Raw genomic sequence first — 72089 nt, forward strand, 5'->3', positions numbered from 1 at the left:
GAAGCTGTGATTCAGAAACACAAACCCTAGCTAGTTTGAGGTTTTTTTCTTCAATCAAGAGGAAGTGCATTTTTTCAAAGCAATTTTTTTTACAAATAAAAAAAGTTTTGTATTTACACTTTTTTGTGAAAAATATATATATATATATATATATATATATATATATATATATATATATATATATATATATATATATATATATATATATATATATATATATATATATATGTTTTTAACAATTTTTTTTTCCAAAAAAGTGTAAATTTTTTGCAGTGACTATTTTTCCAGCGAGCTTTTTTTTGGAGCAATAGTTGGTTTTTTGGCCATAACTTGAGCATACCGAGGTCTTTTCCAATCTGAAAGAAGTGACATAAAGTTGGTTCCAAGATGGAGACAATGATGCTAGTTTCTTTTTGTTCCAAGTTTATTTGAGCTCCCATTTTTGGTGTTGAAGTAGAGGCTTCAATTTCCTCTCTCTCTACATCTAGAATCCAGGTTCTTTTCTCAAATTTTGTGCTTTCTATAGTTGTTTTTTTGGTATTTGAGGGATATCATTATACATTGTGGGGGGGAAATATTTTCTTTTCTGTAATTTACTTCAGAATTGACCCTTGTGCTTTCATCTTCCTCTCTCAATGTCAGACCCTTCTGTGACCCAACTCATGCCACACAACTATCACACCTGGAAAGCACAAATGACTAGGCTTCTCATGTCACGAGGCTTATGGCCATGTCTAGACGAGAACCAACCTATTCTACAGTGCCCTTTTGAGGTTCTTTAGCACAGAAACAAAATGGATGAAGCCATGGGATTAATTGCACTAAACATCTCAAATAGTCTCATGTTTCACTTCAATGGTTTGACCATTCCTCGAGCTATTTGGACCAAGTTTCACAACTTTTTTGGCATAGTGAATGAGTTTTGGGCACTACAACTTGATGCAAAGTTGACTTCTTTGAAACCTATCAACTTTCCCACCATTGAAGACTTCTTGATGACATTCAAATCTTTGCATACAGTTTTGCAGGGATGTGGGAAAAAAAGAGAGATGATGAGTGTATTTTTTTGATACTCTCAAAGTTGCGAGGCCTGTATCAGATCTTTTCTTCCACTTTCTACTCCATTATGGATGCCCTGGGTACTAGACATCAAATGCCTTCTTTTGAGACATTTTGTGATCGATTGACATAGGAACAATCCAAGATCACTCAGATGGATTCAGTTACATGTTCATAGTTACAAGCATTGCTTGCCAAGGATACATAGGAGTAGAAGCCGAAGAAAATATCATATTCCTCTTCTCAGCACTCTATTGGTCCTTCATCTTCTTCTAAGAAGAAAGAAAAAAAGAAGACTGAGATTCCTACCTGTTCCTATTGTTAGAAGGGACCTCATGATGAGTCATGTTGTTTTTAGAAGAGATTTGATGGCTATGAGAAACAAATTGCAGATTTGCAAGCTCTTCTTTAAAAGAGCACTATTTCCTCTCCATCCTCTTCTACCTCATAAGGGTCTACTTTTTAATTTTCTTCCATATCTTCGAAATCTACACCAGATTTTGGATAGGGTCATGCATTACAGGCATCCATTGCATTCCCTTCCTAGGTCCCTTGGATACTGGATTCAAGTGCTTCTCACCATATAACATCTTCCCATGGTATCTTCTCTACTCTTGAGGCTTCTCCCATTCCTCATATTCTCATGGGGAATAACACTACCTTACCAGTCTATGGGAAAGGTTCTGTTGGCACTCAGGATGACACCTTCAATGATGTATTGTATGTTCCATCTTTGTCTGCAAACCTTCTCTCGATTTCTCAGATTACACACAGTGGATCAGGGAAGACAATTGAGTTCATTGCAGATTCAGTCTTCATTCAAGATCGTGTAATAGGAGGCCTTATTTCTATAGGGATAGTTGATCCTTCCACTCATCACTACACCTTCTCACACTTTGGTCCACCATCTCTATTGTTGGAGCACACTTCTTGTCTTTTGTGAGAGCATCATGTGGTGCAGACAAGATACTTGAACCTTTGAATTGTTCTTGAGATCACTGCTTTTCCTCCCACACCACATCTAGTTGAGGTCTTTTCTCTTCAGTAAGATTCTTCTTAAGCTCTATCTAACCCTCCAACTCGATTCATTGAGCCTCCAGGTGCACCTATTGCAGATTCTATTGAGGACATTCATATCCTCTTTCATGACAATGTCAGAACACCTACACTAGGGATTCCCTTTCAAGATCCTCATGTTTTCTCCATTTAGCATCAGTTAGGCCTTCTGATTTCACCTCTCCTTTAGGGGTTTCCTTTTTTTGTGCCCTTTTTTCTTCCACATCAGGGTTTCATTAGGTCGATCATTTCTATAGGGGCTCAATCATTCTGGGGGGGCTTTGGTGTCTCTTCCCATTGGGGGGGGGGGGGGGGGGGGGGGTGTGTGCTGGTTGTACTTATGGTTTTGAGAGAGTCTCTTGAGCCATTTTTAGTCTTTTCTTGGGATTTCAAAAGTTGTGCTTGGGGGGTTTTGTTGAGGCCTTCCTTCCTTTCATGTTTTTTTAGCATGTTTGCACTTGCCTCTTTTTGGGGGAGGGTTTTTCCCATGAGGTTTTCCCTCTTCCCTCATTTCTAGAGGTTGCATTTATCTACATTTGTACATGGGCACCTAAAATGGCCTAGTTATTGGGACCCATTATGTATTTCATCATAGATGTTGTGAGCTTGAGTGCATTCCCCTGAGTTGCACTCAAGGGGGGTGTTAATGTAAATTATTATTATTTATGCTTTACTTAAGTTTACTTAGTTAAATGCATTATTTATTAGTTTTTTATCTAGGAGTAAGCATACTCTTACGTGTTGACTTGTTGACAACACAAGAGTTTTCACCTACCTTGTCATACGTATTCTCTCATCTTTATGGAGGATAATCCACTTTTTTTGGACATATTCTTAGTTGTCATGCTTATCTCTTAGCTCTTTCTTGCTCATTCTAGAAGCATCCTAGAGGCCTTTATAAACATGCTCTCCTAGTGTATTTTTTGTACAACATTTTTCATTGTTGGAATATATTTTCTCTCACATCGTTGAGATTCTCCAAGCCCTAACTTTACTTCTTTGGTTTCTCTTCAGTAGGTTATTTGCATGCAGGTGGTCTTAGCAATTTGTGAAGCTAGCTTTCACACTTTCTACAAAGTGTACCATTATCATTTTTGTTCTTGTCTTGGAGACTTTATACTCATTTGATGTATCTATGTAACATGTATCTTGAGATACTATAGGATGTTGTATTGTATATTGATGCACTTGTATTTATTATTGCATACCCTAAGACATGTGCAATGGATGATGTTATCTATATATACTTTATCATATCAATTGTAATTATGAGATTATGTATCTATTATTTATTTGTGATTATGGACATTGTACTTAATATTGAAACTTATTAATAAAACTTCTTAAACATAACTCAACATGAAGAAACCATTGAGGACTGAAATGTGTTTTGTAATCACACATGTTGATATTGATGTTGTGTTTGTGTATATTGCTTCTGCATTGTTACTTTGATGTTGTATAATTTTTTAAAAAAAATAGTTCAACAAAATTTGTAACATATTAGGAAAGAATAAATTTAGTGGCTAATATTCACCAATTAGCTAATTTCACTCATCAAGGACCCATAATTTGGCTTAAAAAATTGCACTTTTGGGGTGTTCATGTCACCCAAAAGTTACAAAAATTGGATTGCATGCATAGGCCAATCGCAAATAGTTATAAAAAATTATTTATATTTTAGTGATGAATTCACCAATAGTATCTAATCTTACCATGTGGTAAATTATATATTTTTGCCTAGAATTTCTGAAGCTTGTCTTAATTGATGACCGTATTTGCCAATATTTGGTCAAGATTTATGGTTTAGATCAAATAAAAATAGGTTTTGAAAGGACCCGAAACCTTTTACAAAGGACAAGAAAGATGTAACAATGAGGATCTTAAAAAAATTGTGGAAAACCTCCCGACAAACAAGAGCGACACACCAAAGCTCCCAACAAGAGGGAAAACAACCCAAGAAGCGACAAACCATCAAAATTTACATTTTGATCAAGTCTTTTTAGAACATAAAAAAACATATCAAATGAAGGTTTGGAGGATTTGCCTTTTTTTTCTTTAATTGATGTCCAACCATCCTCCACCTTCCCAACAACCTTCTGCCAATGCCCACTAACCCCCAAAACCCCTGAAATAGGAGAAGCACCAGCAACAATGTTCTAGATAGAGTTAGCCATAGAAAAAGGGATAGCATCAACATTCTAACCCAAAGCTGCTAAAGGGACAACAATTGAATCAACAGAAACAACAACAAGTGACAAGTCATAAAAACATTCAGATTCAAATTTTTCAGATGGACAACATTCAAATCATCAAAAACAACAACAGAATCCTTAGCCAAAGTGAGATCAATATGAGAAGAGCTATCCAACCCTTCCACATCCATGGATACTTTTTGAACTGTATAGTGATCATCTAAAACCCCCAACCACCAAGAAGGTGATTTCTTCAATCTAATATTATCAAAGGAGCATCGTGTAGTGAGATGGCTGGTCTTATGACATTTCTACATTTGAAAGGAATACCCTCATAATCAAGAAGTTGAGTCCAAGAACCATTTGGAGAAGCCAACTTCAACATTGCTAGGAGCCCCTTGGAGACATCCATCTCCATAAGGATGCAAGAATACGTTGTCCCATAGACATTGGAAAGAAACCAAATCAACCAATATGAAATCCTCAAGGGCATCCCCCACAACCTCCAAGACTGAATCTTGCCAAAAGTGAAGGGGAAGATTCGAAAACCACACCCAAAGAGGAATCTTATTAATATTTCAGTAGTCAGATACCAAGGTTTGGTCATCAAGGGGAATCCTTCCTCCCAAGAGAAACCATGATAGAAGATGGCAATTTTGTCATCAGTATTAGTGAATTTCACAATAAAAAAATCCCTTACCACAGGGTAAATTGACCCTTCATTTAAAATCCAAGCATTTAAATTTGAAAGAGAGGGCCAAAAACCCCTAAAATGAAAAATAGTAGCTATAGAAGAGTAATCCACCACATATGTATTAGTCTCATCAACAATATCTTGTTCAAGATGAAGCATAGGCATATTACTTACATAAATAGGCTCAGCCAAATGACTAACAGAAGGCATAGTTGAATGAAGCCCCTTCTACATAGGAGCAAAAATACCCACCTCATAAGTAGCCACATCCACATAAGAGAGTGTAGATTGATCAAGAGAAGCATTCACAATATGAACAACTAGAGCAATGGGTGTAGGACCAACAAAAAAAGCCACAACAGTCACAGCTAGAGGGCGAAGGGAATCAGTGGCCTCGAGGGAAAAAGTAGCTTGGGTGTGAGCAACAGCCTAAGTAGAAGTTTGAGCCATTACAGAAGCCAACACAACAGTTACAGAAGCTTGAGCAGGAGTCATCATGGGAGGAGCGAGAGTCTTTATTTCAAATTTTGGCATCTGTTAAGGTGGTTGAGTTTCTCCCACCTTTTTGTCAAACTTTGGGGGAAAAGTCCAATCTTATACCCCAAGCTAGCAGAGCAAGTACTTGGCATGAAAGTTCCATAAGGGAAACTGGCCTACAACCTTTCTCCACTATGAAGGGGAGTCAAACCTATGGCCTCAAGGAACTAAATCTCAAGGCACAGACAAACTCACCTACAAGTGGTGACTAAACTTTGGGGGGAAAGTCCAGTGCTATACCTCAAGCTAGCAGAGTAGGTACTTGGCACAAAAGTCCTATAAGGGAAACTGACCTACAACCTTTCTCCACTACGAAGGGGAGTTGAACTTGTTACCTCAAGGAGATAAACCTCAAGGCACAAACCAACTCACCTATAAGTGGCAACTTTTAACTTTGAGGGAAAAGTCCAATCCTATACCCTAGGTTAGCGGAGCAAGTACTTGGTACGAAAGTCCCATAAGGGAAACTGGCCTACAACCTTTCTCCACTACAAAGGGGAGTTGAACTTGCGACCTCAAGGAAGTAAACCTCAAGGCACAGACCAACTCACCTATAAGTGGCAGCTTTAAAAATGGGGGAAAAGTCCAGTCCTATACCCTAGGCCAGCGAAGCAGGTACTTGGTATGAAAGTCCCATAAGGGAAACTAACCTACAACCTTTCTTCACTACGAAGGGGACTCAACCTTGTGACCTCAAGGCACTTACCAACTCACCTACAAGTGGTAGCTTTTGGTCAAGATTTATGGTTAGGGAATAATTTAAGTGTATATATTTTACACGTGTCTCTATTCTAGAGACTTTATAAAGAACCTTTTTTCTTTTAAACTTTGGCCCAAAATACATTTAATAATGGGCACATGTCAAGCTATTTTGGAGACTTTATGCAAAACCTCCCGTCCTTTAAAATATTGGTCCAAAATATAATTTAAGCCATTGATACAAGATCATCCAACAACTACAAAAAATCAGGTTAGTGTATGTTAGATGATATAAAATTAAGACACCTCACTAAAACACTAAGATTTCTTTGAGCTTTTGAGAGTGTTGCCATTGAAAACACTTGCAAAGGCATTACCTCTCAACCCCACCTATACTATAACAAGGAATGCACTCGAGGCACTACCCCTTCGTCCCATCTTAGGGACATTTTCTCCAAACCCCATCTAATAAATATGAGGGAAATTGTAGTAAAAAATAGTGGAAAATTTTAACTTTCAAGTTTGAGAATGAATTAAGCTCCATAATGAAACATTTTCCAAGATTTTATACATATTTTACATAAATTAAAAAAATTCACAAGTACAAATAGTATTTTTCCTTTCAAATTAAATTTGTTTGCTCATACAAATTAAATTTTTCCCCAAAAACAATGTAGGATTTTCCATGATTTATGCTTTTTCTAGGGAAGGGGTTTCTTAAAGTTTTTCCTAATATTAGGTTTATTTATTTTGGGTACCTCATGCTCCACAAAAATAACAAATACCACAAATTCCAATGAATGTTAGATGGTCAACAAAGCTAAGTAGACCTCCAGAAAGATTTTTACTCCTTGTATTCTAGTTTATTAATAGATGTAGGTGAACCAAGGTTTAGTAGGAGCATGGAATGAAGAAGAAATGGACTCATTGCTGAGAAATTAGACTTAAGATTTATGTATGTTGTCTGCAATTAAATGTGCTTTACAAAATGAATGGGTTTACAAGTTAAAAGAAGATGATGGTAGTAAGAAAATATTTAAAGCTAGGTTAGTTGTAAAAGGATTTGCACCTATAAAGTGTTGGTCTTAGAATGTTTTTGAAATTTGAGTGTCAACACACTTCAACACTTTCTACATGGAAGCTAAGTACACTATGTATGTCGAGCTATAGTATGTGTTGAGCTGGAATTTTAATAAGTGTCGAGTGATCTTCAGGTACCAAGTGATATATAGGTGCCGAGTCACAGTAGATGCTGAGCAAGTCAAAATGCAACATGTGCCAAGTGAACCAGAAACATACATGTGCTAAGAAAGACAAAGTGCAATAGGTGTTGAGAAAACCAAGATAGTATATGTGTCGAGCACCAGTAATCCAGTATGTACCGAGTAACACAGAATCGACATATGAGTTTGTGCCTTCACAAACTTAGATGTAAACTATTTTCTGAGCCAACATAGAAGAATCTCCAAGGATAATAAGGATAAGAATGAATCTTTTATATTTCCTATGCAGTCAGCATGCAACAAATAAGAAAAATGGAGAAGGCATGCAACCAATGAGAAAAGTACAATAATGAGCGGGAATTAAAGATTCAATATGGATCGTAGATCCATACCTAACCCTAAGTCTACAAAGTCTTTATAAGGAGGCTTAGACCCCATTATTTCAAGTTGCAAAGGAGTTGTTGAGGAAGTTGTTAAGGAAGTTGCTAAGTAGATAGCATAATCTAGAATAGAGCAAGTAGCAGGGGTATCACATACTTAGTGAATTGAGCATTAATTACACATTCAGTTGATCAGAATAGAACAAGGGCCATGATCAAATATTAGATCAAGCAAGGATTACATCAGAATGAGTCGATCAAGTGCCTGAAGTAAGCAATTGAAGATTGTAAGCAATTAGGTCAAAAGATTTCTAATATTCTCTAGCAATTGTATTAGATAGTGATAAATCCTATGTTGATAGGTTAGCTTAATAGCTATTTTGTAGATCCTTTGAAGAGGTGACTAAATCCTTTAATAGGGTGACCCTCCATCTTAAGTGTTTTAAATCCTTTAACTAGGTCACTATTGACACAGTGTAAAGCCTTTAACAAGGAAGGCCTTTCACAGGGCAGACCATCAGAAGTGGTCAAACAATTATTGCTGCAGTGATTTTGTGGGTATCATCCCCACCCCAGTTTTACCTTCTTATTCTGGGTTACTAGATTCTGGTGTTATGTGCGTTAATGCATGTGTTTACTTTATGTTTATTTAATATGTTTACATGCATGCAATTTACTTTTAATTATTTTTTTTAAAGGATTTGAAAAGATTAAAATGTGTTACTTATGATTCACCCCACCCCCCCTCAGAAGTACTCTTCCCATTTGAATATTTCAACAATTGGTATTAAAGCAAGGATCTCACAAGGAAAAGCCTAATAGGTTAGGGAAAAGATCTGAAGATGGAAGTCTTCAAACTTGGGAAGATCATAGAGAATCGGGTGATTGATGTACAACTTTCTCTACACAACTTGGAAGAAGCTAGAGAAGAATTGAGAAAATTCTTGAAAAGAAGAAAGGATATAGCCATAGCTGAAAATGACACACACTACAAGGAGATTGATACCACACAAGTGTTTTCCAATGGAGATCCCAAGGAATTTGATGCAGCAATAGCTGAATTGATGGAGAAGAATAGAGCTCAAGTTGAAGAGATAAGGTTTCTTAAAATTGAGCAAGAGTCACAAGCCATGATGCTGTGTGAGATAATTGAACAAAAGAAAAGAGCCATTGAGGATAGGGCCATGCTTGAGGATGACAAAAGAAACCTTGCAAACAGAATAGAGGAGATGTCCATAGAGCTTGCAAAAGTCTCCAACATGCAATTAGATACCCTTAGCCAAATGATGAATGCTCATCATGAGCTAAACATGAAGGACATTGAGATCTCCACCTTGAGAATGCAAAATGAACAATTGTAGAATGAATTAAAGAGAGAAAAGGAGATAGCAAAAAGCCTCAACAAATCAAGTGAAGCCATCAAGCACTTTGAGCAACTGCTAAAATCACCAAGATCTAGCAATGACACATTAGGATTAGGTTTCACCAGTACTAAAGAAGGTGAATCATCAAAGAGTGTTGAGCAAAGGAGTGACAAAGGTAAGAACACTAAACCCACTTGTCATTTCTATGGTAAAAAGGGACACACTGCTAATGTATGTAGGAAGACAAATTAGCAAGACAAACCCAAGAACAAGGGTCACTGTCACAAATGCAACAAGCAAGGACACCTGACACAAGACTATAGGACCAAGACCATGAGAATACCAAGATTTGATGGTCACTACTATAACTACAAGAAATATGGACATAGAGCTTTTGAGTGTAGGTAAAAGCCTATGTGGACATCAAATCAGGCAACAAGAGAAGGTAACCATGGCCATCACTATAATTGGGACTATAATACCAGGTATAGCTATCACTATTGTCAGGAATATGGACACATTCTTGAAATTTGTATAAGAACACATTTCAGAAGGAACTATAGTAGGTGGTTATGTCAAACCACATGTTTTAGTTGCTTGAAGACTAGTCATATTAGCAGGAATTGCCCAACAAAGTCAAAGGCACCCAAGTCAGAAGTCAACAAAGGAAAATAGAAAGTAGATGTTGAACAAATCAAAGGGCAAATGAACAAGACTTGGAAGAAGAAAGATGAGTGCATCACATCAAATGGAGGGATCACTTTACCCAAAAGGTCAAGTGATCACACCTCATCCAACTAAGCATGAATAAGTGTATGGGACTGATATACAAAGCTATATCATACATCAGTCCCAAGACAAAGAAGTACTGCAAAGAAGAAATCAACATGAGCAAAGATGCCAAGTCAAAATTTGAAGTTTTTTGCAAATATTGTCGAGTTGTCCTCAGATGCCAAGTAAAGCTCCAGTGCATACTGAGTTGCTAGTAGCGACTGAGTTAATAATTAGTGTCTAGTTGAAAAATGTCAATGGAAGTCGAGTGAAGTGGAAATCCAATGGAAGTTGAGTCATGTTGAAATCTTCAAGTGTCAAATTTATAGCTGTATGCACGAAGAATTTAATGCTAGGTTTTAAGAGGTATAAGGTCAAATTTTGATCATTTTTACACCATTTGAATATAGAGCAAAGATGAGAAGAGTGCAAAAGTGATCAAACAACAACCTTGAAACCTTTTGCACCGATTTCAATAGTGATTCAACATAAATTTTGTCGATCTAAGGTATTTATCAAGTGCTGAGCTACTCAGTGTTAAATTTTTAATATATTGAAACCCTAGATTAGTATAATGGCTTCTAGTTCTAAGAACCCCAAAGGAAAGGAAAGTCATGAGGTCCAGCTGGTTAGTAATGAAGTAAAACAACCTGAGTTTAGACCCATTCCTGAGGTAGCCTACAAGAATGACCCTGCCGACACGTTGTCCATTATTCCACCCAAGGTCATAATGGTACATGATGTGAGAAAATGTTACAACTGTAAAGTAGGGGCTATAGGTGATCTTGAGATATTCCAAGCCTATGAAAAATTGTGTGAGAACATAATTCTGAAGGACGAGTTCTAGATTGTAGAGAAGAAGGGTTTAACAAATGCCCTAGTTTACCCTATAGGTTTTAAAACAAAGTGGAAAGAATTGTATTAATCAAGATACACAATGGTTGTTTATGGTTAGAAGGAGGACCCATGAAGATAACAAAGAGGATAGTACATAGGGTTACGAGTTTCCCAACCCTATATCATCCTAAGACTCTAAGAAGTGATTCAAAAGAGGTCATTGAAAAGAACACAGGAGCTATGTGGAATAAGAGGGGTATGCCAATTGATACTGTAACATATCCCATTCTAGATTTTGCAATGAGAGTGATATCTCATAAATTCTACCAATCCAACAGATTAAATAGTGTACCATGTATTATTGTTGATGTAGCCTATAAGCTTGTAAAGAAAGATCATACATATGATCTAGTAGAACTGATGCTTCAGTAGATAAATGAGAACCTAGGAGCAATAAGAAGGTCAAAAGGTGCTCAATGCAAGTTTGGCTCAGTTCTTGTGTGCATATTCTTTTATGTCTTGGAAGAGTTTTCATCAATTGGAAAGGTAAATTGGAACTCTAAAAAATCTGTAATCACTCAAATCAATGAGTACATTAATCGGATGGGTGATAACTTTGAAGCCCTAATGACAAGCTATTTTGAGGATTTCAAGAAATCCATGAAGCAAAGGTTAAGGATACCAATTTCCCTAGTGGAACAATATGTCAATGATATCTATTTCTTAGTGGACATTGATTTCACTTACATCCAAGCAATAGTTCCAAGGGTGAGATGGCTAAGGCCATTAGGATATGAGATAAACATTGATGAAGCCTTAGGAACAATGATAGCATTGCTTGCAAAAGAGATTGACAAGGAGGCACCTCACTTTGGAACATATGATGTTGTGCATTCCAAGGTAGGTATGGAACTAAAAAAAACCTCCACCTTGAAGAAGAAAGATAAACTAGTGAAGAAAATAAAGAAGAAATTTGGTGCAAAAATTGAAGACGCAGCAGGTGCTGAAGAGGAAGAAGAAGAAGAAGAAGGTGAGAGCGAAGAAGAAGATCAAGGGCAAGGCCCAATGGAATTGAAACAGGGCTTAGGAGAAGAGAAGGAGGAAGGTGTCAAGGAAGAAGAAGCCAAGGAAGCACCTACACAAGCCAAGTCAAAGAAGAGAAAGGCTAAAACTCAGCCTTCGGCCAGCTCAGCCCAAAGCCAAGAAGGTAACCAAGCTTGCACAAACCAAACCAAAGACACCTAAAACTAGAGCTACCATAAGAGCATCTTCACAAAAGGCCAAGGAGGAAAAAAAAGAGAAGAAGGCCACTGAAAAAACTAGTGAAGTGTAGAAGAAAAGAAGGAAATATGTAGCACAACCAGATTCTGATGAGGAGGAGAAGACTGAGATAGAGGATATTAGCCAATTCAAATTGGTAAGCCATCCTCCCAAATCTACCATAGATAAAATTTGTGAAAGTATTAAGAATGCAGATTTGACTGATTTGAAAAGCCTTGAATTTAACAAGTTAAGTAGAGAAGAACAAAACAAAATAGAGGAATCTGTATATGCCACAATGGTTGAATTTAAGAACACACCTCTAGAGTTAGAAAATACCATGCCTAGGGAGTTATATGACATAGTTGAAAACAAATGGCATTATTGTCTCAAAATGGAGGAGATCAGAGAATCAACACTGTCACAAGTGATGCCTAATCTAACAAGAGGTCAAATAACAAAGGCTAAGAAGAAACATGGTGGAAAATTTGCACCTAAATATAGAGCCTTCAACATCCTACAAAATAAGATTGAGGATGTAGTAAATAAGTCCACAAATTTGTGGAAGACAATCTACAAGTTGACTGATGACAAGGATGAAGAAGCAAATAAGGCAGAGGCCAGTGCCAAGGAGAAGATAGAGGAAAAGAAAGTGGAAGAGAAGCAAGAAGAAGAGAAGAAGGAGGAAGGAGAAGAAGAAAAGAAAGAAGAAGAGGATGAGGAAAAAGGAGAGGAGGAAACACAAAAGGGAGACGTAATGGTAATAGTTGAACAAAAACAACAAGAGGAAGAGAGTGTCCAAGACACACAAATACCACCTCCTAGCCCTCCTCATGTAACCATCACACCTGCAGACACTATAATTGTGAAGGATGTTCCTGACAATTCTACTCAGAACACCAATCCACTAACTGCAGAGGATCTCAAGAAGATCCTTCACCAATCAACTCTACAGGCACAATTATGCACAAACCCTATATTGGTTAGTGTAGATGAGCTACAAAAGGCAACAACTAACTCCTCAAGAGACAAGGTCAAACCACATGAACCACCTTCCATCTCTATAGCTACTAGTACTCAAGTTTTAATGCTTCCACCACCAACTGCAATAATTGATACATCTATAATAGTTGATACCACAGTGCAAAAGCCAAGTGTAGAGGTAGTAAAACACACAAAGCAAATAGGACAGATTTCTACATTTGATTCTATAGTACAAGTAACAGGTACTCCACACATTTTTGTGATTAATCAAGGGAAATCAGATGAGGAAAAGGAGGACAAATCAAAAGAAGAGGAGCGGGCTGCAATACAAACATTGGTAGAGTTACCAAAAATAGGTACTTCTACAAAAACTCATCAGAAGTCAAGCATTGAGATGATATCATTGCAAATCTCTATACTAGGCTTGAGTTCTACAAAGGTGACTAGGGTACTTCATTATGGAGATCTTGAGTTAGATGAAGAGATAGTCATCCCTGCCTATGACTCAAAGACTATCACCATTGAGCAGATTACAAAGATGCAGGATGCATTAAATAGAAGGAGAAGACAAGAAATACTCAGAAAGGAGTATAAACACAAGCAAGCACTACTTAAAATAAAGAAGATCTTTATGGATGCCTTCAGCTTACAGTCACCAGATGAGTCAAAGCCTATAATGGAACAATTATCAGATATAGTTGACTAGGTGAGAAGCGAAGACCAGGACACAAATGTCAAACTTATGGAGTGGTCTGAAAGGAATTTTAGGAAAAGGTAAATGAGAAAATATCAAGTGGTATAGCACTTGCACAGGTAGAATTGGCCAAGAAAATTGAAAAAGTAAAAATTGTACTTGAGAACATTTTCTCACTGTACAAAAAGTTGTGTGATTTTTCTAATTTCACACAAGAGACAGGCCAGAGGATATTGAGCTTGGAGAGAAATCTTAAGATTTCTAGTATGCAATTACCAAGAGATTGAGCTCAAAGTGAGAAGCATTTTTCTCAATTGATTCACACTCAAAAGGAGTTAGCTGCATTAGCAAGTGAAGAGGCCAATATAAAGGCCAAATTGATTCAAATTCAATCCTCCATAACCCCACATTTGGAGGTACTCCATAAAGAACAAGCCTATGAAGAGAATGTTCTCAAGAAAGATCCTAATCTTTCTACACTTGATGGGCTTGTACATCTTGCTGCAGAGACTACCATCCAGCACAAGTCACTAGAAATAGCTTTGGAGAATTAGTATGCAACTTTGAAAATGATCATGGAGGTAAACAATATATTTTTGGCTAAATATGGTATTACTCCTTAGAATCCTTTGACATAAGTGTCAAAAAGGGGGAGAAATAACAATAAGGGAGATAAGATATATATATATATATAATGTTTTGGGGAGAAATAATAAGGAAGATATAACTAAGGGGGGGGATACCAAGCATTTTGATTATATTCTTTCATTTATTCCTTTAGAGAATAAAGGGGAAAGATTGTAGACAGCCAAACAGGGAGAGATAAGAGATAAGATATAGTGTGGGGGAGATACAAAATTTTGGGAATTGTGTGGAAGATAGCTCTGATATAGAATACAAGAATACAAAGCATAGGTATAGATTATAGAAACAGGGCAAAGGCAAAGAGTATCAGGTATATTCAACACATAATTTTGGTTACAAGAATAGACAAGGCACAATTAGCTCAAGGGGAGTTATAAGGTATTTTGAACAAATTTTGAAATTTTGTACATATGCAGAGCAGAATAATTAATGTACTCATAAGGTCAGATCAATAATGTTTAGTTAAGTGTTTTTGACACTCATGTCAAAGGGGGAGATTGTTGCTTTTAGAATGTTTTTGACATTTGAGTGTCAACACACTTAACCACTTTCTACATGGAAGCTGAGTACACTATGTATGGTGAGATACAGTATGTGCCAAGCCAGAATTTCAATAGGTGTCAAGTGATCTTTAGGTGCCGAGTGAACAATAGATGTCAAGTGATATATAGGTGCCAAGTCACAGTTGATGCCAAGCAAGTCAGAATGCAACATGTGCCAAGTGAACCATAAACATACATGTGCCGAGCAAGATAGAGTGCAATAGGTGCTGAGCAAACTAGGATAGTATATGTGTTGAGCACCAGTAATCTAGTATGTGTCGAGTAACATAGAATCAACATATGAGTTTGTGCCTTCACAAACTTAGATGTAAACCATTTTCTGAGCTGACATAGAAGAATCTCGAAGGATAATAAGGATAAGAATGAATCTTTTATATTTTCTATGCAATCAACATGCATCCAATAAGAAAAATGGAGAAGGCATGAAACCAATGAGAAAAGTGCAAGGAATGAGCAAGAATTAAAGATTCAAAATGGATCATAGATCCATACCTAACCCTAAGTCTATAAAGTCTTTATAAGGAGGCTTAGACCCCATAATTTTGAGTTGTGAGGGAGTTGTTGAGGAAATTGCTAAGCATATAGCATATTGTAGAATAGAGCAAGCAGCAGGGGTATCATAGACTTAGTGAATTGAGCAATAATTACACATTAAGTTGATCGAATAGAGCAAGGGCCACGATTAGATATCAGATCAAGCAAGGATCACATCAAAATGAGCCGATCAAGTGCCTAAAGTCAAAATTTGAAGATTGTAAGCAATCAGGTCAAAATATTTCTAATACTCTCTAGCAATTGTATTAGATAGTGGTAAATCCTATGTTGATAGGTTAGCTTAACAGCTATTTTGTAGATCCTTTGAAGAGGTGACTAAATCCTCTAACAGGGTGACACTTCATGTAAAGTGTTTTAAATCCTTTAACTAGGTCACTATTGACAGTGTAAAGCCTTAAATAGGGTAGGCCTTTCACAGGGCAGACCATTAGAAGTGGTCAAACAATTATTGTTGCAGTGATTTTGCGGGTATCATCCCCACCCCAGTTTTACCTTCTTATTCTTGGAGAGTTTCTGGGTTACCAAATTCTGGTGTTATGTGTGTTGATGCATGTGTTTACTTTATGTTTATTTAATATGTTTACATGCATGCAGTTTTCTTTCAGTTATTTGTTTTAAAGGATTTGAAAAAGTTAAAATGTGTTACTTCTTATTCACACACCCCCCCCCCCCCCCCCCAGAAGTACTCTTCCCATTTGAATATTCCAACATAAAGACCATTGATTTTGATGAGATATTTTCTCGAATTGTTAAAATGACTTTTATTAGTATTATTTTAAGTATTGTGGCTACTAAAGATTCACATTTGGAACAACTTGATGCTAAACCAACTTTTCTTCATGGTGATTTGGATGAAGAAATATATATGGAACAACCACAGGGATTTGAGGTCGAAGGTAAGGAGAATTTAGTGTGTGGATTGAAGAAAAGATTGTATGGCTTAAAACAAGCACCTCGACAATGATATATTAAATATGACAATTTTATGAATGAGCATGGGTACAATAAGTGCCATTCAAACTATTGTATTTATTTTAAGAGGTGGATGATGAGAACTACATTATTTTGTCTTCATATGTTGATGAAATGCTTGTAGCTGAGTCTAACATGGATCACATCAAGGGATTGAAACAGTGTAGTTAGCATATTCATTTTCTATGAAGGATTTGTAACTGGAAAAACAAATCTTAGGTATGAAGATTTGCAAAGATAGGAAGAATAGAAAATTGTCATTATCTTAGGTTGATTATATTGAGAAGGTGTTGCAGTGTTTCTATATAAACAATGTCAAAGTTGTCAGCGCACCTTTGCCTAATCATTTGAAATTGATTAAGGAGATGTGTCCAAATACATGAGAAGATGAGGACTTGTTGAAATCACTGGATAATAATATTGGACTTTTTGTTTGGTGGATGTACCCTAGAGATTGGGTGAACTATGGTAAATCTTCGTGTCTTTTGTTTGCTTATGTGAGATTTATTTCCTTTGTGATATTAGTTATATTTGCATCTAATTGTTATTTCTTTCTCTCTGATTTTAACAACTTAAACTTTACATCTCTATTAAAAGTTAAATCAATAAAAATATGAAAGTAAAATAACATAAAGTACCAAAAAAAGACTAATCAAAGAGAAATTGTTTGAAGGTAGAATATCACCATAATGATGAAGAACCAAAATTGAGAGCTAAGACATCAAGATATAAGGATATATACAAGATTTATAAAGAGAAAAAATACCCGTGATCATGTAGATGACATAAAAAAAATACAATGAGAAAAAGAGAAAGTAGACTTTGCATAGAAATGCTACCACATGAGAAAAGAGAGGCACCTCAAGTACCTACAAAGGTGAGAGGGAGTAGTTACAAAGTAACTCCTAAGTCTAAAAATGCCATCTAACATCCTATGTGAGTACAATGTGTCACAATTCTCATAAAAGGGAACTCTAATATTCCAAATATATGTAACAACGGAAATGAGTTGTAAGAACTCAAAAAGGGACAAATAATTTGTAGGGATTCCTTAGAAATATTCCTAAAAGAGACAAAGATGAAAGTAACTTTACCAAGTAAAGATTAACTCTTGACAAAGGACTTCATATAGAACAAACATTCTCATTTGATTGACATTCAAGAATGAAAAACATTTCACACACAATTCTGAAAAAATGAGTCTCGCCTACATTTACACTCTTTATAATCTCTCCATGTACACAAATTTGAATGCAACCTTTTGTAAATATATATGCTTTACAAAAAGAACTTCGAACTTAATACATTCAAACCTTCATAATATATAGTTGCATGTTTGATAATCGTATGCTAATGCATTGAGAGAATTTTCACATCATCAATATTGTGTTTTCTCATTTTTATTTGCTTTGCTTAATACAAACTAACCTTTAATTGTCCACAATATATACTTTTAGCACAAGAACAAGCATATCTTACAATATAAATCCAATAATTTTTGTTCTAATGTATTTGAGCCGAAAAAAAGTAGCTTATTCTATACCTTTAAAAAAAAATTAAATACTTCTGAAATGACATTCCACACAAAATTGAGTTTTTTGCAAATGAACACTCATGCCACGAGAGAATCTTGGACATTGTGACATCGAAGGAGTTGACCACACTAGCTATGTGATATTCACTTTATTTTTTCTATTTCTCCGATTGTGTCTCCTTAGAATTTGTTACTTTTACTCAAATTCCTAAGTAGAATTTGTTACTTTTACACACATCCCTAAATAGTACATTCTTTATCCTAATAAATTTGTGTCAAATGCAATTTTCAAATTTAGTACATGAAAAACAATTACACCCATGACCAATCCTCTTTATTTTTTATTTTTTATTTTTAATCTTTTATAATAGAATAAATTTTTACCACTTTCCTAATCAAAATATTATCAATAATAATAATACGTATATTTCAAAACTATATATAAAAACTAATATTTCCTCTATTCATATCAAATTTCTAATCTTTGCACATCAACTAAAGTATAATTTGCTTCCATCCATAACATATTCTATGGAACCATTCACTAACACATATTTGTCTTCTTTCATCTTATCTTAAGATTGTAAGATCTTATTGTGAAGAGCACCAATGGAACAGTATTGCGGACAGAGAACCTTAATACATTCAAGCAGAGCGAGCTCTTCAATGACGACCTCCTCCATTGTTTCGCCGCTATCTTCCAGGTTTACTTCTGCTTGATTCAGAAATGCCAAATGGTTTTATCTGCGACGCTATATATTTCATTGTGCTGCGATGGTTTTTTAAGAATGGCCATTGCAGCATGTAAAGATTTCTGGATAAACAGTGTAAATTTTATACGAATTGACATTTCTGGATAAACAGTGTAAATTTTATACGAATTGACATTTTAGACTACACTCAACAATCCAGTGCAGCAATTTCATTTCTTTGCTGAGTAAATCTTGGGCGAGGTATTACGTTGCTTTTAAAACAGTGTTTGGTAATGCCTAGAGTATTTTTTTAAAGACAGTAAACATCTATAGAACTTCAACGTTTCTAGTAAATGTACCACAATCTTACAACATGTCTATAGAGGTTATGCCTCCCTGACTGCAGTAAGGTGATGTGGACATGGATAATTCTATAGGTGCATTGACAGTGTTGGGTTTACGCTTGTGAGGGGATGAGTTCAATTTAACAACATGTAAAGGTAAACAGAAATAAATTCTATCGAACAAACTTCTTATTTGGCCTGGCCTTGATCTCAAATACAATATTGTATCCTATTACCATTGTGCAACATTTTATTGAACCAACACGCCCATTGGGCAGGCCAAATGAGCTAAAATATAAGCTTGTCCCTAACACCTGCTATAACGTATTTTTTAAGCAACATCCGTTTGAATAGGTATCTTTCTCATTGGATTTGCAGGGGTGAACACATGGGCTTTTATTGTTGAATGGGCCTTCGTTGTGTGGAGAATTCCACTGGTAGAATGAGATTGTTATGTAAGTACATGATGTGGATGGCATACTAATGTATGAGCTTAGACGGCCTCTCTAGTGGTTACCCCATGTTCCTATAGGATTGTTTATGTATAATTTCTGCTGAAATGTAAGTAGCTAAAGTGTTTTATACAAATTTCTAATTAGGAGAAAGGATAAATTGAAATATTTCCTTATTTAAGTAGGGCAGCTACTGCTTAAAAATTCAAAACAAGCTTTGAAAAAGGTTGGGTAGGAAATACGTACAAACTGCTCATTGGAAAAATGACGTGGCTTGACAATTTTCTTTCTTTCTTTCTTTTATCTCCAATTTTTTCCTGAGTTTTGTTTTTCAACAATTATTATTAAAATTTTCCTTTCAGAATACTTGTTAAGAGGACTGCTTGAAAATACACAGAAAAATTAATATTCATGAGATCATCAGCTCCACAAATTGCTACTTAAAAAGTTGAGCAGTAGTTGCTAGCAATAATAATCTAAACAGCCACATAGGGACTTTTTAGTGTTGCAACCTTGATGAATGCAAGAATCCTGGTGCATGCTTTTGAGCTCTTAAGTGCACCAGGTCAAATTTAACCAAAAAGAGGAAAAATTTAAAAAACCTGGAAGCTGCTGGTTCAGTTGATACAAGCACGAGTTGATTAGTAGTACATTATTTTTATAATATGGTGGATAGTTGGACTATACATGGAATGGCTTTTGGTTGGGTGGTTTAGAGCATGCTAAACCTGATTCCAAGCCCTAAATCTGAGTCTTCAAGGACTTGGAAATGAATGTTGATGGATCTTCATTCTCTCTAATATCATTAGGTCCTAACTTCTAAGTCATACCCATCTTCTATATTTATGACTGCACATTTCCCGTTTTGTGGTTGAGAATGCTCTTTTATGATTAGCCGAGTGAGGTCACTTTAGTCCTTTATTTCATAAATCATACCTCTGCATTCTGTCAAGGATCACACCCTCGTAATTTTTGAACTTGGTCTATTGTAATGTTCAGTACTTCAACTCACCATTAGACTAAAGCCTGGAAAATGACTACTAAAATCATTTTAATTACCATGGTGACTGGGTCCTTGGAACATTGAGTTGGTATGTAATCTCCCTGCAGATCACAATCAGAAGATTATGGTTTTTTTGACTTCCTTTCAATATATATATATAGAATCATTATATTTTAGTAAATTATTAAACAAATTCAATAGCTGTTGGTAGGAGCACAACATAGTTTAGAAGTAGAGTGTAGTTAAGTCTATCAATTGTTCCAGTTAGCCTAAATTTTATTACTCTATTAGTTGTAGACAGTCTTTGCCGGTTTGAACTTTGAAATCTATTGATTTAATTATCCAGTAAGATTTCTGTTTCAATTTGAATGTTAAATTGTTTTTTTCGAATTATACGTGCAAGTATCTTTGTGATTCAAAAGCAGTTCTATTTTGGATACTTAGCCAATAAACTGCTTGCAAAATACTCAAAAATATGTGCAACAGAAAAATTATTGATTTGATTCAAGGTAGTGAAACTGTGAAACAGAGTTTTTCTTTATGCCTCTTAATCAGATTTTCATTAATCCTTGTGAAATCTTATATGCACTTACATTCAGGGTGGCAAGAAAGTTTGTCCCGAGTCCTCTATTGCCCACACTTCAAATGTTGTCCTTTTCTTGCTGGGTAAGGTCTATCCGGAAGTCACTCTTCAAAGGAGACTCCTTGTGTTGTGGGTAATCTTTTCTGTTCTTACAAATCGATGCTCCCCTGGAAGGCATCTCAGACACCCTTGATAATTCTACCAGCCAAAAGGATACTATCACCTGGAAGCCTCTGTAGTCAATAACTGACTTATGAGAGTGTCAGTTGTAGTGCACTATCATGGATTACAAATAAAAGAGAAGTTATGCGACCTCTTGTCTGTCTGCACGTGCCAGAGTGCTATTTGTACACAGGCACAAGTGGACAAGGTTGCCTAGCTTACCCTTTTCAATTCATGAGACTTTGAACCTTATTTGTGAGTCACGATGACGGACTACGACTGAGACTCACACAACTCGATCATTGACTATGAGTCTTGCTTGGTGACAATATCCTTTTGGCCAACAAAATTTACCAGGGTGTTCAGGATGCTTTCTAGGGGACAACTTACCGGGTGAACTGCATTTAACCGGGCAAACTTAGCTGCAGAAGTGTTTAGGAGGAGACAACATAGTTAGTTATGCCATCTACTAAGAAGGAGAGCAAGCAGAGAGATGCTTCAGAGAGTGGGGATGCCTATGATCCCATTGAACTATATTTATTGATGAAGGCGATAACAAAGGAGGTATCACTTGCAATGGATGCCTTCCTAGGAGGATGTTAAGGTCGTCCCTATGAACAATGCTCATTACCACCACCCGCTGCAATACCACCAGGTAGTCGTAACCACCAGCGGTACCACCATAGGGAATTTCTATTGAGATTACTGGACTAAATGATGACTTCCTTGGCACAATACAACACTACTTCTCAAAGCTTCAATCTATGACCATGGTAATGCATGAGGTTGGGGAGATTCCTAGATAGGTCAACATTTGGCCACGCTCCTTTGGTAGCAACAAGGTTGAGAGCATCCTCAATTTTCATCCATATTGAGTACGAAGGGGAGATCTTTAGGTATTTTATCTCACATTGATGGTTGAGAATGGAGACAACTAGGTTGTTGGTTGCTTGGCATCCAAGTAGATTAATAGTTTGAGAGACACGAGCAAGTACTCTTAGCACTTCATGTCATGGAGACTAGTTATAGGGACATCTTTCTCCAATTGTATCAATAAATGACTTCAATTAAGAAGGATGTCAAGGTCATCCCTATGTACAATGCTTGTTACCACCACAAGCCCCAATACCACCACTGGCCGTAGTCACCAGTACCACCATAAGGAGATTTCAAGATTAGTGGACCAAATGCATATGACTCCCTTGGCACTATACAACATTACCTCACAAAGCTTCAATCTATGACCATGGTGATGCACGAGGTTGGGGAGATTTCTACATAGGTCAACATTTGGCCACGCTCCTTTGGCAGCAAACGAGGTTGAGGGGATCCTAAATTTTCATCCATATTGAGTGCAAAGGGGAGATCTTTTGGTACTTTATCTCACATGGATGGTTGAGAGTGGAGACAACTAGGATGTTGGTTGCTTGGCATCCAGGTAGATTAATGGTTAGAGAGAGACAGGGTCGAGTACTCTTAGCACTTCATGGAATGGAGACTAGGTATAGGGACATCTTTCTCCAATCCCATCAAAAAATGACTTCAATTATGGAGGCCAGCTAGTTGAGAGGTATAGCACTTCAACAATTTGAAACCACCTAGGTAGAGTTGGTCAATCATATCCAGATTTCTAAGGTGCTATGAGAATTACAAGTGCACAAATTTATAAAGAAGAGAAAATACACAACACGATATTAACATGAAAAAATTTGGTTAAATTATACCAAGAAAAAAACCATGGACAAATATCTTTCAATTTTATTGCTCAGGAATTTTCATAATTATGACAATGTTCAAACTTCAAATCATCAACCACAGAAGGTGGACTTGCAATGATGAATTATCCAAAGACAATGGACTCACCTTGATGACTTCGGATTCCAACATAAGGTTTAATTAGCTCAACTTATGGCAGTCGAAAATGCATGTTGACAATCTTGGAGGTACCCATGGCTAAGAAAGACACAGCTAGCCAAGCGAGACAAGTAGCTAGTTGAGCTAGCTAAGTGGGAAAGGGAAATAGAAAAGTTAGTGTCCAAGTTACAAGAGAGAGTGCAGGAGTTGGGGAAGATGAAATAACAATTGATGGAGAAGGCTGCTTACATGGTGAAGCAACTAGGGAACGTGAGCTTTTGGCCAATCAGTGACTTCACTGTCTTCACATTTACCTCTACTACATCCAAAATTATGTCCTCAATGCATATTGGGGCATCTTCTTATCCTACCTCCACTCAGTAGTAATTTCTTCCGTTATGTATTGTAAACTCCCAATATTGTTTGTCATCTGGAAGATGACTTTCTGTTTTTGGGGATTGACGTAGGTGGCAAGGAATGAAATGAATATGTTATGGCTGGCTATGTAGTAAATAAATATGTTTTTTTTTGTGTGTTAGTCCCTGATTGATTGTTAGTTGTTAGTTAGTAGTTACCAATGGTTGGTAGCCTAACCAACATTGGTTTACTACATATGTGTACTTGTTATTCATAGTCATGGCCTGCTCATGCGGTATTCAGTACTCATTTCATATTTGATGAATGATACTTAAGCTTTATCTTTCTGAATATGTTGCAAGTAATTTATATTATTATGTTTTGTAATTCTGTATTTCCATTTACGCTGTAGATTCGTCAATTAGAATAGATGGTTAAACAATTGGCAATCTAGATCTCATTTAGGATTGCTGCATACATTCTCTTTAATGAAAGGGACTAAACGGGGAGCAACGACAAATTGCATCTTCTCATCAATGGTTGTCTAAAACTCTCCCTGCTAAACTCTGTCAAGGGTTTTTGAGAAAAGATCAAAACCATGTAATACTTTCTGAACAGGCACATAAAGTATCCACTAGTAGACTTGGCAAGCAGCCTTTTTTTGGACCAAAGACTTACTGACGTTTGAAGAATGTGGTTTTATCTTGATAATCATTTGGTGTGAGATCCCTGCTGTGAAAAATTTAACTATTGCAATCACTGATTATTAATCTCCTATCATAGACAATTATTAAACTGCTGAAAATAAATTCCTAGCTAATATCGAAAAATAACACAATTGCAACTTCACTTGTAAAATACAGAAAGAAAAGCGCAACACAATGAACACAATATTTTCGGACAAATTGTCCCTGGAAAAGCCCCTAATGGAAAACCAGTTCTACAGATGAGAAATTATATTAAACTTCAGCAAATCAAGAGATACAAAATTCTTTGCCTCTTACTGGCAGAATTCCGACAACCTCCTAATTTATCCCGCTGATATTCCCCACTGTTATTGCCACGCTAACACTGCAACCTTGCTAACACTGCAAGACTGTTTGCTAACACTGCAAACGTTTCTCCAAGCTTCATGTTCTCCAAATGCCCCCCTAACCTCATTTTATACTACTCCTATTGGTAAACCAATGGCCGAGATTGATTTACAATCGACGGTTGAGATTAAAACAACTTAACAACCCTAACCAAGTCGGTTTCTAGTTGTTTCCAAAAGTGGTCAATTAATTAACAAATATTTGTTTCTAATCTAACCAATTAGTTAGCAAAACAATTACTTGCTAAATAATAGAAAATGGACAAACAGCTGTCCAAAGCTAACAAAACTAACACTCCCTCTTAGCGAGGAAGCTGTTCTGCAGGACACCTAACTTATCTCTGAAGAAGATAAATTTTGCCTTCCCCAATGCCTTAGTCAGAATGTCTGCTACCTGCTCCTCTGTAGGTATGTACTGTAGCTAAACAACTCCCCTTTGTACACAATCTCTGATGAAGTGATATCTGATATCTATATGTTTAGACCTATCATGAAACACTGGATTCTTAGACAACTTGATGCAACTCTGATTATCACAATGTATCACAGTAGTCTCAACCTTCTGATGAAACAAAGCAACTAACAACTTCTGAAGTCATATAGCTTCACATGTCACCATGCTAGTTGCTATGTATTCTGCTTCTGCTGAACTCAGAGCCACAGGTTTTTGCTTCCTGCTGAACCAAGAAACAACTCCTGATCCCAAGCTGAAACAACACCCTGAAGTGCTCCTTTTGTCTATTGTACTTCCTGCCCAATCTGCGTCAGTATAGCCTATCAACCTGATACCTTCACCTTGAACATATCTGATCCCATACTCGACTGTACCACGCAAGTAACGTAGCACATGCTTAGCCGCTATCCAATGCATTCTTTTTGGTTCAACCATGAACTGACTAAGAGAGTTAACCGCAAATGCTTTATCTGGCCTAGTGTTGACCAAATACATAAGCGAACCAATCAATTGTCTATATAAAGTGGGATCTACATCCTTCTCCTTAGATGTATCTACCTTCCTCCAATTCGTAATCATGGGTGTAGACATGGCTTTGCAATCCTCCATCCCGAATTTCTTCAAGATTTCAATGCAATATTTTCCTTGACCAAGGAAAATCTCCCCATCCGTCTGCCACACTTCCATGCCTAGAAAGTAGTGCATAAGTCCTAAATCCTTCATCTCAAACTCTCCTGCAAGGTTCCTCTTGCAATCCACTATGAGCCCTAGTGAACCTGTAAGAAATAGGTCATCCACATAAAGAACAAGAATGAGCATCTCACCCTCAACCACCAAGTAGTAGAGGTTAGCATCTGCTTCACTCTTCACAAAGCCCATTTTCTGCAAGTATGTATCAATGCGCTCATACCACGCTCTAGGAGCCTGCTTGAGTCCGTACAATGCTTTCTGCACATGTGGGTCTCTTTGTTGTGTGCTACAAAGCCTTCTAGTTGCTCTATGTATATCTCCTCCTTCAACTCACCATTAAGGAATGCTGTCTTGACATCCATTTGATGGATTTTCCATCCCATCTGTGCTACAAGTGAGATTACAGTTCATATAGAAGTATACCTAGCAACTGGAGCAAATGTCTCCTCATAGTCTATTCCCTCCTTCTAAAAGAACCCCTTTGCCACGAACCTCGCCTTGTATTTCTCGATGCTACCGTCTGCACCGTGCTTTATCTTATAGATCTAGCGTGATCCAACTACAACCCTATCTGTTGGTCTAGGTACTACCTCCCACACATCATTCTGCATTATTGAAGAATATTCCTCAATCATAGCATTTCGCCATACTTGATGTTCTGCAGCTTCTTGATAGCTAGAAGGCTCACTATCTACCAACTAACTAACTAATGCCACATAGTCATTTAACTTGGCTGGTTGTCTTCACTGTCTAGTACTCTTCCTAAGAGCTCCCACAAACTCCTGAGTATCCCTTTGTATATCTGGAACCTCATGGTTCCCGCTGCCAACTATAGAGGATGAAATGTCAACCTCTAAGTCTTTTAGATGCATTTCTTGTTGCACCTGTTGCTCCATACTCTATGAATCTTCACTAACTGAGTCTACACTCGTACTGGTAACTGTACTTGAGCTCTGTTGCCCTTGACTTGGTCTTGGAGCTTTTGTTGGCTGCACACTCTGATCATCTACTGGCAAATCTCTGGATCTCCTAAATGCCTTGTCCTCCATGAACTTGACATCACGTCTAACAATTATTCTTTTAGTCCCTGGAATGAAAATCCTATATGCCTTTGAGGTCTCACTGTACCCAACAAAGTACCCCCTCTCTGCAGTCTAATCTAACTTTGTACGTGTATCTCCAGGAATATGACAATATGCCAAACTCCCGAATATCTTGAAGTGACTAACATCTGGCTTCTTCCCTGTGAAAGCCTCCTCTGGTGTCATCTTCCCTAGCACCTTGTGTGGAACTCTATTCTGGATGTAGACTGCTATATTACACGCCTCTACCCATAAGTAATGGGGCATGTCCTAGTCATGTAGCATAGCTCTTTTTGCCTCCAATATAGAACGGTTCTTCCTCTCAACAACTTCATTCTGCTGTGGATTGTAAGGAATAGTCCATTCTCTCTTGATTCCTTCTCTGGTACAGAACTCCTGGAAGACATTTCCTTTGTACTCGCCTCCATTGTCTGATCGAAGAACCTTTATCTTCTTTCCTGTTGAATTCTCCACAAGAGCCTTGAACTCTTGGAATCGACTGAAAACCTCATCCTTAGTCTTCAAGAAGTATATCCAGGTTTTTCTAGAGAAATCATCAATAAAAGTCACATAGTACTCATATCCTTTGAGAGATTTCGTCAACATCGGTCCACAAACATCTGAATGTACTAGATCAAGAACACCCTTAGATCTGGTGTCACTCCTTGGAAAAGATGCTTTTGCAAACTTCCCCAACACACATCCCTTACATACATCGTCATGCTTTGTGCTTACCTCTGGAACACCTATCACTGTATCACGAAGCAATCTAAGTGCTCCATGATGAATATGGCCCATCCTCCTCTGCAATAGCTCTCCAAGATCTCTAGAATTACTGTTGCTCATGAGTGCCTTAGGAGTATCAAACTTCAATCTATAAAGGTGACCACTCCTAACTCCAATAGTTATGGGTGATTTCCAATCCCTGTGCTTAATCAACACTTTTGTCCCTCTAAAGAGTACATTACACCCCCTATCCTGAAGAACAGATACAGAAATCAAATTCATACCTAAGCCTAGTACATATAATGCATCATGAAGTGGAATTATCTTTCCATTCTCCCTCTGAAACTGAACAGTCCCTTTCCCAACAGGGTTGAGTTTGGACAAGTTTCCCATAGAAATTTGGATGTTGGTGTCCTCCTCCTTGTAACTGGAGAAGTACTCTCTAACTCCTGTCATATGAAATGACGCCCCACTATCTATATACCAAACACACTGTGAGGTTGAGCAAACCATACAAGCTATGAGTGCAAACTCATCTTCCATTCTACTGAAGAGTTCTTTCTTCCTCTCTGGGCAATCACTGACATAGTGGCCAAACTCGTGACATCCAAAGCACTTGACCTTAGAAAGGTCCTTCTTCTTCCTTTCGTTTTGTGAATTCGATCCTTTGCTAGATCCCTTCTTTGCTTTTCCTTTACCCGCTAGGGCAACGTTCTCTTGTTCCACCTCATTTTTTTGACTCTTGTTGGCCCCATTGACAAGACTTAGTCTAAACTCCTCCTGAGTGAAATCAGTCCATAGTCGATCCCAACTCGGTAAAGTATCTCGTCCACTAACAACTTGAACAAAGACACTCCATTGTTTAGTAAACCCATTTAGGGCTATTCTCACTAGCTCGTCATCACTAGGGCTATCTCCAACAACTGCTAACTCGTCCTTGACAAGTCTGAGCCTGGTAAGGTAACTTGTGACGTCTTCTCCCTGATTCATTCGGGTATTCTTTAGCTTCTCTCTGAGAATCAACTTCCTGTTGGTGGTAGCATTCTGGTATAGATTCAAAATGGCGTCCCACATCTTCTTCGTTGTATCTAGCTCTGTGATATGTGGAACAATATGATCCTCGACACCATCAAGGATAATCCTCCTCGCTTTGGCATCGTCCTTCCTATATGCTGCAAGCTGTGTTGCATCCATTGGTACAGGTACAACACTGGTAGCATAATCCTTGATACCATTCTCTTCCAACAATAAAGAAATTCTGGCCTTCCAGACACCAAAATTTGAGGCACCATCCAATCTATCCTAATCTCTCAAACCAACTGAAGCCATCTCAAGGGTTTAAAGCAATAATAAATCTAAAGAGATCAAAATTTCTTTCCTAGGGCAAAACTCTTCTACCCTTAACAATGCTCTGATACCATGTGAAAAATTTAACTATTGCAATCACTGATTATTAATCTCCTATCATAAATGATTATTAAACTGCTGAAAATAAATTCCCAACTAATATCGAAAAATAACACAATTGCAACTTCACTTATAAAATACGGAAAGAAATGCACAACACAATGAACACAATATTTTCAGACAAATTGTCCTTGGAAAAACCCCTAAGGGAAAACTAGTTCTACAGATGAGAAATTATATTAAACTTCAGCAAATCAAGAGATACAAAATTCTTTGCCTCTTATTGGCAGAATTCCAACAACCTCCTAATTTATCCCACTGATATTCCCCACTGTTATTCTCACGCTAACACTGCGCCCTTGCTAACACTACAAGACTGTTTGCTAACACTGCAAATGTTTCTCCAAGCTTCATGTTCTCCAAATGCCCCCCTGACCTCCTTTTATACTAGTCCTGTTGGTAAACCAACGACCGAGATTGATTTACAATCGACGCTTGAGATTAAAACAACTTAACAACCCTAACCAAGTCGGTTTCTAGTTGTTTCCAAAAGTGGTCAATTAATTAACAAATATTTGTTTCCAATCTAACCAATTAGTTAGCAAAACAATTATTTGCTAATGATAGCAAATGGAGAAACAGCTGTCCAAAGTTAACAAAACTAACACCTGCTTGAGGGCTGTATACATGATACTGTCTTTGACTCCTAGTGGAGCTATATATGCTTAACATATGCTATGCATTAAAATATGACAAAAATAGCTTGTGCGGGCTATTAGGTGGGTTATCTGGATGCTTCAATTACGCTTGCTACCGGGAAATAGTATATTTTTTCATTCTTGATCTTGGGGAGGCTTCCTTTCTTAAATAGTTGATCTCTGAGGACCTCTGAATTGGTGACCATACTCCCTTATCCTTGAAATTAATATTTTTTTTCTGTTTACTGCCTTTTTAAATTTCTGAGATCATCTTGTGAGCTTTTCCTACCTTTCTAGTTTCCTGGATAATTTTATATTATCCGTCTTGAAAAAAAATTCATAATTCATTTTGTGGCTCTTTTCTTGTGTTTGAGTAGAAAATCTTTCATTAGACAATCCATAGATAAACATAAAATAATAGAAGTCTATATAGTTAGGCCTGTTGTGACACATTACCTTTTGAGTATATAATCACCCGGACTGGTTAAATTGTATCTAAATTGGAATCGTGGAAGTTGTCTCACAGGTATTTTGCTAGCCCACAACATGAGTGGTGACTGGTGATTGGATGCAACTAACCAGCAAGTGGATTTTAATAGACTGTCTAATTCTGTGATAGAAGAAGTCTTGTTTGAGACAAATCTGTCCATCTGTAATGACAGTCACATCCAAATGAACAAAGAAATTTTCTTTTCTTTTTTCAATCTAATTTCTTATTCAGCAATGACAGTTAATGTTTCAGTGTTAGGCAGTGAGGGTAATAACTTCACTATCGTCTTGATAAATGTTGGGCCCTAAGTAGATTGTGGGTGTTATCAAGGTGATATCTGTCAATTCACAAGTAATCAGTATCCCAGTCATGGGATTTCTACCTTCAAATCCATTGCTCCCTCCTTCCCTCTCTCTATGCCTCTTCTTCCCCTTCATTTTCCCACCTCTGTCCCTCTACTCCTCAGTTTAGACTCCTCACCTTTCATTCCTTCTGAAGAAGAATGGTCATTCGTGTCTTTTGAAGAATTCTCTTCCTTATAGTTTATTTTTCCCATCAAATTTTCTACTAGGGCCTTTTATGCCACTTTAAAACATTTACTCAAAGTTTACATTTCTCAGCAAAGATTTCATGAGATTTCTTTTAAGTTGATTGGTATTTTAGTTTAGAATAAGTTTTTGGACTGTTAAAGAAGATGCGACTGCTTATAGCTTTATAGATTATAAAATGGAGCAATACATTTTGCATGTTTTTTGTAAACATGCTTCCGAATAGCCATGTGGCAGCAATAAATGAGATCACCTTTGTTCTTTTGTGGGTCCACCTCAGTCTGTGAACATCAAATTAACCAGTGTCACAAAATATTTGAGTTTTCAAATCATTAGAAAGTCACATGGATGAGAAATCTGCATAGTTGTATTCATCTGTCTATTGAATGTTTATAGCAAGTGCCAAGGGCCTGGTTCCTCTGTAAAATATCAAAGATGTGAACAATTGCTTTTTCATTGCTAATGGAATTTGTGTTTTTTATTCTTCTAGTTAATTTTGGCCATGAAATTTTTCTGCTGCTATGATGGGCTGCAGTAAAATCACACATGATGAAATGGCTGGTCTGAATATTAAACATAGTGGATTCTTTACCTGTTTGTGTTCTTTTAATGAACTATGTTTGATATAAAAAAAATCGTTGCTAGTTACTTAATGGCAAGAGGCCTTCTCATACTGAATTTCGCTTTACATTATCAGGCCCTTTGGTACAGTTTCTTTGCAATTCAAAGAAAATTATTGTTTCAAATCAAAAACTATGCGCAAGCTGCATCGCATTTCTTGTCAAGGGAGAGATTCAGATTCTGCATCTCTGAAGGGATTGGAATCTTCAGAAAAACATTCAGCGGAATCTTTCAAGGTTGGGAGAAGGTAAAGGTCTTTGGTCTCTCATTGTTTTCCTTTGAGCCACCTTTTCTTATCATGTTGTCTTTCCTTTGCTTTTATTTTCAGGAATTAAAGGTTGAAGATAATTGATGAGTGATGGAAATGTAGGGAGATTATATTGCAGAGCAGTGAAATGGCCGCCTTAGCAGCTATATTTAATTTCAGGTACTGACGCTATCAATTCCAAAAATGCATCTCTTACAGAAATTGTTTTTGATGTTGATTTTATGCAACCCTTTAACAAAATCATAGCTAGCAGATAATTTTTGTGTATTACAGGAGTCTCATTTTGTTTGCCATTAATGTGCTGTGGCAGTGGGACAAAGCCTAATTATATTGGCGTGCAGAAGAATCCTCCATCTTTGGCATTATGTCCTGCAACTCCAAACTGTATCTCAACAGCAGAGGAACTAAATGATTTTAGTCATTATGTTCCACCTTGGTATGTATTTGTGTGCTCACATGATTTTTTGTTCCCTGTTCATAAATTAAGAGCAACAACAAGTACAATGTAAGCATTGTAGCATTTTACAAAAAGCAGCCTGAGAAACCATGTAGAAGCCATAAATCAGGTGTTCCATGGAGATGAGTCCCCTGAAAAACCAGCTGTTTCTAGGATGAACACATCTTCAGCATGCAGGGACTCTGTGGAAACTTCCGTCCCCCAGCCATCACCCCCACCACCACCACTTGCTAGGTGATGACAGTCCTCAAAAAGAGGGATGTTTCTAAGGCATCCCCCTCAAAGAGGGACGCTTTTGGGGTGTCCCCAATTTTGGGGATTGCAGGAGATGTTGGTATGTCCCTGGGATACTTGGGGGTCTCAGTCACATCTCTTGAATGTATCTGAAATACCCAGCTGCCCCCCACATCATTCAGCTCAAGAAATGCATTAAATATATATATATAAGGTTTTTATAATGTTTGTGCCAGTAGCCTCTCTAAATGTTTTATTGATTCCACCCACACGCTAACTAGTCACAAAAAAAGGAGAAAGGCTGCAAGAGTGAGAACATTAGGGTATAGAAATTATTTCAATAACAAGAACAAGAACATTGGCAAGTCTTCATTGGTTGAGTATGAGCATTATGAAGAATGAGTTTGAGAGCAAGAGGAAGAGAAGGTGCTGAGTCTTTGTGGAACACTGGAAAACTGCATAGCCATCATCACTTAGACTTGTTAGATTTTCAGCTTCATTGTTAGACTTTTGAGGAAAGAAGATCCGGTTAGAAATAACAGAGTGATGTTGCTGAAAACACAGTGATATAATTGTGAAAATGATGTGTACCATCACATTATCATCTTGCTGCCATCCCCAAATCAATGCCCTTTGTCCCCTGTCGGTCCATGTAACAAGCTAAATTTTCTAACTAATTTAATGAACAAAATAACACTTCTTTTCAAAGTCACATGAAAGAAAGTTAAAACAATCATAGTATAATCTGCAAATGATTATTGTTTCATTTCAATTTATACACATTCAAGTAAAAAAATAATTGATCTAACTACTTCTTAAGCCAATGAAAGAGAAACAAATCTTAACTATAAATATCCATCTAAAAAAATACGTAACTTAAAATGTGAAAAGTAAATATAAAAGTAAAATACTCGAATTTTAGTTGTCTTGCATATAGATCTTGTCCTTGAGTTGTGCAAGCCTTGGCTTCTGAAGGAAAGGAGAAGCATTACCAAGGGCTTAACCTCCCAACCACGGACCTTTAAGTATCCCCACACAATCTCTACTGAGAAAGGCCCTCCCTACCTTGGGATTATGATGCAGAGGTATTTTAGAACCTTTAGAAAATCAAATGCACGACTTAAGGCTTCACATGCATGAATGCAAATTTCAGCAAATGCATAGAAATTTAATAAAATGAGGGTCAACACATGAAGATGTTGCCCATTCAAATCTGCATTACAACTGGGTTTTCCTGTAACAGGAAAACTCAAGAACTTCATTCTATTCACTTTCTCCCAAAAAATCTCTCTTCAAAAATCTCCCTTACAATATGCACTCTTTCTCTTTTTGAAAAACCTTCTAATGTAACTCCCAAAAATCCATCATAGCTTTCTTGTGGCGGTTACATTTTGAATGCCTACACATGGTGCTTTAGGAATATTCACCTTCTAATGTAACTCCCAAAAATCCATCATAGCTTTCTTGTGGCGGTTACATTTTGAATGCCTACACATGGTGCTTTAGGAATATTCATCATTTTCTTCCTTTTGATTTTTCCCATAAACATTTTCAAAAATTAGAAACCTTTAACACACCCAAAATAACCTAAAATAAACTCATACTAAGTCCTAAGTGGATAATGTTGGGTAGGCTTATAAGAATGCCACCTAAACATTTCCACCACACAAAAAAAGGACATTTATTTTAAAACATAAAACTCTAAACTCACACACACAAACATTTCAAATTTTAGATCTTAAACTCAAAACTTTTTGATATTTGCTTTGTGCCCTGCATTTTAGTCATATTGTAGGTTGTCTTCCTGTCACAGACGTGCTCCTGCACCAGATTAGGCTTGGGACACCACTGTCCAGCCATTGAGCATCTTGGTCTTAGATTGACAGCCAGCTAGGCCTAGGACACCTTCCATACACCTATCTACCAATTGCTAGCAACCCTAACCTCTATTGATCACAGCAGCAAACACGACACTAACCTACCTTGGCCAAGGATTTGTGTGGGCACTATGTACCTGATCACCCATCGCTTGTTATTAGTTCTTTCCAATCTAGGCTACAGCTATGACCTCACTATATCAAATTAAAGAATAAGATTCAGTAGAGGTGTATTTTCATGACCTGACTTTAGGTTGCCTCTTGATGTGCTCGATTTGTTCTTGAGCAATTTTGGTAATCATGGTCACTGGTTGCTATGTGTAATGCAAATAAAGTAGCAATCGAATTTCTAATGCCTGATGCAGGGAGCTTGGAAACAAAATAATAAATATGAACAAAAACAACGCCTGATTAAGGTGGAAGCACTATCTATTGCAATGTAGAGATAGCAGCTGGTATGCGTCTGTTGAGAAATGTGTGGGACATGCGAAGAAAAAGAATGTGAAGCAAAATGGAAAGAAAGTATTGCAGGTCGTAAGAGATGGTATTCACTCTGCCAGTGGTAAGAATGTTGTTCCAAATGAGCTATCGTACCATAAATATTTGCCTTCTTGGCTGCATGCTCAGTTACAAGCAAGAAATGTGAAGGTGGCAAGGAGTTACAATACAAAGGTCATCAGCACTTATGTGGTAATAACATTAAAATGGCCACCGAACATTATAAGGCCCAATGAAATAATATGGAAATATGGCTGCTAAAAATAAATAATTAAACTGTTGCCAAGGAGCAATAATAACTCATTAATATCTTAATATAAAAATATCACACCTTACCTACCTATACTTGTGTATGTATGTACACACGTATATGTGTGTGTGTGTGTGTGTGTGTGTGTTTTTGTAATATTCCAACAATGTATCTAATGTATACATCATATGTTAAGTGCACATATACTTACATCTCATTCGAATTTATCTATGCATACATAAATGTGCATATAAATATGCAAGCATATGTCGATACTATGATATTTTTATATTAAGATATGACAAATATCACAGGAAGCTATGAGATCATCCAATTATATAAGGTAACACATTTTAATTTAATGCTTAGTGATCTTTTTAAGAATGCATATTTATTAACTGGGTAGCTCATGGTAATCCTAGTATACTCTTCCTTGCCTAGCCATTTACCCCTTAGCCTTGGTGGTTAGAATTCATACTTGTCAACCCATAGGTGGATGGTGTCCCTCGTCCAATTCCTCTTTGGCAATGCTTCTCACACGCTCCTCCCAAAAGGGAATTTTCTAGGATAATAACATATTCCTCAAATTAAATCAAAGTTATTATAAGAAGTTATCATTTTTTAATATAACATCATAAGGGCTAACATCCATTTCACTTCCCATGAATTAATAACGAATAACCAACTTTTCCATGATTTCAAGATAACAAATAATCATAATAACATCATAATGATTAACTAACATGTCATCTTCACATGAAATTATAACGAATAACCATTTCACTTGATCATATTGATTAACTAATTTTACCGGTCAACTAACTTCACATGAAACCTCAACGGCTATATGAACATTTCTAAATTAGGCAAAATTTGGGATGTTACATTCCATCTCCCCATCTCGAGACTCCATTGAACATTTAAGTTAAAGATTATTGGCAATTGTCAGCTTATTGTGATGGAAAAGTGCACAGATACCTCTTTCTGCAATCTTATTTATTTAATAGAGTTCTAACATAAAACATATTGGAGTTCATAGATGATATCTATACATAGATGAGACATTTTATTACTTATTATGTATATTTGTTTACCTTCATTTCAAAAAACTTGTAGTTTTACAACTTTCACTGTTCATTGTTTGTAATTTTCCTTAAAAAACTCAGTTGCTTGTCAATTTGGAGAAATATTTGTAGTGATCTCTATACAGTTTGTCCAAATGTATTTTTTGCGACAACATTTTGTTGTTTTTTCCTTACTGTTGTGTCATGGCATTGCATCTCGAAATGTTCATATGTGTTGTACAATCTACACCTATTGGTTGATGTGGTTTCTGTTACCAGCACCCTATTAGAAGTTGGTAGATTATCCAATTAGATCTATTAGATGTCCAAAATCCATAATGGTGCTGCTATGTTTCTGGATTCAATTATGTGGTAGTATTTAGACATCAACTATTTGGAATTGATGGCATTGTTGGAGAGGGGGCGAGGGCACTCGACTGCCCTTTAGAATAGTAGGGCCCCCACCCCGCCCCAACATCCTGAATGCTGATTTTTGTTGTGCAATCTACAACAATTGGCTGATGTAGTTTCTATTACCAGCCCCCTGTCAGAAGTTGGTAGATTATCCAATTAGATCTATTAGATTTCCACAATCCATAATAGTGCTGCTATGATTTCTGGATTTGATTGTGGTATTGACTGTATGGGGAAGTGTCGTAGGTTGTACAGGGAGAGACAAGAGGTGCCATACAGAGTTAAGACAAAAGGGGTGCCATATAGGAGTTCTGGGCAGTGAAGGGGTTGTATGGGACAATACAAGATTGCATCATCTTTGTGTAGCTATTTAATTTGGTAAAGAAAAGCTTGGTTATAGGAATTCACTCACTTAAGCATCAGACATCATTGTCCTTAGGAATACAGTAGATTTCCTAACTGTTCATCCCTTTTGTCATTTATCTGAAGTCAAGTTAGTCTTCCAAGTTCTACCCGCTTTGAGCAGAAGAATTGATGAAGTCCAAGAAGAATAGCATAAGGCCCCATGTGATTACCAACATATCACATCATTAAGTTGAGATATATCCAAAAAAAGTAGCCCATTTGCATTGTAATCCTTGGGGTTACCTCATTTGATCATGCATTCGATACTATGTTTGGCATTTGAATTTTCCTTGTTCAAGAGAGGATATAATACTTGGTACTTATTTTTGCAATTTGGAGTGGTCACAAAACTCACATCAAGAAAGTTGGCACTATAAAGAGGGCACTAATATGCAAACATCCACATTGGGCGAAACTAATTCACTTTTCCTCCACGAGAACATTGACCAAATTTGTAAAAGGAAGGAGGTTGTTCGAGGCTTGTATGAGTATCAGCTTTCAAGTGTTGAATCTGAGCTATGCTAGATTTCTTTTCTGTTGAAAATCCCAAAATGTGAAAATTTTCAAAAAAAGTGCAAACAAATTGAAAAATTCAAAAGAAGTAAAAGATTTCTCAAAGCATTGGCAACAATTTTGTAGTCATCAATTGGATATCCTACCAATTTGGTTTAATTTGAATACATCCACAAAGACAATGTAGAAGACATGACCCAACCGAGCATGAGAAGATGCACCGTTCGACATTTATCTTAAGCATGGAATTATAATTACGATAGAAAACTTAATTTTCAGAAGTGCATAAACCGGTAGTACTTGTGAGACCAGAATCATATTTTTATGGGTTCAAGGAGAGGATCAAGAATGGATCAAGCATTGAGAAAGGCATACAAAAAGAAGATATTTTGCGTCCTAATAGGTGTGGCATATACAATATGTCAGATTTAGAATCCAATTGTCCATTATGCCAAAATGTCATCAACCAAGTCAAGTATCAAATGGGATGGTTTGAAGAGACATCAAATGATCCCATTCAAACAATTTTGGAAGCATTAGAGAATGAAGAGCTACAACTTGTTGCTGTGAAGAAAGACTACCAAAGATTTGAAGTAGAAGGATTAGCATAAGAAGTGAGCAGTGCCACGGATCATCAAGAGAGATGTAATCCAATTCAACTGCAAGGAAAGGAAGGTGACTTCAATGTGTTTAAGGAGGATGCAATCTTTGATGAATGTTCATCTACGCCACAAAATGAAGATTGAAATGAAGAATTGCAAGATGTTCTTAAAGATGAATCAATTAGTGATCTCCTTTTGGATGGTGAAACTTCAAGCACCCTTAGAGAGAGTACGCAAGATGACGAGCAAGTTGTTGCCAAGGAAGTTAAGAATGCAGAACAATTCGGGTTAGTGCTATAATTGGATGTTGTGTTTGAAGAAAAACTAGGAGAAACATTTGAAGTTCAACTTATCAAAGAATCCTTACTTTTTGAGGATACGCTCATAGAGTTGCACAAGGATGCATTATTTATGCAACATGAGGATAGACAAGTGGAAAAGACATTCCACGGACCTGAGTTCAAGATTGATCCTACATTCTTCACTCATGAATATGATGTTGATGCAAGTTGGGTAACAGCCCTTCAACTTTAACCTCTTGAAGCTATGGATGATAAACAAAAATTTCCATTCAAAGACGAAGCCTGCCAGGCCTTCTCTCCCTGCTCTTAGTTTTGAAGATTATCATTTTGATTATGGAAATTTAGGAAAATATTTTGTATATGGATTAATAATGGACCTAATAAAGTGCCTCAATTGTTGATCTTGCATGACATAGTTCCTGAATTTGAATTTGAGGTGGGAAAACTTTTCATAGAGTACAAGGATGAATTTGCTAGGCTTGGAACCATCATTCATGCCTTGTTATTGCTGAGCCTTTTGAGAAATCATGTTAGGTCATGTATATATCTAGGTCTTTTGAGTTTTGTTTGTCAGAGCTTTTTTGTACATAGTTAGGGTATGTCTGCCTTGAAATATTTGGCTCAAGAAGTTTTAGTTAGCTTTGAGTTTTCCTAAAGTCATTTGATTCTAGTCATTTGTTTTCCTTATTTTGGTTCGTTTTATTTTATTTTAGGTGTTCCTACATGGATGTGCTAACTGTTTCCTTGACAAAGTCGATCCTTAATTTAATTGTTACTTTTTAATCTCAGTCAACCCTAGCTTAATTTCTATAAAGGCTACAATCATGTGTTCTCGAAGATTGCAATTATGTTTGTGCATAAGGCACTATCTAACATGTCTATAAGCCTTAATTGGACCAGATGGAGGCAATCTAGGACAAGGGTAGCAAAGGTTAGTCAAATGATCCTAGATGACATTTGGTGGGATCATGTTGAGCATTTCCTCAGTTTCACTAAGCCTAGATTGAGTATGATCCATTATTTTGGCACGGATAGGCCTCGTATACGATGACATTGATTCAATGATTGAGAAGATGAAAGTCATCATAAATGCAAAGGAGCAAGATCCTAAAGAGAATTTATTCAAACAACTAGATAAATCATGGTAAAGAGATGGAACAAAATGATTACTCCATTGCATCTTCTTCCCTTTGCATAGAATCCCAAACATTATAGTTCTCACCTCCTTGTTGGCAAAAGAGTTGCTTCATATAGATATCCTAAAGCTGCTCAAGGGTACAAGGTAGCACTTCACAAATGTTTTGCTAATCATGACATGTGGGAGGCAATGAGGGCTGATTTCATGGGCTCTGCAAGCAAAATTGATTGCTTTCTTGATGTAATTTGGGACAAGTATATGGTTGATGCGTATAGTTGGTGGTACTCCCATTGCAATCAAAATTTTGTCACAAGATTTATTTAAAAAGGAAAAACTTTAATGTTTAAAGTTTTATTTACACTTTTAATTTTATTAGTAAATTTTAATTCTCTAATTTTCCTTGACTAGTTCATCTTCATCAGAGAGAAATTGGAACACATAGACTACAATCAATAAAGGATGAGGACAAACTTGCAACTCCTCACACGGAACACATAGACTACAATCAAAAAAGGATGAGGACAAACTTGCAACTCCTCACACAACGAAAGTTCCCAGGTGGAATATTATTTTAGAATGTATTGAGTTGGAGGCTTCTATTTCCCACCTTGCTGCACTTGGAGTTGATGATGAGTACGAGCCACCTAGTGAGCATGAGAGTACTAGTGCTAGTGCAATGGCACTATCTGTGGTTCCTTCTAATTTACCACAACATAGATCATGCAATATGGAGAATGACGATGGTATTTTTTATGATCCATATGATATTTAATCAATGGTGGCTGATTGTTGACACTTGACATTATTGTATGTGACAGTTGAGTTTGACTAATATTTGACTTTAAATATGGTGGTGTATTTTCCTATGTTATTTACAGTGTTGTATATTTGAACTTTATACATGTATATATGTATGGACAAACCCAAATTGAATCCAATCCCCAAAACTATTTGCCTGAGCTCATGAATTGGACCCTTATCCGAGCCCAAACCGGAACCAATAAGATAGGATTTGAAATTGGCTAGATGCTGGTGTTCTTATTTAGTAACAAGATGCTTTTCAGGTGTGTTTTATTTTTGCCAAGGTTAGGATTTCTCCTCCTAGCCTTGTTGCTCACTGAGATGGGGATGTATCATTGTAAACCCTAGAGTTCTCTTGTTTTTAAAAGAGCCACAGAAACAGATAGATATAGTTTATTTGAGATTAGAGCTAGTTTAGTGTAATTCTTTTTTCAGTTTTAATAGACGATAGATGCAGTTTTAAGATTTCATATTTGTTAGTATTTGTAGACGAACACACTCAGATCTGCTGTTTTCATTGGTGCTTTTCGTTTTAAGCTACTTGCATTGTTGCTGATGGAGTTAATTTTCTGAGTGGAGATCTGAATGTCCAACCGAAGCTCCATTAAAATTGAGCTTAAAGAACCATTCTGGGGTTTTCTTCCAAGAAGTTGATTGTCTTAGATTTTTTTTAATCACCCATTAACAAGGGTTATGAATTTGAAGATTTTTTTGCTTATGTATATTTTTAGAAAATGTTGCACTCAATGATGAATGGTGTTTCTGAATGAGATCTGACTCGATATCTGAAGTTAAAATTCTTTCCGAAATATATTGGAAAACGTAAATTAAAAGTGAATTTTCTGAAGGTTGGGCTTACGCAACTTGGCAAAACAATGTTATATTTGTTTTCTTTGGGAACTCTGGATATTTGTGTGCAATGTTGATGCTGGCTGCAAGCACATAATATTTCCTCACCTGAGTGTATTTTCCGTTTCTAATATCAAGGTATTTGCTGATATTTCCCACTTCATTACCTGCTTACAGAATTCATAACATGGCTATTATATCATTCTTATGACTAGTGTTTGAAAAACTATTTTGGGCATAAACATTATAATTCAGTCAAATCTAATTGCTGTAAAAGAGTTCTTGCACTCAATCCGTCTGGATCTCTGATATCAAATTATGAAAATGTTACAAAATTAGCGGTGTATGCAAACATATTTTTGTCAGAAAATGCTGAAATTTGTGGTAATGATGTGCACTTTCTTTCCATAATTTCACACTTTCTTAAAATGGCAACCGTTGCAGGAATTATAATCCAGAAGATGGACGTGGGAGAAAAAAGCCAGCATCTAAGCAACAAGCAATGTCAGAGCTAGTTGAAGTGGTATTGGCTTATTGATTGTAATAATTTGAATGCTGTTGGAGTACGACAATATGATTTTTAATCTTGAAATGCAGATTTATGAGAAACTTGCTGCACAAGAATTTCTGAGAGTTCTATTAAGCAAAATGTTAAAAGGATAGAAGGCTTGGTCAAAATATTTATAGAACAAAAAAAGGGCACTGCTTTTGTTTTGTGCGTTTTTCTTTCTAAGAGATAATAAATCCCTTGTTTATTTAATACGGATATTGCATTTTCAGATTCAGACTACAAAACCTGATAATTTTATGCCACGAATAGTAGAGAAAAATGACGACTATGTTCATGTGGAGTATGAAAGCCCTATATTGGGGGTAAGATGGTATTTGCCACACACACCTCTGTTTACTAATGTATAAGAAGATTCCGTTACTGAATGTGAAGAATGCTTGATCATTTGCAATCTGCAGTTTGTAGACGATGTTGAATTTTGGTTTCCTCCTGGCAAGCGTCCAATTGTTGAGTATCGTTCTGCTTCCCGACTAGGAAACTATGACTTTGATGTCAATCGTAAGAGAATCAAGGTGAGATGGTTGCTTTCATGTTTTCTTTCTCATTTCCTTCCAATGTATTTAACCTATTTTGTGAAGCAAAGGTGATTGTCATAATTCAGGCTTTGCGGCTGGCATTGGAGAAGAAGGGTTGGGAGTCTGTTGGTTATTAAGCTTCCAGATCTCTTGAGCATTTAGTTTTGCTGCAAACCTCAATTACAGGTATGGTCTTGTATTAGTGTTTATTTCAAATATTGTCGACATTAGATATTCATGTTTGATCTACATATAATCCACGTACTCTAGTTGGGCCAAGTTTTTGGGTTATTTCAAGGAATAGATTACTGATAAGGAAAATGATATACCAATCAGAATTAGCATTATCTGAACTTGCAGTCTGACTCGGGATGTTTTGCTTCCCTATGCCTTTTGACACCTCAATTTCAAAGCTAAAATTTCTTATCTAGTGTATCGTAGTTCTACTAAAATCAAAATCTGGGGGAAGAAATGTTGTATTGTTTCATTTGGAAATAATGGTCGGCATTTCCTAAGGTCCAGATCCGCTTAATTATATAGTGCAAAATATTAATATAGTTGTCTAATTTGTGAGTTGCTACAAAGATTATTTAAATTTTTAGTGAATTTACAGAGTTATACGATGTACAATATACTTGTAGTCTGCCAATCCATTAACATTCAGTTAATAATGTGTCATTTCTTGTTGTCAACTTGATCGTAAGTCACTTTGCATGTTATCATTGTTATCGTGAAAGGAATTGATGTAGACTATGGATCTAACATAGATCAATGGCCTTAACTCTATTTCGGGCCTAATTTTAAACGTTATAACATAAATTCTAATTCTTCCCGAAATCAAGACACGTGTCCCAAAGTCCAAAACATAAACTAGTTGGCTAAAAGGGGGTAGTTGGAGACACGCCTCAGTAAAATAGTAGGTGATGCTCAGCCCCAGGAAAAATATTATTTTATTCTAAGGGCAAAATGACAATGTCCAATAAGAAGACATTAGGTAAACATTGGCGAATATTTTAAAATAACTATGTCCTAAATGTAGATTACATTGGCGATTAGACCGAGATTTGAGATTAATTATGTGTAAATTAATGGGCGAGGTGACCTATTTGACCCCATATGTAGATTTTATTCGCCAAATTGTGATTTCTCTAAAAGATAGAATCGCCAATTGACAAAGATTCCTCACTAAAAAAATCACTGCTATTTTGTCTAACTCTCCCAAAAATTTCTTTTGATAATAATGAAACTTGAGTGGTGAATGTTAGATGCTTGTAATTAACGTTTGAGTTTTGAATGCCCTCCACTCCACTCATTTTGTTGGATTCGTTTATTGGTTTTGATTGCTCTGTACAATTTTAAAGTTTTGAATGCCCTCCACTCCACTCATTTTGTTGGATTCGTTTTTTGGTTTTGATTGCTCTGTACAATTTTAAAATTTAAATTTTCCAAATATAGCCTATTTAGTGGCTTCAACTGTAACACTAAATCATATAGTTGCATCGTGTCACAACTTTAATATTCCCGCTTTGATTTTCAAGAAACTGTTTTCATACTTGTGGTTGAGGACAATTAGTTTGTTTGGTGTAAATTGTAATGGCTTACGGGCTGTTAAGTTTTAGGCACTACCCAGATTTCAATACAAAAAGCACTGAGACTGAAGTTTGATAAATAAGTTCAATAAATAATTTCAACTCGTTGGAGGATGCCTACAATAGACTCATTTCCTAAACTGCTATTCTATTCTTCCAGACATTCCTTCCAACTGGAAAAAGGATCAAAAGAAAAATGTTATTTTTTGAATGGTTATTTCAATGTGTTTGGATTTCATTTTAAGTAGTTGACAGCTGTTAGTTGCTTTGCAGGTTATGGTTGCTGGCTCCTCAAAGACATTCGTAATAGATATTCAAAAAGCGAGCCTTTTCACATTCTGCCGCATAATTGATCTTTATAAAGTTACGACAGAATGGAAACATCAAATTACTTCAGTTAATAATATATATCTATTACGAAAGCGATATCTTTGAAGGTGTTACGTTAAGATCACCCGTAGATGGGCGTATTTAAGCCTTTACAAATGTGTGTGTCTTTTGGGGGTTGTAAATGGAAATCTTATGCTAAGATTTTTATTTTTTATTGAAATTCTAATTGGAATCTTACTAAATAGATTCATTTATGTCTTATAGATTGGAAAAGCTTGCAAGGTAATATTCTAGAAAAAGACGATTAGATGAGAGATTTCAAGGCCACATTTCAATAAATTGTTAATGTCGATTTCAAGCATAGTTAAGCTGTGTCCAACAACGATCTTTGCTTCTTTATTTATGGATTGGAATAGCTTGCAAGGTAATATTCTAGATTTCTCAAATTCATAAATAGAAAGATGATTAGATGAGAGATTTCAAAGGCACATTTCAATAAATTGTTAATATAGATTTCAAGCTTAGTTAAGTTGTGTCCAACAACGGTCTTTGCTTCTTTATTGTCGTGTTTGATCCAAAGTCAAGTTTTTATTGAAGATGAACGAAGTAATTAATATTGAAGTTCCTCAACAACAAATTATGGAGGTCGAGGAGTAATATGAGTTATATTTGGAATGATGAAGTTGGTTACGAAAAATCTATTGAATAAATTCACAAGAGAAACTAGGGACAAAACTAACCATGAAGAAACTCAATGTTTCTTGGAGAGCATCCCTCTTTTGCAAATTCTTATTAAGCACATGTAAATTTTGCCCACCTCTCTAGCTTTACTTAGTCACATAGGGCTAGGTGAGGGTTTTTGGCTAAAAAAGAGCATGCTTTTGTGCTAGTTGAAAGAATAATTGCATAAGCACATGATTACAACTAATGTGGCGACATGGAGGTTGTAGTGGGTTAGTAGATATCAAAATTCATGTAACATAAATTTGATGCCATTTATAGGTCAAACCTTCATCTCTACCAAAGATAATGTCATCAACATATATAGTTCAACTATCAAAAACTTTTCTTCCTCAACCTTAATATAAATATTGCTATCGATGATGCCTTTCTTCAAACCTTGTTGAAGTAAGCTTTTATTCAACCTTGCACCCCCTTTGTGCTTGCTTGAGTCCATACAGTACCTTTTTAAGTTTGCAAATCATGTTTGGATCTTTTGATAGCTTAAACTCATTTGGATTCTCTATGTAGACTTCTCTCTAGATCACCAATACAAAAAGTCGATTTGACATCCATCTAATAAACCTTGAAGTTCTTGTGAGCAACAAAGGCAATGAACATAATAATTGCTTGCATCCTAGCAATGAAAGCAAAAGTCTTCTCAAAGTCAATTCCTTCCACTTATGAATAACCTTTGTGAACCAATCTTACTTTATTTCTTGTCATTTCCTCATTTAGTTTACTCTAGGATGCCTTTGTACCTATAGCATTCTTACCTGTCAATCTGGGTTTAGCTTCCATGTTTAATTGCTTTAAACATACTCAACTAGAGTCATAGGGAGTAATTTGATATCATATCATAAGGTGTCTTAGAGTTAGTGACCCTCAATTACTCTATATTAAGAATATAAACTAAAGTATTAACTGCTTTGACTCTTATCTTCATCTGCTTTGACTCTTATCTTCATTTGTTCTTTCAACCATTCTTCTACGTCTCTTTGTGTGACATTTATAATCTTGACTCAAACTTTCCCAAGTCTTTTTTATATCTTCTAATATAACATTTGCTTCCAAAAATTCTAAAATACTTAATTGTAGTAGGTCTTGGTATCAAAACTCATAAGGTGTCTTAGAGTTGTTGACCCTCAATTGCACTCTATTAAGAATGTAAATTAAAGTATTAATTGCTTGCTTCCAATATATATTGGGCAAATTAACATCTTTTGACATTGTCCTTGCCATTTCTTTAACTATTTTATTATTTATTTCTACTAATCTAGTTTGTTAAGGGGTTTCAAGAGAAGATAAATGCCTCCTAATTCCATGATCTTTGCAATACTTTTCAAACTCGTTCAAAGTAAATTTGTCTCGTTTATCAAATATTAACATCTACTTCATTCTCAATCATATATTTAAAGGTTTTCAAATTATCTAGAGCTTTTAATTTTTCTATTAATAATATAATGCAAGCCATTTTCAAATAATTATCAATAAGCAGAATAAAGTACCTTTCACCATTGAGCTATTTTTCCCAAGTAGGTTTGTGTAGATCAAAATGTATTAGCTCCAATTAATCTGGGTAGTACTTGACCTTGAATCTTGTTTCAATTCCTATTTGACATTCTTTGCATAAGATATTTGTGGGCTTGATGATCCTTGGAACATCTCTTAGTACTGTAAACACCTAAAAATCCTTTAGAAAATAAAGTATTTTTATTTTCTGAAAAATCCCTGATGACATCATCATTTTTTAATTATTTAATTATTTAATTAATTTATTTATTTTCATGCCATTAAATCCCTTTATCTTAATTAAAAATATTTAATTAAGGAATCCCTCCCAAAAATGTGTAAATCTTATTTAAACATTATTTCCTTATTTGTTAATTATTTAATTAATAAATTGACCAAAAAACCCAAAATAAATAAAAAAATTATTTTTTCCCCAAAACTTGGCCAATTTCCTTAAGACCACTAACCTCTTCCAAAATCTTCTAATCCTTCTTTAATTTTGATTTAAGGCTAATCCCATCATTTCCTACCCCTAATCCCAACTCAAAATATTTAATTAAGATTAAATATTAATCCTCATGTTTATTAAAAAAGTTTTAATAAATATCTCCTCAACCCAAACCCTTGAAATAAATAAAACTTTATTTATTTCCTAAAAATCTAATTTATCCTCATCCTAAGAAGTTCTAGACTCTTCTAGAAAGTCTTCATTCTCATCTTAGGAAATTCTAGACTATTCTAGAAAGTCTTTATCCTCATCCAAAGTCTAGACTCTTCTAAAAGATGTCTTTAAAACTAATCATAATCCCCTCCTAACCTTGTCACATTCCCTAAACATGGGTTAAAACTTACTAACCCAAGCCAAAGTTAACAAATATCTCCTCCTTCACCCACCCTCATTAAATGCCATCCACTTGCCTATCCCTAAGCTAATCCTAAACCATCCTAATTCATCCTCTAATCATTTGCACAATCCTAAGCAAGCTTAAAACCCTACTAATCAAGCCCAAGTCGAAATTGCTCTCATCTCTCTCAAAATATCTCAACCATAAAATTTTATGAAGCCCACTAGGCCATAAATGACTCTTTCAAGCCCTTTTATTGCTCTTACAAGCCATTATGAGGGTCTTTATAAAGATTTTATCCTTTGAGCCTTTTTTGTTGACTCATCCTTCCCCTTTCCTCCATCCTCTCACCATGTGACATGTGTCACTCTTTGATTGGCTGTAAGGAAGCACAATCCATGTGCTCTCCTCTCATGCAATCTGAGCCCTCCATGAGCTTTTTCCCATCTTTGCATCTTAGCCCTCAATCCCTCAAGCCTCTTGCCTATAAATTGGATCCTTCCCCTTTGCAAAACAACACAATCCATGAAGTAAAGTCATAATACCATTTTAAGAAGCCATTTTACATCAAAACCATACACTCACACCCAAATTCCAACTCCATTTGAAGCCCTTTTTGAAGCATAAGCTTGAGCATACATCCTATCTATTTAGACAAAGCCACTCAACAAGAGAGCTTCTTATTGAGAGAGCCCATTAATGGCTCATATTCTTAATTGAGAGCTCATCTTAGTCTATCTTGAAGTTTATGAATTTTGTTTAGTTTGTAGAAGCTTTATTTAAATTTGGTTTCTATTAGCATACTAACATTGCTCATATACATTTTGGTACGCCCAGTGGGACCCCGCATGGGTCATCTTCATTAGCTTTTTTAGTCAAGTTTTGTATGTCATTTGCTAATTTTGGCTAATTTTGCTTGTTTTTGTGATTGGTAGGATTGTATAAATTGGTTTTGTAGGTCCACATGAGCATGAAGAAGACAAAGGAACTCATAGTCTATCTCATAGTATTTACAGATTTTTCAAGCTTATAGGTGGACAAAGCACTTGAAATTCTTCTTCCTCTTCTTGTCTATATTCTTCTTATTCCATCTACTTCTTCTTCTTCTTGTGGGAGATCTTGGCCATTTTATTTAAAGGAAGCAAAATCATACACACTTCTTTTCAGTGCTTAAAATGAACCCCCAAATCATACTTAAATCCATTAAAAACTAAAAATTTGCAAAAAAAAAAAAAAAAAAATCTTTTAACAAGTGAAACTAAACCAATCCAATCATTTGCATCCTTGCAACATCAAGGTTTTAGATGCATTCATGCAAAGTTAGGAACACTTCATTTTTGGGAATTTAAAAAGAACTTCAAGTTTCCATTTCAAAAGGTTCAAAATCAACATTGAGTGCCATGGATTAAAATCAAGTTTGTTTTTTTAATGAATGCATGATTAAAACAACAAATCCAATCTTGAATGCCATAGATCAAATAATCATCTTTTGGGGCATAAAAAGAATCCACATTTTTGAAATCTTCTAAGTTATAAAAACTAATAAAGACGCTTTAAGTAAGTTTGTAGTTGGACTCACCCTCTTTAATCACCCATCAATTTAACCATTGGTTGCAATCTCAGCACCATCTATGGGGATGGGTCTACCTAAGAGGGTGTCAAGTGCTCCACAAAGATCAAACTCCACTCACTTGGGTCTTTAGTGGTTTTTCTACGTTAGAAAATTCCTTGAATGCACATTAATCTCGCTCACACTTCATTTGGGCATAAAAATTGGACAAATCTTGACGTTGAGGGCCTCCAGGCGCGCGCTTGGCAATCGAGTTTCACACATCTTTGTTTTGGGCTTAAAACAAACTCACACTCAATCTTGAATGCCTAACAATCAATGAACATTGCATGGTTTGGACGCATTTTCAATGGCGCTCGCATTTCTTATGTTGACAATCTTTCGACTTTCATTCTGTTGACGATGATGTCAAATTGGAATGAACATTGTATGCCATAATCACAAGTGTCTTCAATCATAGCTTACAAAATTTAAATCATCAATTGGAATAAACGTGTGTCTTTTAAAGCCCAAGATCATGTATGTGGTCTTGTTTTACACTTTTTAGGAGGCCTGCTTGGGGATTTCATCACCCCTTGGGACGACCTCAACTCCAGCGTTCCGGCGGAGTATAAAAATCGAGAGGTGAATCCAAAGACACCTCTCTTGGAATCAAGATTTTGTCACTCGGGCTAAGCCTCAAGGAACTTTATACCCTTGAGAAGTGAAAGAAGAGAAGTGGGTTATCGCTCCTCTCGGCTGTGTGACATCTTTTTGGTTTCATCTATGGATTTGGGCCTCACGTACCTTGCATATATCGAGGACTCCCTAGCTATAACAAATTTCATCCTTGTAGAAAGCTTCCTAGGATGTTGGTGTGTTTGACGTGCTTGCTCCAAAAAAAATTTTGCTTGTTGGTTCATAGCTTTTGAATGAATGTTTGCCAACTTTGGTCAAAATCTCAAAAAAGCAGAAATCTCCCAGCTCAAGGCATACTTAGCGTAGTCACTGCCTCATCAAAAAATCATCCAAGCTCCCCCGCTGCAACCGAATCTATCTAGTTCCTTGCTTTAGAACAATCCCAAATCCAAAGTCTCTCCAAATCACCCCCCCTAGCCAACTAGCAACCCAATCCAAAATCACACCCAAGCCTTTAGAGAGTTGTTGTCATTCTGCTAGAATTTGCTATCCAATCAATCTGACCAATCCACCAGCCTCACCAAGGTTATCCCTTTGATAGAGCTTTTTCTAGGGTAATCCAGCTTTGTCACTTATATCCCTCATCACCTTGAGCTAAAGGTTGGGATCCACAAGTGGTCAATCTTGTGTCATGCCCATAGGATCATTAGTCTATCCTCAAGTTGACACAGCCACCAGCAAATCTAGCGCACAGGAAAGCAAAACTCTCACTTTTTGACAGCATGCCCTTGAAGTCTTCCATCCACAGGAAAGCCAAAAATCTCTAGCCAATCCTCCTTAGGTCTGTCATACAACTTTGACTCTCCCTAGGAAATCCTTCATCAGCCAATCCAAAATCTGCGTTTAATCCAAATCCAACCATGAGCTTTCGTGTTCATCCATATGCAAGACCCCATCCCCATCCGACTCATCATCAAAACATGAAATACCAATCCTATCATGATGTGTTTGATCATATTGTCCTTGCTCCCGCAACCTCCTATTCCAATGATGATGAAAATCTTGTTGACTATGATGAGTATATTGAAAGCCTTAGAAACATTCCCCCAAGCATCCCCCAAAATCCACATATTCTTCCAAACTATCTAGTCATGCCATCTGATATCCCAGCTTCTCCTCCATCAACCAATCAAACAAGCTTCCAATCTTCCACCCCCATCACACTAGCTATACCTGTCAATCCACCTCCACCTCCGACACACGAGTCTCCCAGGAATCTCCTAGAGGAAATACAAGAAAAGCCACCTCCAACAGTCGATAAGCCATGTCATCTAATCCAACCATGTGAAGTAGTCAGTGATGAAGCTTCCCCATCTATAATATCACCTCCATCTCCCATAGCTACCATCCCCATACCATCCATCAAGTTGCTTAAAATCCTTCCACTTCCTGCAAGCATCAAATTCCCACCACCCATCGAATCGCTCCAGATCCCATCCACATCTCCTCCTCCAAGCATTATCCAAATCCCATATAATGAACCTCATGCATCCACTCCCATCCATTCCTGTCAATATCTTGTCCAAAAGCATGTTGAAATATCCTCCGATAGAACAGCAAATCTTGCCATCCCACTTATTCCCCTACATGATCCACTTTTACCATCCCCTCCATATCTAAATCCTACCATCTTACTTACTCCATCTCAAGATCCCTTTCCCTCAGCCCACCCAACTCAATATCCTATCCTCCCATCTCCTCTGCTTCATGATCATACATCTCCCATAGTCCATGATGATAGATCCATCGAAAAAGAACTAATTATCATATCCGAAGCTCCAACTCCTTCAGCTAGTAATGGACTCACATCTTGTGTTCCAAATGATGAACATCATATTGAAAAAAGAAATGAAAATGTATTTCTAGATGTTGGTATCCCCGCTATTCCTACATAGTCCCAAGTCCTTCCATCTCCACCCCAAAGTTCCCATCCATCTTATTCCGCATCTATTTTGGGCCCTCATCCTACTCCTTATCTCCAACCCTCCATTTTGGGTCCATATATCCCTTATCTAAATCCCACACCCTTTCCATCCATTTTGGATCCTTACATACCTTATATGAATCCTTTATCCCCTCCATCTATTTTGGGACCTACACCTTCCCCGTTTCCATCTATTTTGGGTCCATATCCTTCCTTCCCTCCATCCATTTTGGGCAATTATATCCATCCATATCCTATGTTCCAATCTATCCTTACATCCCCTCAAATCCACCAGCTAGATCATCAAAGGCACTCACCCTTGAATCCCTTCCAACCTTTAAACCCTATCACTCCATCAATTATCCCTCCATCTCCTCCATGCTCTTGTTCCCATCCCATGGCTAATAGAAGCATATTGGATGCCAAAATAAAAAAGCATAAATCCAAAAATCCACAAAAATCCAAGTCTCAACATGTCCCTTCTAAAATACATGTTCAAAACAAGAAACATTTAATCCCAATCAAAGAAAAAGTCAAGAGGCCACAAAAGCCCAAGCTAAAAAAGTCAAAAATCATGTGGCTACCCAAGATGCTCATAAAAGAAATGCATCTCAAAGAAAAATCTCAATTGGCATCCATTCATGCTACTCAAAAAGCCTCATTCATCCATCCTTCATCCAAATCCCCATATAAGCATCCTTCATCCCCCCAATCCACTTTTAGTCCATATGCTTCTTATCCTAAATTTCCCATCCTCCATCTTCCAACTCTACTTTTAGTCCTTATCTTTCTCTTCCTCCATTTTCTCCTCAACCTCGCTCAAAACCATCTTTCCCACTAATTTATCACCTCTCAAGGTGTGTGCCAATGATGATCTTTCTATTTTTCTCATCCATTTACCCACAAGCCTTATGTCTTCGCATCCATTATCTGTCAAACTCCCACCCACCATTCCACTTGTTCAATCCAATCCTTTTTCATCCATCCTACCAACATCTATGAGCCAAAAATAGCTAAAGAAAGCCAAAATCATTCCAACTAAGTCCAAAGTCAAAAAGTCAAAAAAAAAAAGTAAAAAAAAATAAAGCGTCCACTGGTGAAAACTTGGCAATTCAAGCACCTTGGACAAGTACCATGATGAAAACTTGGCAAACAAGCATCATGCGTAATCTTGCCATCCCCAACTTAGCTTATCACCCTCATTCTTTTGGTCATCTCTTGACATCCAACTCCATATTCCACTCTATCCACCTATCCTCCACCCTCCATCTTCCATCTCACACCATCCACTTATCTCCTGCAGCTTCAGCCAACCATCCCAACTATCATCCATCTCCCTAGCCCCTTCAGCTTTTTACATCCTAGCTTCAATCCTATCACATCCATCATAAGACCTCCTTTCACATGTTATCTTCTAATTGGGGGCACTATATTCCTTGGAGATCTTGTCTTGTCCATCCTCCCTTGTCATTGGTATCTAGCTCTAGGCTATCCTCATGCAAACCCAATGTCATCTCTTTATATCCATCATAATCCTAGCTATCTACCATCCTATCCAGCCATCTCATCCTGCTCCTCTAGCTATCCTTGGTCACAAAATCTCTCATCATCATTGGATGCATCCTGCCAAATCCATATCTTTCGCTATCACCCCACGCTTAGCTTTCGCATCTTGCATAACATCGAACCATCTTGCTATCCTATCATCTTGAGCTTTTGCCTACTTGTAACTATCTTGGTCAGCTTCAGCTTGTAAATATCTTGGTCCATCAGCTTGTACATCCTCTTTAGCTTAGTACCATTGTATCTATCTAGCTTTCGTGTCAGTTCCTCCTTGATCAACATCTTGCACACATCGCACAACCCTTGGTTAGCTATTCCAATGCATCCTTTAACTAGATCTCCTGTCACCAAAGTGGTATCCTTCTTAGTTCAGCTTGCCAGACGCATCACTCATCTAGATCCATCAGCTTAGGTGCTCTCTGATAGATCTTTGCAGGATATAGCTTTACTCATGTCTGATCTTGGTTCGTTAGTACCTTGTCCTACCCATCTCATTGGCAAACAGTTCTCTTTTGGATTTTCACTTTCTTTCGATTTGGAATCTTCCCTTTTGGGTCTTGAAGTATCTTTTCCAAGCAATCTCCTTGTTCCCTCCTCAATGTTGTCACGATCTTCCATATCATGGTATACTGCGAATGGGGCAATCAGAGCGTAAGGTTTTGATCATGTCTTTTGCTTGTTTTCTTTTCTGCTTGTGGGTTACCCAGTGTCGTTTCCACACTGCTTCCTCTGGGATTCATGTGTGATACTGAGGCAATCCTTGCGTGTTTGTTTTGAGTCAGTTTGTCAGTCCTATGGATGGTTGGTGAAAAGGCCTTGATGTTCTTGGTAACCTTGGCAATTAACCAACAATCCTATAGCAAATCTAGTGCTCAACTACATGGTGGTACTTCTCTTTGAAGTATCCCTCCACTCAAAAAGCTTCAATGGTTTTCCTTCATCTCCATTATCCCCCATCCATATCCAACATCTGTCTCTCCTACCCCAGTTTATGCATCAGTATCTCTTTGAATCACTCCTCACCTTTAGCTTTAGGGATCCACAATCCTAGTCTTAGGGATCCACCAATCGAAATCAATCCACCAAGCCTCATCTTTCGAGATCCACAATCCTAGTCCTAGGGATCTCCGAAACCCATCTTCCACCAATCTGACTCTTTGAAATCCTATTGCATCAGCTTTATAATCCCCTCATCCATCTCCCTATCCTGGATTCTTTTTTATATCGCTCCGCTCCTTCATCCTCCACCTTCCCTAAAGTCTTAAGCTTGCTTCCTCTTGTGCATCTGATTCTCCTTTATCATTCTCCCATAGTGAGAGTTTGAGTTAATTCAGCCCCTTCTCTTTGCCAATCTGAGTTTCCTTGCTCATCCGAAATTCTTTTACTTTTCAAGAAGTCGTCAAGCCTCACTTTCTCTCCCCACCGCCTTCTTGAGGGGGCATCTTGCAGTCCATTCTCTCCCCTTCTGCTCTAGCCTTGGGCATCTTATTTTCTTATCTTTGATGCCATGCCACTTGCGGCATCACATCAAAGAGGGGAAAAATGTAGACACCTAAAAATTCTTTAGAAAATAAAGTATTTTTATTTTCTAAAAAATCCCTAATGACATCATCATTTTTTAATTATTTAATTATTTAACTAATTAATTTATTTTTATGCCATTAAATCCCTTTATCTTAATTAAAAATATTTAATTAAGGAATCCCTCCCAAAAATGTTTAAATCTTATTTAAACATTATTTCCTTATTTATTAATTATTTAATTAATAAATTGACCAAAAAACCCAAAATAAATAAAAAAATTATTTTTTGCCCAAAACTTGGCCAATTTATTTAAGACCACTAACCTCTTCCAAAATCTTCTAATCCTTCTTTAATTTTGATTAAAGGCTAATCCCATCATTTCCTACCCCTAATCCCAACTCAAAATATTTAATTAAGATTAAATATTAATCCTCATGTTTATTAAAAAAGTTTTAATAAATATCTCCTCAACCCAAACCCTTGAAATAAATAAAACTTTATTTATTTTCTAAAAATCTAATTTATCCTCATCCTAAGAAGTTCTAGACTCTTCTAGAAAGTCTTCATCCTCATCCTAGGAAATTCTAGACTATTCTAGAAAGTCTTTATCCTCATCCAAAGTCTAGACTCTTCTAGAAGATGTCTTTAAAACTAATCATAATCCCCTCCTAACCTTGTCACATTCCCTAAACATGGGTTAAAACTTACTAACCCAAGCCAAAGTTAACAAATATCTCCTCCTTCACCCACCCTCATTAAATGCCATCCACTTGCCTATCCCTAAGTTAATCCTAAACCATCCTAATCCATCCTCTAATCATTTGCACAATCCTAAGCAAGCTTAAAACCCTCCTAATCAAGCCCAAGTCGAAATTGCTCTCATCTCCTTCAAAATATCTCAACCATAAAACTTTATGAAGCCCACTAGGCCATAAATGACTCTTCCAAGCCCTTTTATTGCTCTTACAAGCCATTATGAGGGTCTTTATGAAGATTTTATCCCTTGAGCCTCTTTTGTTGACTCATCCTTCCCCTTTCCTCCATCCTCTCACCATGTGACATGTGTCACTCCTTGATTGGCTGTAAGGAAGCACAATCCATGTGCTCTCTTCTCATGCAATCTGAGCCCTCCATGAGCTTTTTCCCATCCTTGCATCTTAGCCCTCAATCCCTCAAGCCTCTTGCCTATAAATTGGATCCTTCCCATTTGCAAAACAACACAATCCATGAAGTAAAGTCATAATGCCATTTTAAGAAGCCATTTTACATCAAAACCATACACTCACACCCAAATTCCAACTCCATTTGAAGCCCTTTTTGAAGCATAAGCTTGAGCATACATCCTATCTATTTAGACAAAGCCACTCAACAAGAGAGCTTCTTATTGAGAGAGCCCATTAATGGCTCATATTCTTAATTGAGAGCTCATCTTAGTCTATCTTGAAGTTTATGAATTTTGTTTAGTTTGTAGAAGCTTTATTTAAATTTGGTTTCTATTAGCATACTAACATTGCTCATATACAAGTACATGTGTAGATTTGAACCTTACAACATTGTCCAAGTTTATTTGACTCATCCTTTTGTGTCATAGCCAACATTCACTAGTTTGTGTCATTAGACATATTCTTCCTCTTAGGCTCCCTTAGATGATAAACATTTGCAACAATCCTATTTCCGTCTACAACTAGTCTTCCAAATTTCCCCTTCTCGATTTTAGAGCCTACCCTAAAATTTGAAATTGTATCTCTTACTGCATGCATGACTAACTCTAAGGAGAGTATGTTTCAATCCTTAAACATAAAGAACATCCTCTATTTGGTTTTTTCCATTAAATATTATTGTGCCCCTTTTTATGGATTTTGATTAATCCTTTATTAGAAAACTTAATTGATTCATCCATCTCATAAGGCTGATGACCTTTTCTTTGTTACTAGTCATTGTGAGATCAACCACTATCAATCACCCAAGCATTTTCTTCTTCCTTTGCATGGAAGTCAGTTTATATAATCATTGATTCTGAACAAATTAACTTTATCAACCTGTAAGGTACTAGACTTCTTTCATTTTTTAATCGCATTCTTCTTGTCACTCACTTTTAAGGACATGAAAAATGTTTCATCATTTGAGTCATTATGATCTCATCTCCTAAGGAAAAAATGATTTCATTGAAATAAAGACTTCTTTTGAACTTCTTGATATTATTGTTATCTATTAATTATCTAAAGTTATACTTAGATCTAATATGACTAACTCTTACACAATTAAAACATTTGAAAGGTAATTTACCTTTGTATTTGTCGGTGCCTTTCTTTAGCCTTCTCACAAAAATTGCTTCTACTTCATTAAAGTCATCAATCTAATCAACAATGTCATTTTCTACCTTCTTGTTGACTTTAAATGTTACTTCCTTTTTAAAAGAATCTTTGTCAAAATCTCTCATCTCAAAAGTAGTAAGAGCACAATATAGTTGATCCATTAGATATTTACCCAAGTCTGTACTTCCCTCAATAATAAATAGCTTATGTCTATAAGACTTATCTAAGTACCTCTTTGACAACCTCATCTTCTGTTGATTGACTATCAATACCCCTAATGTTGTTTCCCACTTCATCTACCTAGGGCATACAAATTGCAAGTTCTCCATCTTTAGACATGCTTAAATTCTCAAATTTGCAATTAATATTCTATGTGTTGATTTTCTTTTCTTTATCATCCTGTTCATTGATGTTGTTAAGATTTTCCCAAAACTCTTTAGTAACACTGCAATACATCACCTTCATTATCTCAAAATTTGGTAACCCACTTAAGTTTGTATTCCTTTCTTTTCCATTTTTCATACATCCTAAACTTTGTAAGATTTGGTTATGGAGTACTGGGAGTAGTATCAATATCCTTGAATGAGTTCCAAACTCTAGAAACTATATAGGACATATATTCTTCCATCATTTAGTTAATGAGTGTAGTTTGATCCATTAATGTTAGGTGCCTTGTGAGGTGCATATCTTGTCATCAAAGGCCTTCCACATGTGGTCAAGCTACTTCTAGGGAACCTTTCTCTAATACCAATAGTTGGACATACCACAAGTACATAAATGCAGAGTATTTTCCAGACCAATGTTCCAAACAATTGAATTTGCAACATATTGCATTTACCATATATATATGCTACACCACTAGATACCTAAAAATAGATAAACATAGCATCCATAACATTTACAATTCCTTAACCATTTACTCTATTGCTCGGTTTGGCTTAACTTTCTTGACATAAACAATCACTTTGTCTCATCAAAGTCTAACTAATCAAATGTCGATTGTAGCTTCCTTTTCATAACTCAACTTTTCCTCTAGGTGCTATTGTTATGAGAAATTTCTCAAATCCTCTTCATCAATCAAATAGAAATGACATTTAGATCAAGTAGCAATATGTCTTATTAATAGATTTGACATCAATGACAAAACAACAATTGTTCCAATTGTAAGTTTCCAACAATCTTCCTCTTTGGCATTGATGGAAACATATCTACATCTCAATATTAGAAATATCTCAATGCATCAAACGTGTCTTACTTTTTTACCATACAATCCAAAAATATTTTCTCCCTCTAAGATAATAGATCTCCCTTTGTGTTCATATCACTCTTTCTTATATATATGCTATATATATCTCTGGCTATCTCTCCTTCTTGTATTGTATAAATCCCCTTTTATTAAATATCTCTCCCTCTTTGGTATATCTCCCTCTTTGTTCTGATATATCTACTTTATATATCTCTGGCTATCTCTCCTTGTAATGTATAACTCTACTTTTACTGAATATCTCTCCCTCTTTGACAACAATGCCAAAGACACTTAGCTTTCTTAGCTTTAATCTCTTCATACATCTTAATTATGTAGATTTTGCATGTCGGGTTGATTTCTATCATTTTTCGATGACTAATCTATTATGTTGTACTTGACTATCTAGCTTAGGCATGTCCCAAAATAGAGTTGTATTGCATCAATGTATAAGATATTTTGATTAGCACATTTGATACAATGCACCTTGCCTCCTTAAGTATCTTTGTTTAGGGGAATCACCTCTAATTTATCTCTAAGATATTCATGAGCATCTTTAGGTTAGGATATTGTGGATATGTTAGCAATTTGTTCTTTTATGTTCACATATTCTAGCTTCACTTCTTTATCTTGAACTAATTCCCTCAAGTAGAGATACTTGATAGCAATGTTTTTTGTCTTAGTATGCATCACTAGATTCTTTGAAATGTTAATAGCACTTGTGTTATCACAATAAATAACTATTGGATCTGTAATTTCTTCTTTCATACCTTTTAGTAATTGCTCTAGCCACATAATATTTGAACAAATCACTACAACTACCACATACTCAACTTCAGCTTTTGATTGGGAAATAAAATTATGTTTCTTGCTTGTCCATGACAATAATATCTTTCCAAGAAATAATACACCTCCACTAGTGCTTTTTATGTCATCAATATTTCCTTTCCAATATGAGTCAGTGAATACCTTCAGTTCAAATTTATCACTTGTCTTGTAATAAAATCCATAATCTTCTACACCTTTCAGATATCTCATTATTCTTTTCATTTCCATTATGTGAATCTCCTTAGGCTTTTCTAAAAATATTGCAATTTTTCAATCATGGATCTGTATAAGGTTTGGTTCACATCAATAGATTCATCATTCTTAGATAGCTTATGTCTTGTTGACATAGGTGTTCTCACTAGTCTTGAATCTTCCATACCAAAATACTTTAGTATCTCCTTGATGTATTTGGACTGTGTAATGAAAATATTAAACTTCATTTGGCATACTTGCAATTCAGCAAAAAGTTTGATTTCACCAAACATAGACATTTCAAATTCCTTCTTCATTTCATTACTAGAAGATTTGCATAATTCTTCTCCTCCTCCAAATATAATGTCATCCACAAATATTTTAGATAATAGTACTTCATTGTTCTTATCATTCTTCAAATATAGATTATCATTATCATTTGTCATTTCAAAACTACTCTTCACCAAATAGTTATGTACTCTTTCATACCATGCTCTTGGGGCTTGTTTCAATCCATGAAGGGCTTTGCTCAATTTACATACTATGTTCTTCTTGTTTGGATCCGCAAATCCTTCAAGTTGATCAATGTACACTTCTTTCTCAAGTATACCATTCAAAAATCTAGATTTGACATCAATTTGATATACCTTGAAATTCATGTAGGCTAAATATGCAAGCAGAGTTTTGACTCCAATTCTTGCCACAAGAGAAAAAGCTTCTCCATAGTCAACTCCTTCTTCTTTAGCATATCCTTTTCATACCAATCTTTCCTTATTTCTTGTTACTTCACCATTCTCATTGAGTTTGTTTCTGAAAACCCGCTTTTTACCAATGACATTTTTGTCTTTAGGTCTTGGCATCAAAGTCCAAGTATTGTTCTTCTCAATCTGTTCAATTTCCTCATTCATTGCCTGAATCCAACCTTCATTGTCTATATCATCTTTTATTATTTTGGGCTCAAATTCACAAAGTAAGCATGTATCATCTCTAAGTTTCTTTCTTGTCATAACACTTGATTCGGCATCATGAATGATTTGTTCAAGTTTGTGATGTCTTCTCACATACTTTACTAGAACGGGTAGTTTCCTTCTTTATTCTTCTATAGGTTCATCTTGGAAATTAGTCTCAAGCTCATTTGCTCTTCCTTGTTGAGGTTCTGGTCTAGCTTCTACATGCTCAACATTTTCTATCTAATGGTTGCCATTGCCTGTCTGTGACTCAACATCTTCAGTTTGTTGCTCGGCACCCACTCTGTTGCTTGGCAATTTGTTTCTCTACAACATTTCTTTTCTGTTGAGAGATTGCAACTTTATTTTCTTGTTCATTAGGAGTTCTTGGAGTATCATCATCCACATATATAAATGTACTATAGTCTCCAAGTTATTCTTTGCATGTAGTGTCACTTTTTTCTACAAAATCATCATTTTTTACATTTTTAGTTTCCACAACTTTGTTAGTGTTAGAGTTCAAACACTTGTAAGCTTTTCTTTTGGTGGAATATCCTAGGAACATACCTTCTTCACACTTTTCATGAAGTTTTACATTCCTATTATCTTTAAGTATATAGCATCTATTTCCAAATATTTTGAAATATTTCACATTAGGAGCATATCCATACCATAGTTCAAAAGGTGTAGCATTTGTACCTTTCTTGATGTGTTCTTGTTAGTTACCCAATGAGTCACCATCTTTTAAAACTTTTTTCTTAGATTCTTGAAGTCTTTCCTTCATCGCTCCACATATTTTTCATCATTCAAAGTGTTGTACAAAATCTTGAATGCTTCCTCTTGCGGTCCCTTCTTCTGAACCAATTTGAACCACTTTGAACTCTGGTTCAAAGTAGTTCAAGATAGTTCAACCAAAGGTTTTACACTAATGATTTTTCTTGCAAGAAATGTGCGCCAATCTAGCAGGGTGTTCTTTTGAATCACTTTGAACAAATTTGAACCTTGGTTCAAAGTAGTTCAAATTCGTTCAACGGTAGAGGTGTCTTGGTGAAATTGGATTATGGTGTATGATGCACCTTCATTTCACAAGGCATTGATGGCTATGTCAAAGAGTGATTATTTAAAGGACATTTTTATTCCCAATGCAAAAATTATCATTATGACGAAAAGTGAAAAATCTCTAGCTGAAAAAGGGATTGGATGTTGCAATAAAGCTAATCATTATTGATATAGCCAAAAAGGGGAATTATTAAATGAAATGGTTATATCACAAGGCTTTCGAACATGTGAAATTTAACAAGGAGTGATTTGTCATTAATGCCTTATAATAAGCCTATACTTCCACACATAAGTGCTTTTCCTTCTTAAAATGAGCTCGGCTTTCTTTTTTTGTTTATCATGCGAAGAGTTGAAAGTTTGGAAAAGAAACTCTTAAAGAAGGAAGGGAAAATCATTGTTTTTTGGAAAATCACAGATGAGAAACATAAAAATTCTTGTTTTTGTTCTGCAATCTCTATGTTTTCTAGAAAATCAGTTTGAAGCCTTGCTATTTTGATTAAGGATGAAGTTTGTTTTACATTTCTTTGGCAATGTTTCAAGTCTGGAATGTAAAAGGCCAATCATAACTGATATGAACTTAGAGGGTGTTAAGTTGGAGAATTTGCAAGAAAATTTCCTTGAGTATGCTAATAAATTGAAAGGATGAATGGAAGTTCTAACCAATGGACTAATTGAAGCTGTGGCTTTTCACCCATCTCTTCTGAGTCCTGAGTTGCTCCAAATGTGTATTGACCATTATGATGTTAGGAGCAAATGTATTGTAAGAAAAGATGGTGAAAAAGTGATCTCAATTTCGAGAGAAACTATTGCCTTTGCATTGCATTTTCCAGAGGGTACTTTTGCGACATTCTCCCTTGTTCACGCCCAGGCTAAAAATCAAGAAACTCCAAACCAATTCCACAATACATTGGCTAGGAAATGGATTGAGACCATGTATGGTGGAGCTTCTAGGTTACCCAAAGTTATCACTAAAGATCACCTTAAACCTCATATTCACGACCTTGTGGTGTTATTGCATAGAGTTTAAGTTTCTACTGATGTTTTTCTCTTTGAGGAATGGATGTACAGATATATAGAAATCATTTTGAAGGGAGAACAATGGATGGATTGGGCATAGATTATCGCTAGTTCACTAATAATGCAACTTAAGCATGCCAAAGAGTCTAGAGAAAATTTCTATATGGTTTCCTACTTGACTTATTATGTTGTCTATGTTTGTGACCTTACCCCTCTTCCTCATGGAATCTGGAATGAAGAAACAACGGTGTACCAATATTGCCCTCTGCTAAAAAGAGATAAAGTGTTGGAGAACTTTAGGAAGGTTCATGATGTGTTAATTGAAAATGTGCATACAACCTTGAAAAAAACACTAATGCCTAGGTTGTCTCCCAAAGCTCAAAGGTTGATTCATCAATACGGAAGTTATTTCATACAATTTCCTAGGTTCACTTACTTTAGAATAGGTGGATTCAAAGAGGAACTTTTAAAACTTTCACGATATGCTTTGGATTGCTTTGTTTTAGCTGAGATTTGCAGGCAACTATTCTCTGTCATTAAGGATAATTTACCACAAGAGGATTGGGAGACAACTTTCCCAATTAAACTGGGTTCTCTGGTCTATAACAGTATGATTAATGCTTCTATTATCAGAAGTAACTTGCTTGGATTTAATTTTGGTTCTTATCATAGCAAAAGAAACTTTGATAGTAAGGTATATGTAGTTCGGATTCTTGGTCTTGAAGGTTACCCGTCGGTAATTCCACAATTAGAAGATCTATGGAAAGATTGTAAAGATGACGGGGAGGTTTTGAGAAGAGGCCATTCAAGGTTAACATTACAACAAATCAATTCCCTGAAGTTGAAGTTCAAACTAGAGGGGGTGATTGAGGATGGCTCAGATATGGTTGAACCAGGCTAGGAAGAATCTCATGAATCAAAGTTGCTAGTAGTAGATTGGAATTAGGATGAGGAAGAGGATATAGATCTAAGAGCTAGATTTATATTTACTTACATAGATGACTAGCTAAAGAAGCAGAACAAGAAAGTTCTCAATAAACCCTCTTTAGGGGTGGTTTCTTTTTCTAAACCATCATCTTCTAACATCCCACTTTCGTCTCCTATTGCAGGTAGTGATTTGGCTCAAGGTAAACAAAGGAGGACGCCCATCCATATACAAAATATGGCTCCTAGAACCAGATCTCAAGCTAAATCTGAGGCCTTTAAGAAAGACAAGGTTGGAACAAAGAGGATGTTGACTCAGGGGCAGTATTCAACTGATGGTCTCAATTTCTCGAATGGCATTGATGGTGATGTACAGTTCATTGAGGCTCCTAAGGTGGATCAACCAAGGTTTATGACTCCCACTAGAGATCCTCAAGTGATTTTTGCAAGTCCTACTATCCTTGCTTGGTTATCTAATACAATCAACAAGAAAAGAAGCCTACAACTAGGTACATCACCTATGAAGGACATTGTGACTAAATATATTGCACGGGGTTCAAAGCTCAAGAAGTTGAAAATGGAAGCCCACCTAACCAAGGACCTAGTGATTGGGAAGATAACTGTTGAAATAGCCACATACAATCAAAAAATAGAGTCCAGGGAAATTGATAATGCAGATTCTAAAGTTGCCTCGGTTCAATTTGGGACCATTAATAGAAGCACTAGTAATCACTTTTTCAAATTCTCTGCTGACCACATGATGACTCAATCTGAGAAGGATAGCAGAGAGAAAAAGGAACTTAAGGGCATGGTAATTACTATGGCCATGTATATCAATTCTTTGATGAATCTAGGTGCATTGCCAATTATTCAATCCCCTCAAGCTTTCGACCCAAGTTCTGCAAGAAATCAACAATTAGTGAAACAAATGCAAAGAAGAAAGTTGCTAGCAGATGCTATGAAGGATTAGATGGAAGTCATCATTAAAGAAGGTAATAAGTTTATTTTGGAATTCATAAATGTATATGCTAAAGGGGAATCACTACTGGGAGAGATTCAAACTTTTGATTCCCAGATGGGAAGCAAAGCAAAGCCGGTGTCAAGCGGTTGTTTTTCAAGTAACTAAAGTCAAGAGGTTTGGGTTGCTTAAGTTTTTGAATGAGAATCCAATGAAGAATGTAGATCCCTGCATGTTGTTCATCATGAAAAATAACATGAGTTGGAAGGAGTCAATTTATAAGGAGGCAATTAAATAAGTGTAGGGCATCGAGAACAAAGTCACTGGAATGCACGAAGAAATCCTTAAAGTTATGAAAGTAGTAAATCCTATGGGAATTCTGCAGTTTGATGACGGGAATATGAATTTTGAGACACTAACTAAGAGCTTCAATGAAGATGTTGAGCAAATTAGGGATAATGAATCGCCAAGCACTAATGACTTCACTGCATTGGTGAACATCGAGTCAATGTTATGTCTCAACAAGAACCTCATGCCATGTTAGAGCTTGAAGATAAAGGAGTTCAAATGGAAAAAGGACATGTGTAGGGCTAGGTTGTTGAGTTTGAAAAATCCAGACTCCCATGCAATGTAGGAGTTCATGAATGCTTTCAGAAGCTGGATGCTAGTGCATTAAACCATGGGTGAGGAAGAGAAGATTGGCAATGAGGCTTGAACAAGATAGTCATTTTCAGTTATATTTTGACATCTATTTTATAACTATTTTCTTATTCCTAATTGTTTCTTGTTTTAACCAAAACCTTTTGGATTCTGTAATGGAACTATAAATGCTGGGGCATTGAACCTATTAGGGGTTAGAAATAGATAGTTAGAAACTCTAATAAGTAGATACTTTTAAATAGTAATCAAAAGATAGATATGGATGTTTTTCTTTTTGAATGATTTTGTGCATAAAGAAGGTTTAACACACACGCACGCACGCATGCACGCACACATGCACGCACACACACACACACACATACACATACACACACACACATCATCTTGAATTCAGCTTGGAAACTTAGCGTTTGAAGTATTTAGATCACTATTACTTTGTGAACTCTGGTTTATTGATTTGAGATATTTGATTGTTGTTCTTACTGTAAGTTCATTTCAATTAAGATGCTCGGATGATTGATATCAATTTATGGTGTTACTCATTCCTTTGAGATAGATATTTTGTGGAAGTATAGTTTAATGAATATTTATTTTAGTTGTTTGAATTGATTCTTACCTCACTACCTAGGAGTACATGAGAGGTCCTTGTGTTCTTTTTGGTAAAAGTACAAAGATAATTTTGAATTCATTGCAAATTTCATAAGGAAGTTGTACCTGTTGCTCATTTTTGCACCCCACCAATATTTAAATTTTAAATGCTTACCAGCCAACAGCTAGTTCCCAAAGTTAATATTATTTTAATGCCTAAAAAACATCAAAAAAAATTAAAAAATCAAACTTATGATATGTTTCTGCGGGCCTACAAATTCCTCATCGTTGGATCAATCTGGATCAATGGTTAGCGCTATGTCACTTTTGAAAGTTGCATGATATTTTGCATTAGCGACATAGCGCCCTTCTGTCACGTGTCAGGTGGGTCCCTCTTTGCCTAGTTGTTTCTTCGGTGCCAGTTTTGGATAAATCAAAAGAGGGCACTATGGCGCTATCAAAAAATCTGGGCTTCTCACCGTTAGTGACATAGCACCCAGACAGAAAGTGATCCTGCAACAAGGTTTGGAAATATGGTGGGTCCCAAGTGTGCCCCATTAGATATCGTGATGTGATTTGTTAGATGCGTTGGCAGTTGGTCAATTTTCATTGGCTAAAGATGACTGTGCAGAATGTGGGCCCTGCGAGGACTTGTTAGACAGTTTGGCACATGGCTGGCTCTCATGGGTTGATACACTGATAAGTCAGATCTATCTTGCTCACTGTCAGATCTTCCCCAGATCCACAACAGGCACTATCTTGCTATGGAGAACTACGAGAATTTTAACCATAGTGACATAGCGCCTCGGTTATGTGTGGCATGTGGGTCTGTTTCCATCTTGTGGGCCGTAGGATGAACAAGTGGCTTGTCTTCCATGGTAGCTATCAGACAGGTCAGAGTACGAAGGCAGATCTCATTGGCCCATCCAGTTGACTAGGTATGCAATCCTAAAAAGAGTTTGAGCACCGTAGATGTGAATTTGATCCATGATTGGCATTTTGTCACTATTGAAAGTTGCATGTTGTATAATCATAGCGACATAACGCTTTGACACCACATGTCTCTGCGGGACCAATTTCTCTATAAATCACCAGTCAGATGCCAAGTGGTCCGTGGGCTCAGAAGTCTTAAAGGCAAGCACAGGAAATGGCAAGTCTTCACGATCGTCAGATTAAGGAAGATCTATGGTAGGTGCTATCTCGCTATGAGAAAGCACTCGAAAGATAATCATAGTGACATAGTGCCTAAGTGACATGTGTCCCGGTGAGTCCAGTGTGGGCAGTAATGGTTAAGTGTTGGCGGTTATGTTGTAAGCCGTCACGGTCAAGTTTTAAAAGGTTGGCATAGTTTGTAAAGAAAAGCATGGTCAACTCAAAAGGGCCCCGTGAGGTGGCATAAAGATAAAAGGTTATTGGTCCATGTGACTTGTCCTGGTGCCAAGGATAGGTTGACTAGGCTGACCTTGCTAATTCATGAGACATGAATGGGGAAAATCAAGAGTTTTACGTGAATTTGATCTTCATGATTGATTCCAGCTACTAGAAGTGAATGTTGAATGAAGAGGAACACTCCACCGTCCTAGTTGATCCATCTACCTGATCAGGACAATTAATGGTGTTGTTTTTGTCTTCTCAAGGCATTATTTGATATAGAGGATCAGATATCATTTGCATTCGGATCTGTACCCACATTAGATTTTCTCCATGATTTTTCCTTACAGGACTTAACAATGGTGGTTGCAGGACGATTTTGGAGGAAAAATCTCAGTTATGCTTGAACTATAAAGGCAACTTTTGTAAATTTTGTCCAGGTTGACCTTTCTTTGACTTTTCTCTACTATTGCTCTACAATTCCAGTGTAAATTCCCCTGTGCCTCTGAATTTTATGATTCTCTATTTTATCTCCTTCAGCCATTGGTATGAAAGTGCAAGAACTCTATGCCTTTGCCATTGTTTTGTGAAAGTCTGTAATCTGCATGACTGTATCTCTTCTGGCTTGTGAATGATATATAAGTGAATCTTCTATTTCCTTGTGTCATTTATCTTGATTTTATGATCTGCATGTGATTATTTGATTAAAAGAAGTCTGAGTGTGTATATCCTTAGTTTCATTCTGGTTCAATAGTGCATATATGGGTAGAGATTGGTCTGAACACTCTATTTTGGTGCATCACCTCTTTAGATTAGATTAGGTAGATATGCTGTCATGCTCTCCTTCTCCCTTTTCCTCTCCAAGAGTAGTTAGGTGCACCCTAATAGTAAGAGGAAGTCGGCCTTCTCCGGAGACTCAACCTCATAGTTAAAGTCCCACAGCTTGGAGGTTGTTTCCATATTTCACTAGGTTGTCCTTATGCATAGGCTCTGGACAAGGGCACAAACGTAAGTGACAACAGTTTTTGGCATGCCTGGTGGGACTCCTTTTTAAAAAAATTCAAGCCTACTGGTGTCAAAAGAGAAGATTTAAAGATCAATACCAAGGAGATAGTACTGGCTTCGGTGTTTAAGCCTTCAAGAGGCTCATTCTTCAAAGTACTTGGTGACTCTAAGCTTCAAATACATATCTGGTTCCAAACCAAAGTTGCAGTGATTCATGCCCAGAGCTGAAACAAGGGCATCTTCTAGAGGTAGGTTTCAATATCAAGAGCTTTTATTTTCAAACTCTAGAAGAAGGAAGACTAGAATATCTTTATCACTAGTTAGGAGTGTAGTAGTAACAAATACCCCTACAAGATCTATCTCTACTCCTCCTGGTGTTAGATCTCAGCCTAGACTGCCATCCATACATATTAATAGATCACTTGTCTATATGGCATTGCCTAGAGCTCATACTTTTGCCACCTTTAATGGTGGGAGCCCTCTCGTTAGCCCAAAGACATGACATACCAATAGCTGCACTTAAAAGTCTACCAAAGTTTACTAGTGAAACTTCTATCTCCCCCTCAGAACACATTCAAGAGGTTGCAAATGTCTGCAATATCCATGGCATCACAGAGGATGATGTTGTAGTTAGGCTCCTAGCCTCATCATTGAAAGGAAAAGCACTAAAATGGTATAGAGGTTTAGCTCGTGGTTCTATAACAAATTGGGATGGATTAGGAGCAGGATTGTGCAAAAAATTTGAGGATAAAAGTGACTATTTGTCACTTTTAGAGCAGTTGACTACTATAAAAAGAGCCCCCCATGAATGTATGATTGATTTTAACTATATATTTCAAAAGACATGGGATAGAATACCTACTTCGGTGAAGCCTACCCCTAGTAATTCCTTCTTGCATTACCTTAGAGCTTTTAACAGTGATATTGCCACTACAATCCAAACTATGGGAGGAGATACCTTGCCTAATGCTTATGATATAGCGATAAGGGCAAAAAATATATTGATATAGGGAGGTAAACTAGCTCCAAGGCCTCCTATGCCTTTCTTCCCTAATGTTCCAAATCATCAAGCAACAATGGCCCCTCTTCCCACAACTTCCACCTCACAATCCCTTGTCCTAGTCCCTCAAGCTTCCACATCTTCAAATGGGATAGATGAAATCAAAGAAATGATGCAATCTCTGATGCAGAACATGGACAAAAGAGAGAAGAACCTTGATAGAAAATTGCAAGATCAAGGGAAGAAGTTAGAAAATCAAGGAAAGGGGCTAGAGAATAACTTCTCTATGATGCAAAAAATGAGCAACAAGGTGGTGGCTTTAGAAAGACAACAAGCTCAAGGTAGTAAGCCTCATCAATTGCAATATCAAACTCTGAGCAGTGGTAGGCCTCCAAATCCTTATCACTAGAACCATTCTTTTGATCAGAGTAGGCAGGGTGGCCATGCTTCAACCTCAAATGTAAACAAAATAGGGCCATAGTCCCTCAAAACAATATGGCCCAAGATCAAGATTTTTGTCCCTCGTGTAACAACTCCTATGCCTATTGTATGTGTTAGAAGGCTGAATCTTTTATAGCCTTGACAGTCCAAGAACCTGTAACAAAACAAGCATACAAGGAGGACCAATTTAAGGATGCCTCAGATATGCAGGGATAGGGTGATTGCTCTTTTATGAATCATCAGATGGAGGAGCATTGTATTGTAAACTAGGATTCCATTGCTCATAACACTAGAAGAAAAAGAAGAGCTATGGAAGATTTTGTCCCTCCTCCCCCCAATTAAACCTCAACTTCAAATGCAGTATCTCATGAGCAAGTAGCAAATAATCAATCAAGTACCTTTCAGAAGCAAAGGCAAAATCATGGCAGAAAGGATGCAAGTGATCCTCAGGTTAATCCATCTCAACCTCATACAAATGAAACTCCCAAGGGTTCTACCAAAACACCTGCTATGCCATTCAGTGTTGTAGAGAAAATGAAGAAGACAAATGTGAATATCTCCATGTGGGATGTTTTTGCTACTATACCCATGCAAAAGAGGTTGCTGCAGCAAGAATTGGAAAGAATTGAACCAAAGGATTAGACACCTAGTATGGAAAGTGCCAAAAGCCTAGTACAACCATCAAGGGGAGTAGAAACAAGTAAAAAGGTTAGACCTCCTCCATTCTATGTTTCTCTAATTATAGGGGGAAATCTAATCCATAATTGCATGATTGATTCCAGGGCTAGCAGTTCAATAATGCCTAGGTGTGTTGTTGATGCTTTAGGAATGATATATGAGCCCATTGTTAGGGATGTATTATAGTTGGATGGTAGTACTGTCAAGACTGTAGGAATCCTTAGGAATGTGGAGATGGCCTTATAGGCATGCCCGAGTTGTACTGTAACCCAAGATATCTCTATTGTTGAGGTCAAGCCATATTTTGCCATCTGTCTATCAAGAGATTTTACTACCCAAATAGGTGGTTACATATCTTCTGATTCGTCATATATTTTTTTTAAAATGAGATATGGAGCCAATGCTTCAATTAGATTAGAGCCCCAAGCCATCCATCATACTGAAACCTACACCCCTAATGTCATCAACATGAATTTCCCTATTCTAGAGATGGATGAAAATGGCATAGTGAAGGAGCCCACCACTCCCCTGGCAAAGATACATGATTTCTTCTTGGATGAGTGGGTTGATGCATATCAATTTGACCCTATGTCAGAGATCCTTGAGACAGGTCTCAGTACATATTGTAAATTGGAAAAGGATGCTCTAGTTCCCAATCTTGTGGAGACTAAAGAAGATATGAGTGGGATATGGAGTATGTACTTTGATGGATCAAGGAATAAAAATGGATCAAGAGCTGGTGTGATGTTGGTTTCTCCTGCATAAGTAAGGTACTACTTCTCCTTTAGGCTCCAATTCAGTTGCACCAATAATGTGGCCGAGTATGAATCCTTGATCCAAGGTCTCCTACTTGCTCAAAAGAGAGGAATTCAAGCCTTATAGTGTATGGAGATAGTGAGTTGGTGGTTAATCAAGTGAGAAATCAGAATACCACCAAGAATGGTTTTCTCAAGTCTTATAAAAAATAGAGTATGGGATTTTCTTGAAGGTTTCAATGCATTTAATATTCAAAGCATCCCTAGAAAGGAAAACAAGCATGCTGATAGACTTATAGCAATAGGTGCATCTTATGATGTGCCAAGGAATCTTGAGGAAGAGAAGAAGCAAAAAATCAGAGTGGTAGTAAGTCCTGTCATCCCTTATAACAACATCTGTTGGCAAGTGTTTGAGTCTGATGAGAAAATTGTCAATTTCTTGCAGAATGAGGTAGAATTTTCAGAAAGAAATCAGTCAAGGCTGCAGGATCAGTATGGTGATCAAATTATTAACCTCAGCTCCAACAAGCTGCCTAAGGGTCTCATTACCTTAGAGAGTGTTTTTAATCCTAATGACCAAGCAAGAGGCAGGGCCATGAACCTAGCTGCTAATGAAGATGATCACACTCCAGTCATGGTTGCTAATGGAAAGTCCTTAAACATGGGGTAGGTATGTTCTAAAATTGAGCAAGAAAATTTTATTCATCTATGCCAAGATTTTAATGATATATTTGCTTGGACATATGATGATCTAAAGAGCTTTGACCCAAGGTTATTTCAGCATACCATAGATTTAGTTGATGATGTAAAACCAATAAGACAAAAATAGAGGCCAGTGAATCCTAAAATTGAACCCTTAATGAGAAAAGAGCTATCCAAATTGATTGAGGCCAATATAATTTTTTCCATCAAACACTCATCATGGGAGGCAAATCTTTTCCCGTTTAGGAAGAAGAATGGAGAAATTAGATTGTGTGTGGACTTTAGGGACCTTAACCAAGCTTCCCTTAAAGATCACCATCCTCTCCCTTCTATGGAGAAGATTTTGTCCAAGGTCAGTGGTTCAAAGAGGTTTTCATCTGTTGATGGATTCTTTGGTTACAATCAAGTACTGGTTAAGGAGTTTGATAGATATGAGACTGTATTTACCACTAAATGGGGTACCTATGCTTATTGTAAGATGCCATTTGGGCTAACCAATGCAGGTGCTACATTTCAGAAGGCAATGGAGATGGCCTTCAAAAGATTGATTGAAAAGTTTGTCTTAGTTTACCTTGATGATATTACTGTGTATTCAAAAAATGTAGAAGTGTCATGCCCAAAAATACGAGGGCAAAAACATACACAATCTTTTTTTTTTAAAAATTAATAATTAAAATGCTCTAACTTTAATATGTTTGTGTTCACGGTTAAAGTATAGGTTCTCTACATTTCATCTTAAGTTTAAAAATCTTGAGGAGGAATCAATCGTTTCATTTGAACTCTAAGGTTATTAATTTGATATCGATCTTTGTTTCGTTATTTCATTTCTTATACAACTTTATAATTAAAATCATTGAATAACCATTTAAATGAATACGTTGTTAATTAAATTGAATCATTAAATCAAGAACTAATTAAGATGAAAGTTACATCACGATTTTTATTTAAATCACCTTTTTCCACTTTATTCAAATCACGAGTCTTAATTAAACCCATGAATACATTTTTTTTACATTCCTAATTGAATAGCAAAATAAAACAAAAATTCCATCGAATGTTAAAGTAAAACAATTTTAATCTTTCTTATTGGTCTCACATAAATTTATCACTAATAT

At 36.5% G+C, this 72089-nt stretch overlaps 1 protein-coding gene across 1 annotated transcript; it reads left to right on the forward strand.

Moving 5' to 3' along the window:
- The first annotated feature begins 18553 nt into the window (after window positions 1-18553).
- LOC149541103 (DUF1499 family protein) lies at window positions 18554-44316 on the forward strand. The gene is made up of 9 exons (XM_089799820.1): window positions 18554-18726; window positions 31355-31525; window positions 31649-31705; window positions 31857-31982; window positions 41395-41473; window positions 41731-41823; window positions 41920-42033; window positions 42123-42222; window positions 43899-44316. The coding sequence occupies exons 1-8, from the start codon at window positions 18632-18634 to the stop codon at window positions 42171-42173; spliced, it is 786 nt and encodes a 261-aa protein (XP_089655946.1). The 5' UTR covers window positions 18554-18631; the 3' UTR covers window positions 42174-42222; window positions 43899-44316.
- The last annotated feature ends 27773 nt before the right edge of the window (window positions 44317-72089 follow it).

This window comes from Cupressus sempervirens, chromosome 9, assembly GCF_028749045.1.
Source record: "Cupressus sempervirens isolate cs-2001-9-10 chromosome 9, ASM2874904v1, whole genome shotgun sequence".
NCBI classification, from domain to species: Eukaryota; Viridiplantae; Streptophyta; class Pinopsida; order Cupressales; family Cupressaceae; genus Cupressus; species Cupressus sempervirens.

Excerpts from the sequence above, each read along its gene's own strand:
- LOC149541103 (XM_089799820.1), top strand. The coding sequence starts at position 18,632 with ATGGAACAGTATTGCGGACAGAGAACCTTAATACATTCAAGCAGAGCG. Across the intron at positions 41,474-41,730 it reads TGTCAGAGCTAGTTGAAGTG|ATTCAGACTACAAAACCTGA; the intron begins GTATTGGCTTAT and ends TTGCATTTTCAG. Across the intron at positions 41,824-41,919 it reads ATGAAAGCCCTATATTGGGG|TTTGTAGACGATGTTGAATT; the intron begins GTAAGATGGTAT and ends TGCAATCTGCAG.